Here is a 72,089-nt window from a genome sequence, read left to right as displayed (position 1 = left end):
TTTTCTGAAAATATAAATAAAGAGCAATAAATTAGGAAGGAAAAGTGCAACAACGTTGTTGGCTCTAAAAAGTTGTCCAAGAGACTTAAGATCTTTTATAAATAAGATAAATAAGATAAGATACACGATCATTTTCTAAAAATATAAATAAAGAGCAATAAATTAGGAAGGAAAAGTGCAACAACGTTGTTGGCTCTAAAAAGTTGTCCAAGAGACTTAAGATCTTTTATAAATAAGATGCGCGCTCATTTTCAAAAAATATAAATAAACAGCAAAAAATTAGGAAGGAAAAGTGCAACAACATTTTTGGCTCCAAAAAGTTGTCCAAAAGACTTAAGACCTTTTATAAATAAGATAAGATGAACAAGAAGATTCAGGTTGTATTTGGATTGAGGATTTAGGAGGTGAAGGGAGGGGAGTGTTTACTTTTCTTTTTTAAATTACAAATTAAGTGTGATTGAAGTATTCTATGATCGTTTATCATGCTATTATTTTAATTTTTTAAAAACATAATTAAGTGTGATTGAAGTATTATATGATCGTTTATCATGCTATTATTTTAATTTTTTTAAAAACATTTCATAGTGTCCATAATTTAAAAACAAAAATCAAACTCTCCCCTCCCTTTCCCTCCTAAACCCTCGATCCAAACACACCCTTAATCTAAGCCAACTGCATACTTTGTCTGATTTTAGTTGTTTCATTTGACTTTTGCACAAATCTTAAAATAATAATTAGTTCACTGATTTTAATGATACAAGAAGTTTTATTTATTAAAGAGTCATACTAGCAAGTATCTTAAGAGTATTGTTTAAAGAACACATAAAGAGAAATTTTGTCATAAAAATATAAGTTAAACATATATAAAAGTCATAACTATATAATTTTCAATGTAAAAGTTATTACTTTTGGATGTTTAAACAATGTTCTAAGATACTTGTCAGCATTTTTCTTTATTAAAATACTCCTGATAATACTTTTTTTTTAGGGTCTCTTGATAATACTTGTTACTTGTTAATGAAGTTATCATATGGTGGTATTATTTAAAGCTCAAGTGGTGCTTGGTGTGTCGGATTTTTTGGTTTCATTATGTGCTCAGATGACATTCTACAAGCAAAACTTTATGGCATTCATCGAGGGCTAAGTTTCATTAAGGGTGTGTGTCTTTGTGAGAATTTTTTTTTCCTGCCCTACTTTTTGCCCAAAAATCCAAAACTACCCTACTTTTTTAAAAAATTGCATAAATGTCCTACTTTTTCTGATTTTCTGGTACCACTCTACTTGGAGTTGCGGGGTACCCTCAAAAGTGACGAAATTTTTGGACTTATTATACCACTCTACTCCAAGTTGCGGGGTAGTTTCTATTTTTTTCGAATTTTTTAAATACCCCTCCATCTTGACTTGCGTGGTATTTTTGGGGTATTTTTTTAAAATTTTTGAATACCCCACAACTCCAAGTAGAGTGCTATAATAAGGACAAAATTTTATCTGCATTGATTTCCGTTCTTGCATGCATAATATATATTAAAAATAATTAAAATAACTTAATTTTAATAAATTTCCTTAAAAAAACTTAATTTTAATAATCATAATATTTATAAAATAAAAATCATACCAAATACAATAAATATGAAATAAAGACTAGATAGCTATTGATGTCTAATATTAATGCAATCTTTGCGGTAATGACAGGCATCCTACACACGCCGCATCTTCTCTAAGTTTCCCTTTCCACAAGAGAGTGAACATTGGGATCTGAATCTGATGGTTTTGTGTCAATTGAAATCTGTAGACGTGGGTTGCATGTGGTTGTCAACCACTCAATATACGCATGAGTATGGGTAAGTGATATTGGCCGCATGCGAGGTAGAGTATAACTTTGTCGACCACTCAATATACGCATGAGTATGGGTGAGTTATTTTAAGGAAATTTATTAAAATTAAGTTTTTTTTTAATAATCATATAATACAAGATCACTCACCCATACTCAATGCGTATATGATTATTAGAATTAAGTTTTTTTTAAGGAAATTTATTAAAATTAAGTTATTTTAATTATTTTTTTTCATATATTATGCATGCAAGAACGGAAATCAATGCAGATAAAATTTTGTCTTTATTATGCCACACTCTTCTTGGAGTTGTGGGGTATTTAAATTTTTTAAAAAAAATACCCCAAAAATACCACGCAAGTCAAGATGGAGGGGTATTTAAAAAATTCGAAAAAAAATAAATAGAAACTACCCCGCAACTTGGAGTAGGGTGGTATAATAAGTCCAAAAATTTCGTCACTTTTGAGGGTACCCCGCAACTCCAAGTAGAGTGGTACCAGAAAATCTGAAAAAGTATGGCATTTATGCAATTTTTTGAAAAAGTATGGTAGTTTTGAATTTTTGGGCAAAAAGTAGGGCAGAAAAAAAAAAATCTCTTTGTGATTTAGTCTGCTACACTGATTCTTCACTCTGTTTGAAACATATTGAGGCTCCAGTTTACATATTTTATAAGTATATTATGCTAATTCAAAACATCAAAGACTTATTGTGTGCCCATTGTCTCTTCTACATTGTCCACACTCTGGTGGAGGTAATTAAAGTATGATCTCATGGCCAAATTTGGTGTTTCTCCGGCCAAGAGCTCTTTTTTTTTTTAATCAGCAAAATTTTATTAAAAACCAGGTCTCTGTACAAGAAGAACAGAGAACGGTGTTACAGAAAGTACAAACTAAGGCGCCGTATATAGACGGAACACCCGAAAACAAACACCAACAACCCCTGCGATCAACACCCATAAGGACAACACACACCAAAATAAACCTCCCCTAAAACTGACTCCTATACTAACCAACCACTAAAAAACGACATCCATAACACTCGTCGCCACTACTCACCTCAAGAGAACACCCTTGTAAAAGAGAACCCAGTCCTCATCACCAACACTGTGCCACCTCCGAAGAACTCCTTCTCTAAAGATCATACAGCTTCCACCACCGCGCAACCTCTGGTCCACCGAAGGAACACCTAAAAAGCCCAAAACCAAACCAGAACCAGAGAACTGACTCCCGATCTCGAATCAAAAGTGATCGGCCCACAAAACTTCAGAACCAAATCAGAGGGGCACCCCTTACCCCCGGTCTATCAGAGAAACACTGTAGCCAACCAAACAATAATGCCTCTAGACGCCAACTCCCGATCTCGAAGCAAAATGACCGGCCCATCAGAATTTAGCACACAATAAGTAAGACGGACGACGTGACTTGCGGCCATGAGCTCTTGATTCATGTTTCTCCCTCTCCAGAAATTAAGAACATCCTTACGATGGATGCAACATAAATTTTCTTTTTAAGATTGTTATATTTTCTCGTTTTTTCTTTTTCTTTTTGTCTTTTTGATTTAGCCTTGTAACCCAAAAAAAAAAAAAAAAGAGCTATGAGCACTAAAATACAATAAATAAAATTTAGTCACATAATGCAAAAACAATCATTTGAGACCTCAACTAGTAGACCAAGTTTGTCAAAAAAACTAGTAGAGCAAGTTGAAATTTCAAATTCCCGCCATACATATTTTATGCAACTAACCTAAATGCTTATTTCTTATGAATGATATATATTATGTCTTTACACACGAAAATTATATTACATTCGATAAGGTTGTATTGAACAATTTGAAGGTTGTGTTTTAATCTTGAAAATTGCATGTGTTTGGAGGAAAGAGAAGGAGTGTGTGAAGTTTGAGTCAATGATATACGGTACGGACTCAGGTACGCGATACACAACCCTTGAAATGTTGAATACTTCAAGGATATAAATAGTGAGTACGTTATTTGAGTTTTTGATACATTGTGACATTTTTTTCGATATGTTGTTGATAATTTTCTATATCTACTTAAAAATAATATAAGAACATGCTCAAAAATACAAAATATCATTCATACAAATTAACTTCAAAATTTAAAAGGAAAAAAATGTGTATGTCTGTTGATTTAGAAGTAAACACTAATAATAATAATTTCATTAAAATTTTAACACTTATTCTTTAAAAAAACATGAATCTAGATAAAAAAATGCGCATTCTGAGTTTGTGCATGCAAGTTCATTGGATTTTATATAATTAAACGAGGAATTGAGGTGAATCTAGATAAATGTAGAACATTCACTAAATGTATGGCACTAGAGTCCCATATGTCAATCCAGAACCTTAACATAATGCCAACAATTTACACGCCTACGGGGAATATGACTATGGTGGAGACTGTGATTAGAGAAATATTACAATAAGTCAATCACGTGATCAACTACATTTTTTGTTGAAGAATCCAAATCAGCCCACTGAAATTTGCACCTAGAATAAGAGATTTACTTTTCCCACCCTATGTCTTTCCTCGTGCACCCTATTTTTTTCCCAAAATACCCCTAGTCCGGATTATATAATCCGAAATTATTCCGGAATATTAAATCCGGATTTATTCGTGTATTTTGGCACTTCATCCACCCTGATGGATGATGATGCCAGTTATGAAAATATTGTTCCGGATTATATAATCAGAAAAAGTTAGATAACTTCCAGATTATATAATCCGAAAAGTGTAAATCACCCCGTTGAAAGTCAACAAAAGGGGGTGGTGAATGATGGTTCCGGATTATATAATCCGAAATGTGCTAAACATGTCCGGATTATATAATCCGGAATGCATCAGTACAGAGGCAGAAGCCATCTGTTTTGGCTGAGCCTCTGTTTTGGCTCATTTTGCTTGCTTACAAACAGACATATCATGCCGGTGACATGTTCTAATAGTAAATCGAACTTATAACATTAAAATCATCAACACAACATAATTTTCGAACAAAACAATAATCTGATGACAGTGCATCAACACTAGTTATTTAGTCATATTTAGGTCTTTATTATAGCATTTAGAGAGTTAACTGCAATGAATTCATGGTGAAATCAAGCCAAAACAGGAACAAGAGCTCAAGAGAAGAAACTTCAAGAAACCAAGGAAAATTGCCTAAAACTCAAAGCATCGTGCCACGTTTGGTTATGTTCGTGGCACGTTGAAGGAAGCGTGGGACAAAGATTCATCTCTGGAAATTTCGTGGCACGAAGCAACATGCAACGTGCCACGATGGTTGATTTTGTCTGCTGCCACGTAGGATTAATGAAGCATCGTGCCACGACCAACCCGTAACGTGGCACGATGATGGGCTTTTCTGAAACCCTAATTTCTTTCTATAAATATCCAGCTGCTAGCAAGGGTTTTGGTACTGATTATTATTGCGATTTTGAGCACTAAGGACGATAGGAGACCAAGGAACGAGCTCTGAATCTCATACCAACACCCCGTTGGTTAGATTTATGTATGTTTTCTCTTGTTATTTCTTATGATCGTTTAGCTATGAGTAGCTAAACCTTTAGTTTGGTTAAGCCATGATGAAACTTTTGTAATATATGATTTTGTAGTTGAACTCTCTCTATAATCAATGCTATTCAGTTTTTATTCAGAATTACTTGTGTTTATTGCTTTTCATGATTATTGTTTTGTATGACTACTAGCCCTAGCTTCTTGCAATCACATGAATTGATCTTAGGAATTGAATGACTACTAGCCCTAGCTTTTAATCCTGAAATAGTAATTCTGTTTAACTCAACACTAGGAACCTAGAGATAGGAAATTGAGGGTTATGATACATGAATTAACGTTCCAATATTGCTTCCGCGGTTATTCAACCACGTTAAGAGATTAATAGGGTTATAACTTAGGAAAGGGCTTTGATGCGAGAGATTGATCAAAGTCACTTAGTTAATTTATCGTAAAAACTGAGTAGTAATTGAGAGTAGAGAGAGGTAGACTTTTTCATATAAAGCAATAGTGGATTCACCGGCTTAACCATTCATCTCGACATAATTTTCTTTCGAACTCTTTCAACTTTAATCAACTCTGATTAAAACAAACTTTTTCTGCCTAGGGCAACCAAATATAAATTTTACACATCCTAACGTCTAACGTACTTGTTATAGTTGAAACTAACACAGTCCTTGTGGATCGATATTTATTACTACTTCGATAGTTTTTGGTACACTTGCCAGATTTCTATCAAGTTTTTGGCGCCGTTGCCGGGGACTGTTGATCTGTTTCAACAAGGCAATTACGTTATAATTTAGGATTTCTGCAATTTTATTTTCTGTTTTTAGTTTAAATATTTTTTTGTTTCAATATTCATTTGATTACTTTGTATTGTGCAGTGCTACTAAGGTATTTGCTGTTTATGCGAGGTAAAGTGAGCTCCAAAGATCTCGAATTCAATCCGGAAATAGAAAGGACTGCTAGAGCACTCCGGAAAGCTGCCCGGTTGAAAAGGTTGTCTCATTCCGTTCCACCGGGTGTTCGAGAACAAATACCTGAGCCACTCTCACTTGAATCTGAAACATCTGCTTCTCCTCAATCTGCTATCATGGGAGAACCTGCACCAAGACCAAAGCTAGGGGACTACGGGTTAGCAACTCATCGCGGTCAACTGACCCACACTTTTCAACCAGCTAACCCCGTTGCTTTCGACATCAAGACAACTGTCCTCAACGGTTTGCGGGACAAGCAATTCGATGGGATTGAAGCTATGAGTCCTCATGAACACTTGAGCCGCTTTGCTGAGACTTGTGAGTTTTGTGTGCAACCAGCCACCGTGACTGAAGCACAAAAGAAACTAAGGCTGTTCCCTTTCACCTTGACGGGAAGAGCAAAAGATTGGTTGCTAACAATTCCAAACGGGACTGTCCAAACATGGGAAGAGTTAGAGCTGAAGTTTTTGGAGAAATATTTCCCTATGTCTAAATATTGGGAAAAGAAGATGGAAATCTCTAACTTCAAGCAAGGAGAAGGTGAATCATTGTATGATGCTTGGGAGCGATTCAATTTGCTCCTGAAGAGATGCCCTAATCATGAGTTCACCGAGAAACAATACCTGCAAATCTTCACTGAGGGGGTGACGCCAAACACTAGAATGTTCTTAGATGCTTCCGCGGGAGGAAGTCTTAAGAGCAAGACTGATCATGAAGTTCAAGCCTTAATTGAAAATATGGCGAGTAATGAATATCGTGCTGAAGCTAAGAAGAATGAAAGAGGAGTGTTTGGGGTAAGTGAACAAACAGCAATCCTAGCTAACCAAGCAGCCATGAACAAACAAATAGAGGCTCTTACTAAGGAGTTTCAAGGGTTTACTTTGGCTCATAAGCAACAACAGGTGGCTGCAATCAAATGTGACTTATGCGGTGAAGAACATCCCAATGGTGAATGTGTTCCAGAAGGATCAAGTGAGGAAGCTAATTTCATGGGAGGTTATCAAAGGCAAAATCAATACTACAACTCAGGTATCAACAAGCATCCAAATCTCAGTTACTCAAATAACAACGCTTTGAACTCTCAGATGCTTAATCCTCCACAACAACAAAGGAAGCCTTCAGCTCTTGAAGAAACTATGATGAACTTTATGAAGATGACTCAAGGCAACTTTGAAGAGATGAAGAAGAGTCAAGAGGCTGAGAGAAAGAACAATGAAGCCTCCAGGAAGATGCTTGAAACTCAACTGGGGCAATTAGCTAAACAATTGGCTGAACAAAACAAAGGCGGATTCTCAGGTAACACACAAGACAACCCTAAAAATGAGTCTTGCAACGCTATTGAGTTGAGGAGCAAGAAGGTCTTGACACCTCTAGTTCCAAAAGTTCCAAAAAAGGCTGATGAAGTAGTAGTGGAGGAAGAAGAAGAAGGTGAAGTTGAAAAGAATAATGAGGTTGTAGTTGAAAAAATTAATGATCAAGGAGTAGTTGAAAATGAAAGGAAGAAAAAAATAGAGGGAGAAAAAAGTGAGAAATTGATTGATGAAGATTCAATCTTGAGGAAGTCTAAGAGTCAAATATTGAAGGATGGAGATCAGCCACAAGTTGTTCCATCATATGTGAAGCTTCCATACCCTCACTTAGCCAAAAAGAAGAAGAAGAAGGAAGGTCAATTCAAGAAGTTCATGGAGCTTTTCTCACAACTTCAGGTGAACATTCCCTTTGGTGAAGCTCTTGATCAAATGCCCATGTATGCTAAGTTTATGAAAGACTTGCTGACTCGAAGAAGGAAACCAAAAGATGATGCAAACATTGCACTTTCAGAAAATTGTAGTGCAATTCTTCAAAAGAAACTTCCACCCAAATTAAAAGATCCAGGTGCTTTCACTATTCCTTGTTCTATTGGACCGGTAGACATTGGTAGAGCGTTGTGTGATTTAGGGGCAAGTATCAACTTGATGCCTCTTTCAATGATGAAGAAGCTTGGATGTGGGGAGCCAAAGCCAACAAGAATGACCATTACTCTAGCTGATCGGTCAATCTCTTACCCTTTTGGTATACTTGAAGATGTGCTAGTTAAGGTCAATGAGCTAGTATTTCCTGCTGATTTTGTAATCCTAGACATGGCTGAAGATGAAGACATGCCACTCATTCTTGGAAGACCTTTCCTTGCAACCGGTCGAGCTTTGATTGATGTTGAAATGGGCCAGCTTATGTTGAGATTCCACAACGAGCAAGTTGTGTTTAATATTTTTGAAGCCATGAAACATCAAGCTGAAAATCCTAAGTGCTACCGAATTGATGTTGTTGATGAGATAATTGAAGATGATTCTCGTAAGCCTCAACCAACACAACCTTTAGAGAGAACATTAGTTAATTCTATAGAGAATGATGAAGATACTGAAGATATTGAGGTAAAGGATTGTGTCAAGCAGCTTGAGGCAAGCAAGCAACAAATGCACCACCCGCCACTTGAAAACATACTTGGTGAAAAATATGGGGGATCGGAAACATTGAACAATGAAAAAGAAAAAAATCCAGAGTTGAAAGAACTCCCTCCACACTTGAAGTATGTCTTTCTTAGTGAAGATTTTTCCAAACCAGCAATCATCAGTAATACATTGACACCTTTAGAGGAAGAGAAACTAATGAGGGTGTTGAAAAGTAATCAAGGCGCATTGGGATGGAGCATTTCTGATCTAAAGGGTATTAGTCCAGCCTATTGCATGCACAAAATACATATGGAGGCTGAATACAAACATGTGGTTCAACCTCAAAGAAGACTAAACCCAACAATGAAGGAAGTTGTCAAGAAGGAAGTATTAAAATTGCTCGATGCAGGTATGATTTACCCTATTTCTGATAGCTCTTGGGTAAGTCCTGTTCATGTGGTGCCTAAGAAGGGAGGAATGACGGTAGTGGCTAATGAAAAGAATGAATTGATACCCACACGTACCGTCACTGGTTGGAGAATGTGCATAGACTACCGGAGGCTGAATTCTGCAACAAGGAAAGATCACTTTCCATTACCATTCATGGATCAAATGCTAGAGAGATTGGCTGGTCAAGCCTTTTACTGCTTCTTGGATGGGTACTCAGGGTATAATCAGATTGCAGTGGCTCCGGAAGATCAAGAAAAGACTGCTTTCACCTGTCCGTTTGGTATATTTGCTTATAGGAGAATGCCCTTTGGGCTGTGTAATGCGCCGGCGACCTTCCAAAGGTGTATGCTCTCCATCTTCTCTGATATGATAGAGAAGAACATCGAGGTATTCATGGACGACTTTTCTGTGTTTGGTAAGTCTTTCGACCAATGCTTGTTCCACTTAAATGAAGTACTAAAAAGATGCACCGAAACTAACCTAGTTTTAAATTGGGAAAAATGTCATTTTATGGTTACCGAAGGTATAGTTTTGGGACATAAAATAAGTGCTAAAGGCATAGAAGTGGATCAAGCAAAGATAGAGGTTATAGAGAAACTTCCACCACCTGTTAATGTTAAGGGAGTTAGGAGTTTCTTGGGGCATGCTAGTTTCTATCGGCGTTTTATAAAAGATTTTTCAAAAATTTCTAAGCCCCTTTGTAACCTCTTGGTCAAAGAAAATGATTTTGATTTTGATTCTGAGTGTTTAAATGCTTTTTCTTTGATTAAAACCAAGTTGGTGACTGCACCAATAATCATTGCACCCGATTGGGATTTACCTTTTGAACTTATGTGCGATGCAAGTGATTATGTTGTTGGTGCAGTCTTAGGCCAACGAAAGAACAGATTTTTCCATGCAATTTACTATGCAAGCAAGGTTTTAAATGAAAATCAAGTTAACTATTCCACTACTGAAAAGGAGTTGCTTGCAGTAATATTTGCATTGGAGAAATTTCGTTCTTATCTAATAGGCTCCAAAGTCATTATTTTTTCAGATCATGCAGCTCTTAAATATCTCTTGACAAAAGGTGATTCAATGCCTCGGTTGTTGAGGTCGATCCTTTTATTGCAAGAATTTGATCTCGAGATTCGTGACAAGAAAGGAGTGGAGAATGTAGTAGCTGATCACCTTTCAAGGTTGGAAAATGAGGAGGTGACGAAGAAAGAGAAGGCTATCACAGCAGAATTCCCGGATGAAAAGCTGATGTCGATTGAAGAAAGGCCTTGGTTTGCCGACATGGCGAATTTTAAGGCCGGTAATATAATTCCGGATGACATGGAACAGCACCAGAGGAAAAAGTTTTTCAAGGATGCAAACCATTATCTGTGGGATGATCCTTATTTATTTAAGGTAAGTGCTGACGGTTTGATTAGACGTTGTGTTGCAGGTACGGAAGCTAACAGTATCATGTGGCACTGCCATAGCTCAGCTTATGGAGGCCACCATAGTGGGGAAAGAACCGCTGCGAAAATCTTGCAAAGTGGTTTCTGGTGGCCCACTCTCTTCAAGGATTGCCAAGAGTTCGTAAAGAGGTGTGATGAATGCCAAAGAACAGGTAGTATCTCAAAGAGGAATGAAATGCCCCTAACTGGAATCATTGAAGTTGAACCTTTTGATTGTTGGGGCATAGATTTTATGGGACCATTTCCCTCCTCTTACTCTTATCTCCATATACTTGTGTGTGTTGACTATGTTACCAAGTGGGTTGAAGTGATACCATGTGTTGCTAATGATGCTAAAACTGTGGTTAATTTCTTGAAGAAAAATATTTTCACTAGGTTTGGAACCCCTAGAGTTTTGATCAGTGATGGGGGGAAGCACTTTTGCAACAATCTTCTTGAAACTGTGCTTAAAAAGTTTAATATCAAACATAAAGTTGCAACTCCCTATCATCCTCAAACTAGTGGTCAAGCGGAGGTTTCAAACCGTCAGTTGAAACAAATTTTGGAGAAAACTGTAGCGTCTTCTAGGAAAGATTGGTCTAGGAAGTTAGATGACGCTCTTTGGGCATATAGAACTGCGTTTAAAACGCACCTTGGGATGTCCCCTTATCAGTTGGTTTACGGAAAGGTTTGTCATCTCCCAGTTGAATTGGAACATAAAGCTTACTGGGCTATCAAAGCCCTAAATTTTGATCAAACTTTAGCTGGAAAGAAAAGGTTGTTAAAACTTAATGAGCTAGAGGAGATGAGATTGCGTGCGTATGAGAACGCAGTAATTTACAAAGAGAGAACTAAGAGGTATCATGACAAGGGGTTGGTGAGGAGAGAATTTTATATTGGACAACTTGTTTTGCTGTTTAATTCCAAGTTGAAGTTATTTCCCGGGGAGTTAAAATCCAAGTGGTCCGGACCATTCGTGATTATAGATATGTCTCCTTATGGAGCAGTGGAGCTGAGTAAGCCTGGTAAGCAAGAAACTTTCAAGGTAAACGCACAAAGGCTGAAACCATACCTTGGAGGTGAACTCCCAAAGAATAGAGCGGGAGTGGTGTTGAATGATCCTTAGGGGTCATCATAAGTCAAGCTAGTGACGGTAAAGAAGCGCTGGATGGGAGGCAACCCACCGGATTTAAATCCACTCAGGTATTGTATTTATTTATTTATTTATTTATTGCATTTTTTATAAAACAAAAACAGCAAAAATATTTTTAGAAAGTTGAAAAGAAATTTTTATTTGAAAACCTAGACCAACGTGGCACGATGGTTCTTCATCGTGGCACGTTTTGAGAATTGCTCCAACATTGTTCGCCACTGGAAATTTCGTGGCACGAACACTCTCAAAACGTGGCACGTTTGCTGGAAGAACTATGAACGTGGCACGATGGTTCTATGATCGTGGCACGTTGCTACCCAGAACGATGATCGTGCCACGTTTTCATGCATCGTGGCACGTGAGTGGGAAGTTTTGAAATAATTTGACCGTTACAGATAGCTTCGTGGCACGACCCTGACCCAACGTGGCACGAAAGACCTTTGTCTATATAAACTTCTCTCACAAATTTCTCACCATTTCATTTTCCCTTAACAAAACTCTGCCCAAATTTCGTCTCACCCATTTTTCTACCTCTAAAAATCGCACCTAACCACCATTCATACATCTTCATCATTCTCACAAACATTCCAACCCATTACTTCATCAAACACATCAATTTTCTCCCACAAATTTGACCTAACCCTTATTGCACAAACCCTAACCACCCAATCTTCATCTTCCGCAATCCCAAAACATCCAAACAATCTAACCTAACTCCACAAATGGCCTCAGCATCCAACAAACGCTCCAGAACAACCCGCAGCACCCAATCAACCCAACCACCACAACAACCCGACTATGAGAAATTTCAGGATGACGAACATGCCGAGAGGTTTGAAAAGATCAAGGGGTTTAAGTTTTCTGGTGAAAGGAGGTTTGATTTCATCAACCTTCAGAGGTATCCTCAATTTGAAACAACTGTAAGAACGCTTGGGTGGAAGAAATTGAACGACATGGTTGAAAAAGAAAGCAATCGCACCATTGCTCTTGAGTTCTTTGCTAATGCCTTTGGAGATGAGGATAATGTGGTTTATGTCCGTGGAAAGCAGATAGATTATAGCCCTAGAGCCATCAATGCATTTCTAGGGCTAAAGCCTCCAAGACAATGTCACGTAGAAATGAGGAGGTCAAGGAGCTCGAATAATTTTCCTTCCGATGATGTGCTTCAGCAGATTTTGCAGGAAATTGGCGAAGAGGGTGTTGATTATGTTAGGTCCAAAGCTACTGGGTTTCCTACTAGGATGGATGTGGTGGACCTCAAGCCACAATACAAAGCTTGGGCTTCATTCATTCATTCTACCTTGGAAAGTGTTTCTGCTACATCTGAGTTGCCTATGGAGAGGCTGTATATTCTGGAGGCCATTATTTTTGGCTATGGGATAAATGTGGGGCAACTGATCAATTTGAGTCTTAAGGAAATGGCAAATTGCGGGACTTCGGTGCATTTGGGGCACGTTTGCTTGATTAATGCTTTGTGTAAGAAGGAAGGTGTCCCGGAGGAGCTTGGAGACATCATGCTTAAGTCAAAGGGAGATATTGATGATATTGCTATGGTGAAGTTTGAGAAGAAGAAAGGTCGTGAAGGACCACCGGTTCAGCGAGAGCGTGGAGGACCATCTCAGGCACAGCCCATGCAGGAGGATGCGCCTCAATACCCACCACTACACCCGATGATGCTTGATTACTTAGGAGGTATGGCTTGCTGGGCCCAGGATACATCATCACAGCTGTATGTGGACGGTCCTTACTTTGGAGCGGAGCTTTCTCTTGCTGCTGATCAGCACCGTCAGAGGTCCCTTCAGAGCAATACTTTTGATAGGTTTGGCACTGAGGCCAACATGGAGGACTACTTTGTGGAGCAGAGGAGACGTGTTGGAGAGAGAGAGGGTCGTCTTCGATCCGACTTTGCTCGTGGGAAGGCAGCTAGTGATCAGAGCGTGAATGAATTTTATGCTGGCTTGCAGGGTGATCAGGAGGCCACTGATGAGGATGAGCAGTGATGGACTTAGAGTCCAAGTTTATTTTCAGCTTTCTATCTTTTTTTTCTTTTATTTTGATGTACTTTTTATTCCGTTTGAACATTATGTTGATGTGTCGTTGTTTGACTTTAATCCCCACCGTTTGTGATGCTTTCCTTTGTTTATTATTAATGAATCTGTTTGCCTGTGGAAATTTATCAGTCTCATAACAATGCTATACCAATGATATGCCAAAGAGTTCAAGGAGGATGATGCCTAATTGATACAAAGGGAAGTGTACGGCAAAGGAAGTAGGTAGCCACAACTCCCAGATATCTCAACTTGTAAGGTCCATAGCCAAATTTTTATTTTTCCAATTTTACATATATGAGTGTTCCATGCAACTGCTGTTTCTAGAACTTGCGATATTTCTCTATTTGTTGATTGGTCTTGTTTTGTACACACTAAGGCAAAGTGCTTGGTACCTTGAGCCTTTTTGAGCCTACCTTGATTTATGAATTATTTATCCTTTGTAAAGCCAATTTGAGCCATTAGGTATAGATCACTTTTGTTCGGTGACTAGCCACATTACAAACCTAGAAGACCTTAGGAATGAATGTCCCAATTATTTGTTTGAAGCTCTTTAGGTTGTGAAATGTTCAAGTTTGGGGTTGCTTTTGGAATTAGCAACTTACTAAGTTTGGGGTGGGGGTACTAGAGAACTAAGAAAAGAGAAATGATTCAATTTTATATGTTATCTCTTGAAAATAAAAAGCACTTGAAATGGTGCAGAAAAAAAAATTTATGAAAAGAAAAGAATCTTGTGTATGAGACCAACAATGTTTATATGTCTCAGAAAAAATAATAAGTTCTCTAGTACTCTTTGTGTTAAATTTGAAAGGAAGGATTGGTTTTCTGTGTGTTATCAAGGATACCCAAGTAGTATGAGCTTAACTTCATTGTTTTATAACACTACTTCCCAAATTATATCCACCTTTCACCTAAGCCCCATTATAACCCTGAAAGACCTTAAAGTGTGTACTTGACTCTGACTTTGATTGACAGTTTAGAAATTTTTCAAGCTTATGGTAATACAGCAGACCTGCATGATGATTGTGTGACCCTATTCAAACAATTGCGTGGAGTTGTGGATTTGGAGGAAAGAGCTTGGCATCCGGTACATCATTACACCGGAAGGGAGTGAACTTTTTAAGCATATCATTGGTTGGTAAGTTGTTATCTCACTGCGATTTTTCCATTTGCAAATTGATTCCTTGAGGACAAGGAATGGTTTAAGTATGGGGTTGTGATGACAGTGCATCAACACTAGTTATTTAGTCATATTTAGGTCTTTATTATAGCATTTAGAGAGTCAACTGCAATGAATTCATGGTGAAATCAAGCCAAAACAGGAACAAGAGCTCAAGAGAAGAAACTTCAAGAAACCAAGGAAAATTGCCTAAAACTCAAAGCATCGTGCCACGTTTGGTTATGTTCGTGGCACGTTGAAGGAAGCGTGGGACAAAGATTCATCTCTGGAAATTTCGTGGCACGAAGCAACATGCAACGTGCCACGATGGTTGATTTTGTCTGCTGCCACGTAGGATTAATGAAGCATCGTGCCACGACCAACCCGTAACGTGGCACGATGATGGGCTTTTCTGAAACCCTAATTTCTTTCTATAAATATCCAGCTGCTAGCAAGGGTTTTGGTACTGATTATTATTGCAATTTTGAGCACTAAGGACGATAGGAGACCAAGGAACGAGCTCTGAATCTCATACCAACACCCCGTTGGTTAGATTTATGTATGTTTTCTCTTGTTATTTCTTATGATCGTTTAGCTATGAGTAGCTAAACCTTTAGTTTGGTTAAGCCATGATGAAACTTTTGTAATATATGATTTTGTAGTTGAACTCTCTCTATAATCAATGCTATTCAGTTTTTATTCAGAATTACTTGTGTTTATTGCTTTTCATGATTATTGTTTTGTATGACTACTAGCCCTAGCTTCTTGCAATCACATGAATTGATCTTAGGAATTGAATGACTACTAGCCCTAGCTTTTAATCCTGAAATAGTAATTCTGTTTAACTCAACACTAGGAACCTAGAGATAGGAAATTGAGGGTTATGATACATGAATTAACGTTCCAATATTGCTTCCGCGGTTATTCAACCACGTTAAGAGATTAATAGGGTTATAACTTAGGAAAGGGTTTTGATGCGAGAGATTGATCAAAGTCACTTAGTTAATTTATCGTAAAAACTGAGTAGTAATTGAGAGTAGAGAGAGGTAGACTTTTTCATATAAAGCAATAGTGGATTCACCGGCTTAACCATTCATCTCGACATAATTTTCTTTCGAACTCTTTCAACTTTAATCAACTCTGATTAAAACAAACTTTTTCTGCCTAGGGCAACCAAATATAAATTTTACACATCCTAACGTCTAACGTACTTGTTATAGTTGAAACTAACACAGTCCTTGTGGATCGATATTTATTACTACTTCGATAGTTTTTGGTACACTTGCCAGATTTCTATCATAATCAAATAACATTAAAAATTATCCAAGATTACATAACATTAAAAATTATCCAAAATGTTCAAACGTAAACATAAAGTACAATACTATCAGCCCCTAATAACTACACCCGTACCACCGCCACCTTTGCCACCACCTCTGCCACCAGCCCTGCCACCCTCAGTAGCTCCTCGACGACGGTAAACTTTCGCATCATGCACCTCTCTCAACGCATCCTCCAAATGCTCCCATTCCTCAATCCCTTTTGGCACCAGACCGCTTCTCATCACAGCATAGATGTGGTCTCTGATGCGGGTCATCCTTTCGCTAAGCTGTAAGTACGCAAGGTCTCCATCATCTTGAGCAGCTCGGGCATCAAGGACCTCACGCTCTGGTGGCCTCGGCACCGGTACCTGCATGTTTGGAAGAATCATGCGTGGATGAGACACCTGGTAAAACCACTCGATGTATCCATCTGCTGCCTCCACACCATGAACTGCAATCTCTCCCAACTCCTGAGGTGTCAGCGAATAATCAAGTGCACGCTGAAAGTGGTTTGTGATCTTCGCCAAGTTAACATCAACAGGTGCACTCTGAATGAGATGTCTCGGTATGGTCTAAACCCACCCAAACTGGCGAAGCACCCTCTCCGGCAGATATCTCACCATGCGCTCTCCGCATTTCAGCCATCCAGAGTAAAGGCTGATCCACTTAAACTGACGTGGCTGACAGTGCACAGCATATGGGGCCATGACTACCCTCGTCAAATTGAGCGCATCTAGATAGTTTCTGTAGTTGTCAACTGTGCATAAACCCAGCAATGGTAAAAAAATCATTGCACGGGGATACTGATGATCTACATATCCGTCCCAGACATCCTTGCTTCCCATACCTGGGAAGTGATGAAACACCCAAGCCTGCACCAAAGACAACCACATATAAATATACAAGCCATATACACTTACATTTAAAAAAATAAAACATAGTTCTTAATTTATACCTGCAACAAACTCAGGTATCCTGCCACCTGACTGGTGTTCCAACGTGCAGTATTGTTGAGCTTCTTATACAAGTGAGCTAGTGCCGCAACTCCCCATGAAAAACTAGCACAAAGATCAAGGTCTCTAAAGTACTTCAGGTAGACAACATCCACAGCCCATTGGCTTTTGTCACTGAAGATCGTGATCCCCACCAAGTACAGCAAATATATGTGGATAACCAAATCCCTCTGCTTCTTCAAACGCTCCTTGAATATCGTCTCCAAGTAGCTAAATCTGCAATGTGCACCTTTGGTCTTCTCAACCTCTTTAAGAGCATCACCCAGATCAGACCCCAAGTACTCCACCATTCATTCCATCGCCTCGTCCCGTGATATGGACCCGTGGGACATGAGCATGCCGTCAATGGGGATATGCAGCAAAGAGGCCACATCATCAAGTGTGACTGTCATTTCCCCAAACGGAAGGTGGAAGCTGGAAGTCTCCTCGTGCCACCTCTCCACGAGCGCACAAATCTGCCCATGGTCAATAATGTTTTAGCTGGTATCCCGGAGTCAACCAATGCCTGTGGCATGCAATCTGTTCTCCCACCACCGTGCAGTCATGATAGGTCTGGTGTCACATCATGCATCGCTTTTATCTTCTTTCCGTTTTTGATGCATTTTAATTTTCCTCGCCACTGCAAATAATTAAAATTAATAAAGTGAGTTTAAACTCATGGCTTCACAAACATATTTAACAATAAATAAACCAGTCAAATTTAACAGTACATAAACAGACAGTTTCAGATATAAAACGAGTTTCAGATATAAAGTGAATTTAATAGTACATACCACGCCATCAGCCGCCTTCCTGGCCACGTGCACATGGTACCTCCACAGCAGGTCAGTCTGGTGTAGGCCACCGGGATAGTCGTCTAGTGGCTCAGGGTCCACCACCTTCTTCTTTCGCCTTCCTCGTGGCTCGGCATCTTCCATTTCCTCGTCCATACCATGCAGCTCCTCCTCAAGCTCCTGCTCCTCCACACACTGCAATTCCACATCAGCCTGCTCCTGCTCCTGCTCCATATATTGCTGCTGCTCCTGCTGATGCTTGACATCAGGCTCGACATCAGCACGGCGTCCTCTAGCACCCCGACGCCTCGGAGGAACAACACCTTCAGCCTCTAGCTGTTGCCTACGCGCTCTCCTATGGGAAGCATGCCCTTCCTCCCTTACGCGCTGAGTATTAGATGTTGAACCTTCTGTAACATTCAAATTAAGGTAATCAAACATCACAATCAAACAACACAATCAAATAACACAAACCAGAAGCAAAACAACATTCTGGGTTTGTCTGGATTTCGAAATCTGGATGAGCAACAACCTATTCCGGAAAACAAAATCCGGATTGCATTCGAACAAAATTCAAAAAAAATTGAACTTATTAAACTTGCATGTGTACAGAAATCGAACTTACCTTACATGATGTTTGACAAGGGTTGAAATGTGGTGCTTTTGAGCAAGAAAACTTCAAATTTGGACAAGATTTGTGGTGTTCGGAATTTGGGATAATGTAGATAGAGAGAGTGAATGAGGAAAGTGAAACTGTAAAACTGTAAAAATGGGGGGTGAAGTTCCTTTTATACTTCGCAATTGTCCGGATTCTATATTCCAAAAAATGTATAGATGTTCTGGATTATATAATCCGGAGGGCATGTTGGTAATTTGTATTGGGCGCGCGAGAAGGCCATAGGGTGGGAAAAGTAAATCTCCTAGAATAATCAAACCTAAGATCTTGAGACCAATACACTCCAAAGTACCAAACCAACATAATCAGACTACTCTAATGACATCTACTACATTGGTGGGAGGAAAATGGCAGAAGAGGATTGAATAAGATATTGAAATTGAGAGACCATATACTGAATGTGCAAAAAATTATGTATTTTCCTGAAAAAAATCTTTAATAATTTATAAATATAAATATATTAGAAAAAAAAAAATAACAACAAAACGGAGCGGTGTCTTAGTAAAACCATGGCTCTTAATAGCAACTCATTTTTGCCACCTACTTTGGGTTCCAATGGCCCAAACAATCTAGCCAGACCAAACTGAAAGTCGGGCGCAGCATTTTCGATTCACTAGAGAAACGCGTATCAGCGTCGCGAGGTAGCGGCGGCGAACAATTTCCGATCATTTCGTGGTAGCGATAACCACCACTCTCTCCACATCATAATTCCACAATATCACACTAAATAAAGTTTCAATATCAATCACTGTAACGTGTTCAGCATTTTGTTTAATCTTCCCAAATGAGAGGAACCATTGGAGTAAGGCTTCAAAATTCCACCATTTCCAATGCCACAAGACAAACTCTAGTTCCATTTTCAACTTCTTCCGGTTTCGGTGGTGGTGGTGATGGACGTGGCGGTGGCCGCGGTCGTGGTGGTTCTGGCACAGTGACATTCAACTTTGGTGAAAAAGCTGCTCCCGGTAACCCTAACCCTAACCCTACCCCTACCCCTACTCCTAACCCTAATGTCAATGAATCTAAACCTGATGCAACAGATTCACCAATTCCACCTGGTGCTGGTCGTGGCCATGGCCGTGGTGGAACAATTCCACCTTCAACAAGCTTTCCGGCTTTTTCGTCGTTTATGTCTTCTATTCAACAACCTGGTACTGGTCGTGGACGGGGTCGCGGTCGAGGTTTTGATCCATTGCCACCTCAATTTGATAATGATTCTGTACCAAAAAAACCTGTTTTCTTCAAAAGAGAGGATAATGTTTCTCAGACAGGTGCAAATGATTCTTTGCCTCCGAAGAAACCGGTTTTAACTAGAAGTGAGGATGTTAGACCAGTAGAGCCTATAGATTTATCTGGTAATAGTGAGAATGATAATAGATTTGTAATGACTGTGCCAAAGGTGTTGCCTGGAGGTGGGAGGGGGAGGGGGAAGCCGTTGGAAGAAGCAGCTCAAGAAGCTCCTCAAGCTCCGGTAGTGAACAGGCATATCCGTGTTCGGCAAACTCCAGCTGATGCTGCATCTGATAATGTTCCTAGGAGGCAGCCGATGAACAGATTTGTGAGAGATGATGGTGATGGAAGTGGAAGTGGAAGAGGAAGAGGAAGAGGAAGAGATGTGTATGCTCGTGGCCGAGGAGGTAGAGGCCGTGGTGGTAGAGGAGGAAGAGGTGATGGAAGGGGAAGGTATGGAGATGATAGAACAAGTCATCAGGATATAGCGCGTTCCAATGCTGATGGGCTATATCTTGGAGATAATGCAGATGGTGAAAATTTAGCCAAGAAGCTTGGGCCTGAGATGATGGATCGGATTACTGAAGCATATGAGGAGATTATTGAGAGAGTTTTACCCTCACCATTGCAAGATGAATATGTGGAAGCAATGGACATTAATTGTGCTGTAAGTGATCAGCACCATATATCTCTATCTTTTTGTTGGAAAATGATTCTAAGAAGTGGAAATAGGATTTTATTTTATTTCTAGATTACCTGCATCCATTTTTCATAAAGAATGGGAACGTTTTAGGTCAACTTTCTAGTATCATTACTTTAAGTGTATCTTATGTTTTATTTGTTTGCTTGTGTTTTTTCTGTTTCTTGTTTGATTACTGCAGATTGAATTTGAGCCAGAATATGCGGTGGAGTTTGATAATCCAGATATTGATGAGAAAGAACCGATTGCACTTCGGGATGCACTAGAAAAAATGAAACCATTTTTGATGACATATGAAGGGATTCGAAGTCAAGAAGAGTGGGAGGTATGTCATTCTATTGTCAATCTTATCCATGACCGAGGATTACAGCCCAATAATATAATGGCATAACTTGCAATGGTTTAGGGCGTGCGTTTCATATTAGTGTTCTTTTCTATATTGTTAGTTCTGCACTATCTATCTTCACTAACAATCTTATGGCTTGATTGCCAATAACTTTGTTTTAGTTAACCTGTGTAACAAGTACATTGAGATAAGTGCTGTATTGCTGCATTTATTTTGGAATAGTTGTATTTTATGGGTGCTAGCGGGAAAAGACATTTGTTATTAGTGTTTATTTATCTATATGCGCAAGTATGTTGGTATCTCCTATTTTCTAACTTGATATCCTACCAGGAAGTAATTGAAGAGTTAATGCAACGGGTTCCTTTATTGAAAAAGATTGTTGATCACTACAGCGGACCAGATAGGGTAACTGCAAAGAAGCAACAAGAAGAATTAGAGAGAGTTGCTAAAACTCTTCCTACAAGTGCACCATCTTCCGTGAAAGAGTTCACTAACCGTGCTGTCATCTCTCTTCAGGTTTGTAACTGTAAATATAGAAATAAAATGCTTTTACTTAGGCCGTTGTTTCTCATTATGAGTGTGCCTGCTGGTGTTCTATTGCTTGCTCATGCTGTTCATTGTTAAAATAAAATCCCCTTTGGCATAGTTCTGTTATACTTTGATATTAGTATAGGTTCTATTTATTGGATGGTTGTAGAAGGTGCTTTACAGATCTTGCAAAAACAATTTTTTGTTCAAGAGTCAAGAGTTGTATAATCAATTCAAATCCAGATAAAAATTTGTTGTTCTTTCTAGGAATTTAGAATCTAAATGGTAGTCGATGAAAGAAAACAAAAGTAAAGGAAGGCAGATATGGATGAAATACTTGTTGTAACTTGTATTACTATTTTAGATTCTTGAAATTAACACAAGGTGTCTCTTGTTCCTAGGTTGAGGAATTATTGCAAGGCAGTGTTACGAAAAAAATTTCTCAAGCTAAAAACTAATTAATACTTGCTTAATTCTGTTATAAAAAAATAGTGTTCATAAATGAAAGAATATAAGTTATTGGAGTTTACATATGTTAAGGTACCTGCTTTTGATAGAATAGGATATTTAACTTTGTTGTTAGTGGACTGAGAAACATTATAGGATAGAATAGGTTGAGTTATTGTGGCCTGCTGGTCTGGTAAATTTGGCTACTGTGAGTGAGACTTAAGGTTGGGATTATCATAAGTAGTAGTAGAATTTTCAGGTCCAGGAGTGTCAGGTTCATGTATGAAAGTTTCTGGTTGTAAATGGACATTTTCAAGAACTGGTTGGGGAGCAGGTTGAGTATTAATTGCATTGTGAGGTGTGGCATAAACATGTGGAAAACGGGTAATGGATATCAATGGTTCAGTAGGAGACAAATCTTGCAATTGAAAGGGAAATGGTTTTTAAAGAAAATCACATTTCTAGAAACAAAAATGTAATTAGTAAGAAAGTTGTATAAGAGGTAGCCCTTTATTCCTTCCTTATATCCAATAAAGACTGATTTTGATTTGATTGCCCTTGGTTAAAATTTAGTTTGATGATTATGCAATGTGCTATATATAGCATGTGCTAGGCATCGAAAAATGTTAAGATGAATAAAGATACATGTCTTTTTATGTAATATTTCTTATGGGGACTTGTTATGCAGCAAAGGGGTGGGAATCGTTATTGAAAATCTCAACGGGAGGATACAACATGATCCCTATTTATGCATGGAAAGAGGGAAAACTAACTTTGTTAAATATTACAGAACTGACCAAGTGGGGAAACTAACTCTGTTTACTACAACATAGAACTAGCCAAGGTTGAACACCTAACTAACTGTATAATATGTATACACTAACGCAACATCTTTAAAGATTAGTTGTTACTAACAAGTATTGGAGTTTGTTAAATGAATTATTTAGAAGTTCCTTTGTTAATTCTTTTGTAGGCGGACTAGTGTTCCTAATATTTCATATGGTTTTTTGTTGTCTTTGCCATCAAAAAGTCGTATCCAGGCCTGTTCATGGTTCACTAAAAAACCAAACCAAACAGTAAAATGCACTGAACCAAACTCAAAGACTGAACTGTTAACAAAAATTAGCAAACTGAACTGTCACTTTTGCCATGGTTCAGTACTTGCAAACTTTTAAGAGTGCAGTTGGGTGAAAACATTATAACTGAACCATCTTGACTTGTGTTTCTGAAAAAAGAACCACACTGATGATTTGAATTCTATCTATGTTGCGGCTCCCACCTCTTTTTTATATTTGCTAACTTGTATTATACAAATTTAAAAAAATAACATAATTAATTACCTATAATTTCTTTTCTCTAGTTTTAATATGGCAGATTTTGTACAAGTGATTCGTCTATTTAAAAAAAACACTATATTTCTAAGGTGTGCACTCAAAATTAAATGCTTTTAATTTAGAAGAAATGCTATTATTATTTTTACGAAACTAAGTTAGAGGTTTCTTATTCTGCATAACAGAAGTACCAACTTGCCAAGAGATGAGAATAAATTGAAAAGTAATCAATTAATATCTCTTATGATTGAAAATTATAACTAATTTAAAATCAATTACATAGTAGGTAAATTGTATTTCCCTGTCACTGGCCATAGCTTAATTATTCCAGTTGCTTCTTACAATGTTCTATTTTGTCTTTTTAAAAAAGCATAATTGTCAGTAAATACTGCTCTGAAGCTGAAGCAGTTCATTGGTGATGTCAGCGAATATGCACTACACCTAAATTTAAAAACTCACTTGTCTTCGTTGAAACAATTCCGTTGCGGTGCTGCATAGCTGCTAGTTAATTTTATTTTATTATCATCAGCTTGCAATAGAAGCTGATCGTTCGGTGCCAGTTCACAATATCTTACCAAGTTCACTGAACTTTAACATCAGTTTCGTTTGGGTTCAGGTCATTAGAATTTTTTTAGAAGTTCAGTTTAGTACAGTTTGGTTTCTTTTTTGAACTGAACCATGTCCAGCCTTAATTCTGATTATCTGGTATCATCAGTGTTTTTTGTTTTCATTTGTTTTTGTTTGTGCAGACTAGTTTTTCTGGTGTCATCACTACAGTAATTTCTTTGCAGTACATCAATAATTTACTAAAATAAATCATGGCCACAATTATACAGCAGAAGAAAGTACCCGAATTAAACTAAATGATTAGATTTAGTGGAAGATTACATAATTTTTAATGTTTGAATTAGTCGTTTCTTATGTTGTGAGATGTCTTAAGGATATGAATGCTAGTCTCTGTAGAGATTTTTTTTGTCTTGGATGCTTTATGGTGGAAGACATGATATAACTCTTATGTAAACATATATAACGCTATAACTTATATGTTTTTGTGTGTGATGTTGCTTAAACTATCTAAACATCATGTAGATATATAGCATATTGTGCTTGATTCTTTATCTTTGAATTGCCTTTTATTTCAATTAAATGTTGGAAATGCTGCACAATTTAGTATATTTATGTTTGGTTTGCATATATGATGCAGAGCAATCCAGGCTGGGGATTCGACAAGAAATGCCAATTCATGGATAAGCTAGTTTTTGAAGTGTCTCAGCATCACAAATAACCTAATAGTTTAAACGTGGTGGGTTTCATAGTATACAATGTCCATTGTATTGTTGACAAGTCATCATGCTTGCTTTCATTTCTTTCTTTAATTTTACTTTTTGATTAAAGAAACTGTGATAACTCTTGTAATAAGATGAATGATAGCTATTTTGTTGCATCGGTTCTTGCAATTTTTTGCATCGGTGCTCTCAATTGTTGCATCAGTGTATACTTTGTAATAATTTTCCATCTTATTTTAGATTTTTGGCTATACATCGCTCTGTCTGTAAATATAGAGCTTGTTTGTTTTAGTTTTGATGATAATAATAATAATAGACAGGATGCAGCAGAGAAAGAAATGAAGCAGCTAGTATAAAGAGTATTTAGTATGCTGTAACTGCTTCACTGGTCGATCTTGGCCATATAAAAGTGGTCCAACTGTTCAGATTTGTTTGCCTAGTTTTCACACAGTTTTATGCCTGACACTCGTTTTGGATGGGTAACTTGGTATAAAACTGTATTTTTGTCCCATTGGATGGATATATCCGGACGAGATGAGTTCTCTCTCGCTATTTTCTTTTGGTCCTACTTGCAATATATGCTAAATTATGGGTGATTCCTAGGCTGACGGTCTTTACATATCTTTCACCTGTGTACCACACATTACCACAGATTACTGGGTAATTTGGGTGTCTAAAAAATATTTTCCTTGAAAAACACCCTCCTGTCTCAATTCTTTCATAAAAAAAATATCCTTTTTATTTCTTTACTTTTATTTCTAAGACTTATTTTTTTCTCGTCGCTGTCGATTTTGCTTGCTACTGCTTAAGAACCGAAAGAAAAAGAAGACAACATTCACTCATTTCTTGTGAGTCCCCGTTTCATTTCGTGGTGTAAGTTGTTTTTTTCTTTCTATGTTCTAAGTTAAGTATGCAAACTAAGTGTCTCATTGAAATATAAAACGAGAGGCACACTATTAAGCATAACAGCAAAGCTAATTAACCAATAATTAACTAGATTCAGCTGGATTTAGTCATTGATGTGTTGGATTCAGCTGGTCCAGTAGGACCTGCTGATAGAGTGAAGATTTTTTTCTTCTTCTAATGTATGAAAAAGAGTAATGTTAGAAACTCATGCTCAGCATCTCTCTATCATTGGGTTGAAACTCAAGTGTTTTCCACCATTTAGGAAATATGTCCTCTAAACAGAGAATACGACACTACATAAATCTGTGGAAACTGCTTTAATTTGACACAGTAATATAGAGTGTGTTGCAAGTATCACTCTTGAGGAAATTGATTTGGACCCAATTCCATCTTGTTAACGACAGACAAAGACAATTTGTCTTGAAGATAGTTACTGGGACTCATTGAGATTAGTTGGTACAGCTATGTTCACCATTTGAGTGTTTTACCTTCAACTAAATTTGTTACGGTTCCATTAAGCACATTCAATTATAAAATACTATGATTAGTTTATGTGTGTACATATCTTGCCTGATACAAAGCGACCTGGATCGTTCTCAAATTTCTAAAAGTCGGGCAAATCCGAGAAATAATGATATTGGGAGCAAGCTAATGCAAAAGCCAGTTGATTCGAGTTCAAGCGAAAGTGCGACGATGTATCTATGCTATCTAGTTAAATTATTCTCATTTTATCATAGCACATTGTATTTTAGTTAACCTGTGATTGTGTCTATGAATTTCAGAGTCATTCTTCAGTTTTCACTGACGATGAAGGAGCAGCTGTTCACTTCAAAAACAAGTGGAAGTGAGAAACTACGAGCAGTTCATGCACAAAAGAAGGTTGGTGAATTACCTTTGTGCACGTAGTGGCTGAATTTTATGAATTTCACTTCTAATGTTCTTCTTATTTGAAATGCATTTGAAATCTCATTTAGATTATTCATGAAAGTAACACGACCATGTGAATATTAATATTAACATATCTTCACATAATCTTAGTTATAAACCTTCTACATCTGCTGATATACAATGCAGATACTTTGACATAGATGAGTATCTCAAAGTTAAAAGCAATGAAGATTTTCTGGCTGAGAAATGGAAGCAACACCAAACAATTAACTCAGGCTATCTCCTATGTAACATAAGATTGTTCTAGCTATATTACCATACTCCCTCCGGTCACTATTATAAGCAAATTTCTACTTTTTAGATTCATTCAATAAATGATGTATGTGGTCTATATTGTAGACCACATACATCATTTATTGAATGAACCTAAAAAGTCAAAATTTGCTTATAATAGTGACCGGAGGGAGTATATTTTAAGGCAATCATGTTGATAATAAATTACAAACATCATATGTGATACCATGTCAATATGTTGGATTTTGTGATTGCCTGCAATAGTTGAGTATATGTTTTGATTTACAATATAAGCACGCATTAGAACAATTTAAAAAGGACGACAATGATCTTACTAATTTTCAGCTCTCAATTTATTCGATTATTCCAGTAAAAAAAATTATATGATTAATATCTTGTCAAGAAAATAGATACCATGTCAGTATTTTCCTCACGTTGCAAAGTTGGACAACAGTTTGTTTAAGATTAAAACAAAAGTTGATTTTTATATTATGTTTTTGGTGAACTAAGAGTGAGAAGAACTGCAGGGATAAACGTAGACATTCCGACTAGGTCAGCTTCTTCAAGAACTCTCATCTTCTGCCACGCACTCATAAATATTATTAGAAAAATAGAGAAAAATTGTAGGAGAGAGGGGGGCCAAACCAAAACCTTCTGAAAAAAAACATAAAAAATTGACAGAAGAAAAAAGACAAATTCTCTTATAATTCATAGAAGCAAACGAACTAGGCGAACTCAGACTAGTGAGTGAAGATTGAAGAAAGATGAAAAGGTTGAGTAAAAGATAAAATTAGAAAAAGAAAAATCTATGGTGTAGCAAATAAATTTTGCAGGAAAACCTCTTTGAAGCCTGTAGAAAAAGAATTTATTTTGTAAAATAACACTGATAAAAAAGAAAAAAGGGAATATACAAAAATATTTTGAAAAGTAGGCACTATTTTGTTGCAGCGGGCTACTATAATTCTTCTACTTTTTTGCAATATTAAGATAGTTTATTATATTTAATTAGGTAATACTGATACTATGAACCGAAACGTACCAAAACTCTATACCTTTATACATACCGAATCATTCTCATGTTGCTTACTGCGAACACGTACTTGCACCGCGTGCAAACATGAATCACAAATTATGTGACTATGCATGGTCCATAGTCATAGCTGAAATGAACCTCTCATGATATAGCCCTTCATGTCGCTGCTTATGCAAGGCCGTTCCTACGAATCCGGAGGCTCAAAGAAGCCCGTAATAAAATAAAAACGTATTTTTTTTTAAAGAACAATGTTCTACTTAAAAATTTTAAATGATAAATACAAGATGTCGCATATATGCGATATACCCAAAGCTGAAAATCACTACCGTATACATGAGGAACCTCAGACCACCCTCCTAGAAAAACGCCCACCTAACTCCAAAAGCAAGATGACTCAATTCTAATAGGCCTAAAACAAGACAACAGAAGAGGAAAATGAAATGAAATCAAATCATGGAAGAAGAAAAGGAAAGTCCGATGGAGTGATGGTGATGGAACGCGTAGTATCAGAGAGAAAAAGAATAAGGAATTTTTTTTTTAATGGGGTAGTACTTAGTAGTACTACTATAAAAAAAAAAATTGAGGCTCATACTTTAAGGAGGCCCGGTTCCATTGAACTCCTTGTACACCCCAAGGTCCGGCCATGCAGTTATGTGTACCATCCCAACAAGCACTTAAGGTATTTTAACCTATTTGCAACATATAGATAGCCGTTGTTTTTTTATATGAAATAGAATTTGAACTTTTATTTTAGAATACTAATCACAAGTGTGTTTCTTTGGTTAAGTGAGGAACTGCAGTTTAAGGGTCAAAGATTTTACTGCCTCAAGAAAAATCTCTCAGACTCTTTTGTCCCAGGAATATTATTTTGTTGCCACAAACGTACTTTACAACAAAGCATATATTATAATACCGACAAAGCATATATATTATACATGATTATGCTTGCTATTGGATGTCCCCTTTTTATAACCTTAAACATGTAATTGTTACTAATTAACTACTAGTTTTTCATTTTTAAGGATGTGGTTCTAATTTATTGATATGGTCATTGGTACCTCGTAGTTACTTCCGCTCAACAACAGTTGCTGTATCACTTGGACCCATACGTTGCAAAGTCTTCATTGTATTTTGTATGATGTTGTAGTTTACATGAAAATTTTGTGCTTTTTATATGAAAGGTACTTTCATAAAAAATAGAATTCATTTATTTCAGTCTAAGAATATGGGTTCGATTCTTGAAATCGTTCATTAAGATGATACTTGAACTCTGATATAAAAACTAGATATGAAAGATCCTAACTTATATAGATTTCATGAAGCGTCTATTGTATGTCAGTTTGCTCTAATTACAATTAAAAAAAAATTAGGAAGATAATTTTTTTTATATACAATTAGAATTTAAAATCTTTCATGATCAGGCATGTTTTCAGGAAGAAAAATAATCAACACGTCTTAAAATTTAATCAATCATATATGAATGAGACAATGAACAATGATGTAATCATCAAATACTTAGATGACACATATCTACCAACTAGAGCCTGTCTAGCTCAGTTGGTAGAGCGCAAGGCTCTTAACCTTGTGGTCGTGGGTTCGAGCCCCACGGTGGGTGAAGGGTGAAAATTGATATTTTATCTTTTCATACGAACAAGCTTTCATTTCATACGAAATGCACTTCAACCCTTAAACTTCATTTTTATTTTTATTCATACGAACGAGCTTTCATTTCATACGAAATGCACTTCAACCCTTAAACTTCATTTTTATTTTTATTCATACGAACGAGCTTTCATTTCATACGAAATGCACTTCAACCCTTAAACTTCATTTTTATTTTTATTTTTTATTTGAGCAGTTCAGCCCTTAACTTTGTTTTTTTAGAGGTCCCTTGAACTTGTTTATCCTTGTGTTAACAATAGATATTTTTTTCTTTTCATACGAACGAGCTTTCATTTCATACAAAATGCACTTCAACCCTTAAACTTCATTTTTATTTTTATTTTTTATTTGAGCAGTTCAGCCCTTAACTTTGTTTTTTTTAGAGGTCCCTTGAACTTGTTTATCCTTGTGTTAACAATATAATTAAACTTTTTATATAGTTAATTGAACATTTATAGATAAGCTATCGGTTTCAGACTTGTAGAATACGTATATATTTTTTTAATTATTAAAATGCACACCTTTACTCAAATCAATAATTTCTAATGTAACAAAAAAAAATCAATAATTCACTCATATTAGTGGATGAAGGCAGCTAATGTTGTTTATGTTTTAGGGGTTCATAGCTGGTTGGCATGTCTGCTCGCTTGTTTGGGCATTGGCTAGCCTTGTCAGTTCTCTTTTCGGACCCTCTTTGTGAACTCTAGTTGCATTCTTTTGGCACGTCTTGTGCTGGAGATGCGATATTATTATTGTTAATATATTTCATTTTTGCCTCTTTAAAACTAAAATCAAGGAAAAAATATATATAATTATAATAGGAAAAAATACATTCCTTCAAAAAAAAGGAAAAATACATAATTTTTTAGTAGAAAAATTAGTATAATTAATGTTATAAGCAAATTAAACGCTAACATTAATTTAAGTAGTTTATATATATATATATATATATATATATATATATATATATATATATAATATTAGGATCAATTGACACTATGATGTCGAACTAAATAATACGACACATCTTGACCAAAAGAATAATATTAAAAAAAAAATTGCTAGGATGATGATGATGATAATATGACACCTTTAATAAGTCTTTACCACATAACCGTGTTACAAAATCTACCGTTAGATTGAAATTTATTATCACAAAGATCATATCTACAAAATTTTACATTAATCCAATATCATTTGTTATGACAACAAGATACATAAAAATTATCGTGTTTTTTCCTTCAAATTTTTTTTATCCTGTTTGATAAAAGTTCATAAAACGTTAATTTTGATGCAATTTATTGGCATATCAAATTATATCTGATTGATGTTGAATCTTGTAATACGGTTATGTTGTAAAGAATTACCGGATGTGTCATATATTAAGTTTGAAACCGATGAGACAATTGATCTATATTAAGTTTGACATTGCTAACATTGCTAAAACATGAGCACTATTAAAGTTTTATCTAGCCAAATTTTTTCATGTTTTATATTATATATTTTTTTAAAATGCTTTTAGAGTAGTCATTGTTACACTTACTATATATATATATATATATATATATATATATATATATATATATATATATAAGTGATAGCACAGTTGCATGTTTATCACTAACTATGTCCTTCAAAAATAAAATATCGCTGACTCCCAAAAAATTATACTATTTTATACTAAAGAGATACACTTAAATATGATTTTTTTTTTTATTTTCATTTTCGACACCATCCATCAAGCATTCTTTATCAACACCATCAAGCATTCTTTTGTATAAAAAAAAAAAAAAAAAAAAAACACCATCAAGCATATTATTTTTGTGCATGTGACTAAATAATTAGTAAATATTCTTCAGGAAAAAAATTCAATAATTTACTTTTTATACTATTATCTATTTGATTCTTTACAAATAAAATTATCTAATAATTTTCTTCGGGGAAACACTTGATTTTTAATGGTAATTGTACTGCCCAAACTTTTAAGACATTATTTATCTATTCTTATAAAAAGTGAGTTGATATATATTCTTTTAAGAAAACCATAATCAATCTTTTCATTCATCCGTTAAATTCAAGGTGTATATTGATATTCAATCTCATAACTTATTATTTTCATAAAGACGTAGAGCCCTTACTTTAGGCGTTTTTCTTTCTAACAAAAAAAAATGGTCAAACGATGTCTCACAAAGAATGAGGAACACAAGTTGATTAATGAATTTTGATCGCGATGCTACTTTACAAATTGACGATCCTACATCAATTACATGTCTTCAAGTCAACAGTGATTATTCATGATCAAGGAAGCCTAATATATTATGAACAATGAGGAAGACAAGGAATTATAGCTCTTGTTTCTATTGTTGTTCAACAATAAACAAAATCGAATTTGGATTTACGGTCAGAAAGTTATGCGTACTTTAGTGCTACTTTTAAATCTCGCTAATTTTGATCACCAAAGCAAGTACATTAAATTTGACTCTAATTATGTTTAAAAATAGCTCCAAGGTTTTTTAGGTTGAGTTTGCTGAGTAAAATATTGATCCAATTCATTTAGATAGGTTTAGGACAAGTTTGAGACAAGTTTAAAACTCCAAACCATGAAAATATCATAATCTGGTACAACAAAATCGACTTTTCTAACAATTATAGTGCTTCACTTTTTTTGTGATGCCTTGACATATATGTCTTATTGACACGTTCTTGGTGGTGTTCGAAAGCAAAGGAAAAATTCTGTAGAATTGATAGAAATAGTTATAAGCTAATGGTTAGATGTGAAATGACGGAGGTAACTTCTCACCTACAATATAATGTCATGACAACATGGAGGATTATCCAAATTAGGGCACATCATGTATTCTTCTTTGTGTGTGTTTGGTTTGGATGCATTAATTTAAAAGTGATTTTTACGAGTTAATGTTGTTTGGATAGTTTGAATAAAAATTGATTTTGATTGTAAAATGACCAAGTTATCCTTTTAATTGTTGTATTTGACTAAATATCACATTCTTTTTTTTTTTTTTGGTCAAACTAAATATCATATTCTATTTTAGATAATTATTTCAACTTAGCTAAATTTATAGATGGATTTCAACTTCTATATAAAGCATAACTCTTTTTTAACATTATTTCATTTATTTTTTCATTAAGTTTTTTTTTTTTTTGGTAAGAATTCATTAAGTTAATTTAACTTTTGTAACAATGATAATAAAAATAAAGATCCTCTCAACAAAAAAATAAATAAATAATAGAAATGGTACTCCCAGCAACGTAGAACGGACGAATAATGAGAAGCTATGCATACCCATCAATGCGTTCTTTGATTTAAATTCCATGTATTATGATATTTTGCTCTTCTCAGTGTTTCAATTTAGGGTTAAATATGTTTTTAGTCCCTACATTTTGTCCCCCTTTAAAGAATAGTCCCTACATTTCATTAAATGTTTTTAAAATCCTCACATTTTTTCTCTGTTACCATAATTAGTCCTCGCCGTCAATTTCTTAACAGAATACTGACGTGGCATCAAGTGGGCCCCAATTAATGCTTGATTTTAATATTTATTTGATTTATTAAATAAAACAATTAAAAATAATAATAAAATTCATCTTCTTTCTCCTTCCTTCAACATCAACCACCCACATCACCCCCTCCGTCTTCATCTTCTCCCAGCCACCGCCATCACTTCCACCTTCAAAATCTGAAGGAAAAGAAACCCTAATAATGAAGAGAGAGAAAACCATAATCCCCCTTTAACCCCTTCCTTTCTCTCACGTTCAGCCATCGTATTTTCCCCTTTGTTCTTGCTATTTCATTAACCCATAAAACTCCCAATGCATGGGACTTAAACTCACTTCTCCTCCTTCTACCTCCTCCTCTGTTTTTTTTTTTAATTTATGTTTTCAACATTCACAATCAAAACCGACACTCTCACTAATTCAAAATTGGGAATTAGGTTTTGCTCATTTGACATTTTCCCTTCTTGTTTTTGCTGGGATTTTTTCAACTTCAACAATCAAAATCCATAACCGAAAATTGTAAAAGAACTATAACGGGGTGTTTAGGGGTGCGAGGAAAGAGTTGTGTGATGGTGGCATTCGAATTGGACAAGAAGGAGGACTTGGTGGACGAATTGGCAGAGAGTTGAGGTGAAGGAGAGTGGTTGTGGGGTTGAGCCACCAAAGGAAAATCATGTGTTTGTTTATGGGTTTAAAGCTTTTTTTTTTTTTTTCCTTTCTGGGTTTGAATTGGGTGGCTGGAAAGGGATGAGGCTGGCTAGGATGAAGAGTTGAGGTGAAGGAGAGTGGTTGTTGGGGACCACTCTGTGTCACATATGCACACGTGCAGCCTTGTTATACGCCAAGTAAAAAAACGTGGGACTTACATTGTGCCACCGTTAGTTAAATTGACGGTAAGGACTAAACATGCTAACGAAGAAAAAATATAGGGAGTTTAAAAACATTTATTAAAAGGTAGGGACTATTCTTAAAAGTCCCTCTAAATGTAGGGACCAAAAACATATTTAACCCTTCAATTTATTATGATTTGGAGTTGGTATTGGAGGGGCAAATATGTGAAATCAGAATATATATGCTTTATCTTTTGTTTATGAAAGGTGTTTTGTGGAGAATCGATTTGCAGAAGCTACAAGGAGTAGCTTCAGATAGAATTGAGTTTGGGTGCTAGAATTGATTTTGAAAATAGTGACCCAAACACTAACTTCTTACTTCTTACTCCCTCCGGTCACATTTATAAGCAAAAATGTACTTTTTAGGTTCATTGAATATATAATATATTTGATCTGCATATTGACCAAATACATTAAGTATTGAATGAATTTAAAAAGTACATTTTTACTTATAAACGTGACTAGAGGGAGTACGTTTTAACATACTCAAAACGGCGTTTGAAGCCAGCCACCGCACAACCAAACGAGTGCTTTAATTAGTATGTATAGAATTAGTTGCTTAATTAAAAGCATCATTCTGTTATTTAGTTTCCCTCTCATTATTTTGCCTTTTCCATAAAAGAAAAAAACCAAACACAGCCTTAACATCAATGTCGTTATACAAGCCAAAATATCTACTAAGTACTTTTGTGTACAGACGAAAGAAAAATCAGAGCAATTAAGCAATCTTGATTTACCAACAACCATGAATGGTGTCTTCATTAACTACTGCATTTACTAGTGGGTCACCTTGTTACTTGTCATCAACCATCAACCTACGTCTACTCTTCTTTACGTGTTATTCTCTCACCGACATTATATGGTGTCAAATTAATTTTGTCCCAAAATAAATACTTCCTCCATTTCAAAATAAGTGTCGCTTTAGCCAATTGCACACAGATTAAGGAATGGAATAAAGTAGTCAAATGTCATAGCAATTTTACCAAATTATCCTAATCAACTACACCCTCCGGTCACTAATATAAGCAAAACTCTACTTTCTAGATTCATTCAATTAATGATGTATGTAGTCTTTATTATAGGCTACGTACATCATTTATTGAATGAATCTAGAAAGTGGATTTTTGCTTATATTAGTGACCGGAGGGTGTATTGATTTGTTTTTCATTAAAGAAAAAATAATATTTTGGAACTAGTGTAACATAGTATTAATTGAAGGGTACAATTGAAAAGAAAAAGTTATTATTGCATTGAAAACTGAAAGTGACATTCATTTTGAAACAATTTTTTTAGCTAAAACGACACTCATTTTGAAACGGAGAGAGTAGTTTTAAAATTAAGGGTCCTGCTAACCGGTGCCCTGGGGCACTGGATAAGCATACCATAAAAGAGAATTATTACCATAAAAGGAAACTGTTTTTGACTTTATTATAAATTAATTACACAATTTCAATGCATTAACTACTATATAGTTTCCTTTTTCATGGGACACCGGTTAGCATTTCCCTAAAATTAATTAACTAAATTATTTGAAAAATATATTTGATTAACCATAGGTGAGTACGTTTGATATTGAAAAATATATACTATCCTTCAAAAAAATTATCAATATCGAACTATTTTCGTAACATGGCGTATTTGATTCAAGTCTCACTTGGTTGGGTTATGTATGATTAGGCATATTCGAATTAAAATTTGTTAGATACTCTGCATGCATTGCTTAGCATAGTAGATCAACTTGAAGGGTGCGTTACATCAAAAAATAAATAGCTTGAAGGGTGAGTGACGCCGACGGGTACCACTTGGCACTTTACCAAAATTATGGGTCTTTACATGTTTGGACGCGTTACATTTTTTTTTTTTTTACTTAAAAAACGACATTCATTAATCCCTTCGGTCTTATTTATAAAAAATATTTGATTTTTTTGATTCATTGCATAAATCATGTATTTAGTCAATATTCTATACAATACAAATGTAACAATAAAAAAGAATGAATTTGCAAATAAAAAAGATGAATCAATGAACAAGTTCACAACATTCATGTTAATAATATAATACCACAAAGTACTCAAGCCTGCAAAAATAACCATATCTAAATCTCCAAAATACATGTAGCTTCGGAGATGTAACGTTGAAGACATCAAAGTCATTGATTGAATCTTTTCTTGATCGAAGCTAATCTGACAATTTGAATCGAATAAAACGAGAAAAATAAACAACTTCGCACAAAGACAACAAATAAAACAACGTCGCACTAAGACAATGAATTCACAAAAGAAAAAATAAGCAGATGTGAAAATCACTTATTTGCATAAAATGGAAGGAGACAAATATTTAGAAGGGTGATTTGGAGTCAAAAATCGATTCTAAACCACCCCTTTGATGGATGAAGGAAAAATGACTAAGATTTTAGACGCCGCCTCACAAGAAAGAAGGACATTAGTTAACCAACATTTTTACTAAATTAAATTTCTTTTATTTAAATTTTTTATATGAATTAGGCTACAAACCAGTTAGGACAAAACTTAAGACTCAACGAACATATCATTCACACAAGATGTTTTACACAAAAAGTTGAACACGGCATTTTAAGTGAGTTAACTCATTCTCAATTAAGACAATGGCTATATTAGTCAAGGTTAAAAAGAACCAAATTCATTCACGGAAGACAGTATCGTCAACTAATCGTGACGTGATCACATGTACTGCAGAACTTTTTCCAAATAAAAATGGAAGAGAAGTCATGCCATATAAATGAAGGGATGGTTTCATTTCTTATGTTTTAAGAAAATGATTTACATTGTTTACTAAATTGGTGTCACGTGAATTATCTTCTTTCTATTTCCACACATGAACTAATGATAATAATTAACTAAAAAATATAAGAACATTTCTCCAAATTGAAAATGTTCCCCATTATTAATTTAAAATGTTTCTTGATCAATTGAAACCTTCCGATAGAAAGAGATAGAAAATGTGATATGATAAATCAAGTTGGTGATGTAACAGAAAAAGAGAGAGAGAAAATAAGTTGTTGACTTAATATATGAAACTGTGGAATGTTAAAATATATAATAGTTGTTATTGATTATTGAAGGTAGTGCTTTATTACAACATTGCTAACAACGGAAAATACTTCAGTGCCATAACAATGGTGCTATAGAACCAATCCTGGCCGTTGATGTGTGTGGATGTGTGTGTGATGTGTGTGTGTGTGGTGGAGATGCAATGGTATGGTGCCATTGGTGCCATTAATGGCACCAAAGTGGAATCCGCTAACAACTATATGAAAACTCAAATTTAAACATACGTTTGGTATCATAGTTGATGTGTCAAAATCATGGCGACCTACCATGATATTTCAAAAACTACACTGTTTAACTTATGTAAAATCATGATGGATCGCCATAATTCTATCACATCCATCATAATACAAAACATGTCCTAATATGATCGAAATAGATTTTCAATTCAATATCTTTAGAATAAACTAATTAATCAAGAGTGATTCTATATAACATACTCTAATCATAATATACAGGTACCCCAACATTCTATAGTATTCTTTATTCTTATACACTTTGCTCTTTGAGGTACACAATTTGTACCCAAAATTGCACTTTGCTCTTAAGGGTACACAATTTGTACCCAAAATCAAAGAAGAGATATTATACACTAATTATGATCACAACTCCAAGTTGTTTTTTAAAAATTGACTTTATCTATAACCTAAGTAAAAAAAAAAAAAATCCAGACCCTAATCTAATCTAAAGAGAAACATAACAATTTCTAATATCGTCGAAACTGCAATGCAACTGCAATTGAGACCGCATCAGCAATTCATCGTGACCGTGCCCTTGACCCGGCGATTAGGTCGGGGCAAGAGGAAGAACAATCCATTGATTCACTCTCTTCAACCATCCTCCTTTCACTTTTCCCAACAAAATACATCCTCACATAAAAATGAATAAAAATAACAAGAACAGCAGTGTTAAGAATGGAATTGAAAACCCAAGCACCCATTCCATTGCAACCACCAACTTCAAAAAAGAAATGAAGCAAAAAAACACCAACATGACACGCCACGTTACAACCCAACAACAGAATCTGACAGTTCAAAACAAACGGAAAACACGCAGATCGAAGACCAATAGCTGTCCAAAATCTATAACCATAAACAAGAGAGTAAACAAGTGTTGCAAACAGAATCGCAAGAACTTGAAAAGACTGTGAAAATTCAAGCCATAGAAAAGAAACCAACGTTGAAACTGAATGGTTCACAAGTTGATAAAAAGACAACCTACGACGATGTAGAATGGTTAAGATTGTTCTCAACATGTGTAGAAAACGTGATAGATAGTAAACGTAAGACCAAAAGAAGACACGACCAGAAGGTCGTGTACCTAAGGGGAAACAAAGGAGCCATCGAAGTGGGGTTTTGGAACGATGCCAGAACCATTGTGTGTCACGGATTTCTGATACGGCGGAGATTAGTGTACCGGTGAAGATTGTGGCGGAGATGAGAGACATGGTGAGGCTGTGGAGGGCGGGGATGGGTCCTAGAGGGATGTGACGGCGGTTGGGAAAGAGGAGAGAGAGTGAGAGGTGGAGGAAGAGAGAGAGGATGAGGTAGGTGGCTATGGAGGTGATGAGGAAAGACCATGTTGAACCCCATGAATGACTGTGGCTCCAACGGAATGAGATGATTGATGGGTGTTCTGAGAGGTAGTAGATAAGGGTTCCGATGGTTGTTAACGGTGGTGATGACGGTGGTTTAGCCATGGTGGTGGTGGTTTACATTAGTGGGAGTATTAGTTGTTTGTTTAGTTGAGAATTGTTGGAACTTGTGAGAAGATAGAGAAATAGCGTTGAAAGTGAGGAATGAGGAAGATAATAAAGAAATGAAGAAATTGGGAGGTTACTTTGTCAGTGGGAAGGGATTTTATTTTTAGGGAGATTAAAAACAAGAGGAGGAAGATGGTTTTAACGTGGCTGAGTTTGGTTGGATGTTTTGGAGCAAGCCTTTGTCACGTGTGAAATGAAAATTACTCCATTTATTAAGGAGAAACCATGGAATTGATCTTTTAGTAAGGTACTCTCAAATTAGTCTTTGACTTTTTTAATATTTCAATTTATTTACTTTGTCAAAAGTTTATAAATTAAGTCTTACATCATGCGACAAAATCAAAGAGAAAGAGATATACTAATTGAGAAAAGAAATGATATTTGTACAATCATTTAAGATAATTTTTTCAATCATACTTGCATTATGCTTTTATTCTCTTTCCGTCCTACAATAGACGACTCATTTGAAAATGTGCAATTTTGACATAACTTACTTTGACCATATTTTTCTACTAATATACAAAGATAAATAATATCATATAAGATGTCGTTAGATTCGTCTCGATGAGTATTTTCAAAATATCAAATTTTTATAATTTTTTATAATAGATTGGTAAAGTTATTTATGATCAAAATCATGCATTGGTGTGTATGATGAGGTCAACTGTGTTATTTAATATGAGACGGAGGGAGTAATCTTCAAGAAGTACTCCTACATTTATGTTTTTACCCTTAGAAACTATATATATATAAAAAAAACAGTTTTACCCCTTTGTCATTTGACTTCACCATCACAAAATATTTTTAGTAAAAGTTTTCTAGAATTGGAAATAGGAAAACATGGAAAAAAAAAATTCGGAATTTTAGCAAACTATATCTAATCTTTTGAAATCAATTCTCATGAATTTTAGGAGAAATGGTATGGGGTTAAAATAGAGAAACTTCAATTGTATTTTACACTCTTTAAAGCTCAAATTTGGTTAAGGGTTTTCAGTTAATTTTTTTATATAATATTAACGGAAAGACAGGCACTCACGTGTCTGATTTCCGCTCTTTTTATCGTGCTAACGTGTGTGGATTATCAACGATATTTTATAAAAATTTGCGTGTAAACGACAAACAATATTATATATATATATATATATATATATATATATATATATATATTAAAAGTATAAGTATAGATATTTGTGACTTTCAAAGGTAACAAACTCAACAAATCATTTATTTTTTGGAACTCAACAAATCATCTTTATCTTTTGAAATGACAACAATAATATTAGAAATATAACAAAAATTCTTATCTTTTTTAATAACAACAACAATATAACATTATTATTAAAAAAATTATTTAAAGGTATAATTGGAATAAAATAAACCAGCCCAAAATCCTTCAAAAACACCATATAGTATAGATATTAAGTGATATGATATATTAAATAATATTTTACATTGAATTTATCAAAATCCCATGTTTTAGGATTTATGATAACTATAATACTTACAAGAATAAAATAACTATAATACTTTTTTTTTTTGACAAAAAAATAACTATAATACTTGTTTCCCTTAAAAGAATAAAATAATAGTTATTTTTGGTAAATAGCTATAACATTAATACGGATTTCATTCACAATAATTGTTTTGTTTTTGGAAACAATTCAGTGTTCACTTTCATTGTTTTGTTTTTCGTAGGGATGACAAAAAAATCCTCACCCGTGGATATCCGCAGATAAAATCTGTCACGGGTACGGAGCGGATACTTTTATGGGTATTCATGGATAAAATAAACGGATTTTTTAACTACCCGTTAATTAATGGATAAGGATACGGATTTAATGGTATCCACACCCGCGGATATCCATACCCGCTATTAAACCGAGTAAATTACATAAATAACCTCAATATCATTTAACTTTCTAAGAAAACACCCTAGGTATTGTGAGTGTTATTAGTTATTACGCTCCTTTAAAAGGAAGTGAAAGTGATTGAAATTGTTGAAGCAAAAATTTTGTTTTTATTGAATATGATGAGCTTTACTTATGTTTCTCTTAAATCAAAGAACTTTACTTTTATTAAAGAGGAATGATATTTTGACATCAATTTTAAACAACTTTTTAGGGACAACTTTTTTCCTCCATTCTTATTGGACAATAACAATAGAGAGAGAAAAAGGAAGAGAGAGAACAAAGGTATAATGAGAGTATGAAAGAGAGTTGTCTCAAAAGTTGTTGAAAATTGGTTGTCAAAATATCATTCCTCTTTATTAAATGTAAAGGACTTTATTTACTATATTTTTGTTGAGTCAATGATCTTTGTTGTTATTGTAATGTATGAATATTATGTTTTGCTAAAAAGAAAAGAAAATGCATGTGAAGAACCTTTGTTTCTAAATTTTAGCTATAGAAAAAAAAATCAAACAAATTTTTTATTTTATTTTTATAAATGTTATCCATGGATATCTGACCAAAACCTGCGGATACCTCAAAATCCGCAGATTACCCGCTAAACGAATATCCGCGCGGATATGGATATGGTACGGATTTCATATTTATTAACATAGCAGACACGGATATCACACTATTCGCATTCATGAACATCCATTTACATCACTAGTTTTTGGCCACTTTGTTTTTGAAAGAAAAAAAAAAGTTGTTTCTGGACTATTCACTTTAATTGTTAAAACATGTATATCGTTTCTTTCGAATAAGATAAAAATGAAGACATCAGGATGAATGGAGGGACAGTTTCAGGGTGGTCCAATGGGCATGGCCACTCTTACTTTTTATAATGAGTAAATATTTGTATACGTATATTGAAATGAAAAAATTATATAAAAAGTAAGAGTGGTTGTGGTAGACCTTGAAACCATGTAGAATTGATGTTGAGTCTTCATCAATTCTACATAAATGTAAAGGACTCCATTTCAATATAAATAACTGACCAAAACCTGCGGATACATCAAACACTATTAAGAAAGAAACAAATGCTAACAATGCTCCTAAAAGCACGAATAAAAAAAATATAAATAATGATTTGAAAGTTGTATATTGTATTAATTTAAAGTTAAAAGTTATTCTTTTTAAGAGAATATTCATATATTACTTGTTTAATATGTTATTTTTATAGAAACAAAATCAACTCATTTCATTGATAATAATTGTCTCAATACAAGATAACATATGATCATGAACGTGGAAAATGACATAAGATAATGTCATCCTAGCTAACAAGTGGACAACATTATTTGTATGTCTCCTAATGAAACTTATCTTAGAAGTTTTGGTAAAATCTGAGTGAAGCTTTACAAATCTCAAAAATAGGTCCAAACGTAGAATTGATGTTGAGTCTCCTAGATATACCAGCAACCCCTTGCTTACAATCAAATTTGATAGACACCTAAGATAAACCCATATTACCAAGCCACTTTATTTAATCCCCTTGCTTTCGCCTTATGAGGTTGTGGTAGACCTTGAAACCATGTTGTTCTAGCCTTATATACTATTTGTGCCTCCCTCTAAGACACATCCCTACCCCTATTGCATAACTGTTCCTTGAAAATTTATGTATCAACATTATGTTTTACCTCTCCCTCCTATGGACTTCTCCACCCACCTTGGTCTTGACTTATTGTCTTGCTCCTACATTACTCACCTCCACCTCGTTGTCCTTTGTGTTCATGAACCTGCTACCGTTGAAGCAATGTGTCTCGCGCCATGTCCACAGATATGTGTGGGCTCTTATCGATATCGCTCCATAGCTAGTCATTCCTCTCTTCCATATGCACCACAACGTCAGAGACCAGTTTCTTCCCATACCGCTTCTAATGCACCACAACTAAAGAAAATATGTTAATCAATTTCAAACAAATTTCCATAAATCACACACTGATCGCTACATTAAACACCGCTTGTTTGATGCGGATATCTCATTGGTAAACATCCTCCCGCCATTCTCCACATAAAGACCTTCACTTTTTGAGGTATTTTAAGGCTCTGTTTGTTTTCCAGTTCCCCTTCACTAATTTTTCCATAATATAACGATGTGATGGACTAACAATGTGTCACCATGAGGATTGAATCTCCATATTCTTTTGTCGTCATCCACCTTGTCAATGATGGGCATCAATATTATATGTTGCATGTCTCTAATGTTAAACAAGATATTGATCATATCGGTTTTCCACACATGTGCATTATGATCAATCAAGTCACCTATACCAGTAGATCATCCATTCCCATAAACATAGAGCACATCGCAAAGCTCCGGTCACTGTCACGAATCCAAGGATCAAACTACACCCTTATTTTTTATTTGTACCCAAACATCAATTGTGGTCGTTGGTAAAGTCCCATCCATCTTACCCATTCTTCATTAAACTCCAACTTCCTCATCTTCCCCTGAACAAAATTCCAATTTACCCGATCATATGATTTTCTTGATATCAATCTTTAGGACCATTTCACCTTTCTTCATGCGGGCTTTGCACTTCATATGACGTAAAACTTCTGACGCAACCAAAACATTGTCAAGAAGATTACATATGTGTTCCCACAAAAGCAAATTGCTCTTGTGAAATGCATTTCAGAAGAATCCTCTTTAGTCTATTTGTTAATACTTTAGAAATTATTTTATAAAGTACATTACTAAGAGATATTGCCCTTAAATATCACATATCGACTATGGATTATCCTCTTCAGTATGAGCGCAATGTTTGTTTCAACAGGTTCTTATTGGAAACTCACCTAGATTCAACCATAACACGACACACATATGTAATCTTAGAACACGTGTTAATATCATCCTTAAAAGTAAGTTAAGATTAGTAGAATCACAGATAAAATCTGAAGTCCTTGTTTTAATATTAGAAAATATATATTTAGTATCTTTTATATTATATCAAAATATCTTAGAGTATGTCTTAAGATTATTTATTAGCTAACGAAAAGACAGACATCCCATGATCGTTTATATGTATGTTTTATTATATTTTGTTTTATTTTTTTTGTTATTTTTTATTTTAAACTTGTCGCATTACTAAGGTATTTTCCCCAAAAAAAAGTAGTTATAATGGGTGATTAAACTTTTTAGTTGTCTATATATAATATAGATATTGATTATGAATTGTCTATGTGAGCATAGTTCAGTTGACAAGGACGTTGTAGTGTGCAGACAGGTTCGAGCTATGAACTATCCACTTATTACATTATTATTCACATTAATAAGTGAATTTCTAATCACCAAGTTACTTCCTTTAAAAAAAAAAATCACCAAGTTACTTGACAATTTTTTTTATAAATTATAATTTTTTTCTCTTAATTTATAGTTGAGTGTATGTATCCTATAAATAGGGATCAATATTTAGTCACCACCAAAAAAAGAGATCAATATTTAGTCTTTAATTTGTATCAAATTATTATTTAGTTTTGCTATTCTATTGGAATCCTAGCCGGTGACGTTTAGCCTGGGTAAGGCAACTTGTTTCCCACCATGGGAAACTTTGCTTTTTACCTACAGCTGACAGTCATGACCTGTTGTAATAAAAAATAATAATTAATTAAAACATATTAAAATGCCAATAATCCCAATCCAATTGCATTCCTGAGAACAAATTACTCCTCTGTTGCCATAATCCCAATCCAATTGCACACTATTGAAACAAAAAATTAAAAGAAAACGGTTCTAATGAAAGCGATATATTTAACGGTTCAATGTTTGCATCCTTCTTATCTCCTCTTCTCTGCTTCTTCCTCCACCATATTTCACTCATCAAAATTTGGATCCGGCGGTTGTTGTTTCAGGCACAATAAAATTGGGATTCTGATTTTTTTGATACAAATTGATTCTGATACAAAAAGAATAGTGAAATCAAAAGGGTGAAAAATAGAAAAATGCTTATGGGTACCTTTGTTATTTCTCAGTGAGTGTTGATGTTTCTCAACAGGACATTGCTTAATTTTTTTCAGCATGCAGAAAATTGTTGAATCAGAAATTTTAATGGTGGACTCTTTTTAACATTCTTAAATACAAATTGAAGTTGGCTTTCAATATTTACAGATTTGGGTTCAATATTTTGGATCTTTAAATCAGCTTCTGCATCTTCTTTACCAAACTTCTTCACCGTTTTGGTTCTTGATGCAGAGTTATTTTCTTCTTCATCATTTTGAGTTTTAGATTTGTATGGTTTGTTTTGTGAATGGAGAATAAGAGGAAGAGGAGGAAGCTGGTTTTCCTGGGTTTGAGATGATGAATTGGTGGGGTTGGTTTTTTTTTACACAATAACCATCAAAAAGTTACAACAATTACCAAGTAAAAGATCTCAGCCATCTAAATAAAAAACTATTAAATCTACGGTCTAGGTTAAACTTTCCCATGATGGGAAAGAACTTCCCTTTCCCATACTAAACCTCACCATCCTAGCCACCTTTACTTCTTTATCTTCTCTCTTCTCTATAAATTCAAATTGGTAGCAGTACCAACAAATGACTTATGTCACGTGTGTGTTGTATAATAGAAATGAGCAGCAAGCAATATCCCTTATTTACGCCACATCAATTTCTAGTTCGTCACTATTGTAGTTTATTAGACTTATAAGTTTATGACTAAAATTGTTGATATTATATTATGTAGGTTTCATATTTATTTGGGAGATAAAGAAAACAATTTGTTTAATTACTTTTTTAAAAGGACGTTGTTGTTTATTTCTGTTACTTTTAAAAAAAAAATCCTACTAGTCAGTTAACGTGTATGCTACCTTCACGTTCACATGGTAGTTAACGTCTCTTACACTACTCAACATAATTATGCATTGTTTATACTCATTAAACAAAAGTTACAAAGAAAATTTCTTGCATATGTTAATGCATTTGAAATTTTTATTTTCTTAACTAAATTGTGTTCTTTTGACTTGATCCCGCGGTCTTAAATTGCTAGTTTCGCACCTAAAGAAAATTGCATACAATGTAATAGACGTTGAATTATGCTATTTACCAAAAGTTTTTGCTCCTTCTCAACTAAACTGACCAAAATACCTCTACGCATGTTAACTCACGTTAGTGTTAAATTTGCGTGAGTTAATTGACGCAGAGATTTACACTAACGTGAGTTAACTCATGTTGCAGGAGTTAACTCTCGCAGGGACATTTTGGTCATTTCACTTGGGAATGAGCAAAAACTTTTGGATAAAGAGCAGAATTCATAGACGTTGACACTTAAACAACACCTTTTTAGTGTTGATAATAGTTGTAATTCTAGTCTCACAAAAAGGCCCAAATTTTTTTTGAGAGTATAATGAGCTATAAGGCCCCTACTTTGCCCAAAAATTTGGATATAGGAAGAAATTATCATTTCACTTTTTTCATTTTTTTTATAAGAAAACCTAATGAGTTTTATTTAAAGGAAGCCCCTATTATGGACCCTTTTTTAAAGGTCCACCTATGGTCCTTGGTAAATGACCTGCAATAACAGGTAATTACACTTCAATGCGGTATACATTTGGTACAATTCACTTTTCTGTTATTTTGCCATCTGTTTCAAGTGATGAACAACTTCCGCACAGAGAATGTAACAACCACAAAATGGTTCAATCTCTTCGTCAAAAATTCAAACAAGACATGCAGATTTCTGTATAGTGGATAAGATGGTGCCATGTCCTTGTCTATTGTCTACTCCAAAGAATCTTATACATTCAAACGCACACTTTGATTAGAAAAATTATTTTATCAACAATGTTGTATTTTATCTGATCCGACCACTGATTCTGAAACCACCAATTCACGACATTTTCTCTGCATAACATCCCTTCCATGGAGCCATTAATTTTGTTCCGGTTGACGAACTTGTCTTCGGGTTTTATACGAAAGTGATTATCATGTTGATTGTAGTTGTTTATGCAGAGAGCGTGAAAACATTAACAGTTGCAATCACGGTAGCGGTGTTTGCCCTGTTTCTCAAAAAAGGGATTGAAGTTTGTCTTTTGTGTTTAAGGCCTTATTCAAATGCTAGAGTTGCAATGGAAACTCAGTTTGGTTTAAAGGGGATGAAGTTTATGAACCAGAAACCATTTTAGATGGCTATGTTAAATTGTTAAATTTGAATTTAAGCTTTTGTTGAATGATGAAATTAAAGTTGTGGAATCGAGGATTGAGCTAAAGATTTGTGAATTAGATGACTAGCTGGTTTTGATTGCAAAAGCTCAGTCACAGTCACAATCAAGATTCATATGGAGGTCATCCATGTAAATTGAGAAGGAAGTGTTTTTACCCACTATTGGAAGTCATTTAACAAGGACCATGAGTGGACCTTAAAAAAAAGGGTCCATATTAGGGGCTCCCTTATTTAAAATAAGAGCAAAGATACAAGATAGAATTTGAATGAAAATATAGAAAAATATAGCATGAAATGGAGTTACTTTTACTAAAACTATGAGCAACTTCATTGACATGTCTCCTAATAAACCTCACATCCTAAATCAGAAGGAAATAAATGTCATAATTAATAATTGACGTACAATCCAAAACATTGAAAATACGACCATAGGTGCTATTTATCACCACCTTAAAACTCATTTAACTTTTTTCATATTTGTACTTTTTGGCTTAAACTCATTTTATGTCTTCTAACTAATATTACTAATTTAGGATTTTAGTCCGTCCTTCAAAAAATATAAAAAGATTTTAGTCCGCTATATTTATTTTTGGGGTTTTAATTTTGATATATCTTTAAAATTTTATAATTTCGGTCCACTTTTTTTTTTTTTGGAGGGAATGGTCCACTTTTTTTTAAAGGGCAATTTCGGTTCACTATGCTGACTTGCCAATATTTTTTTTTTTTGTTTTTGAAGGGGACAATATTTTATAGAGATGTTTGCGTGATAATGAATGTGTGACATTGTTTTTTTTATTTTAAAGAATGAATGTGTGACATGTACAACATACATATTGGAGTTAATGTGTTCGTTGGGGGCTGAAGTGGCAGGTAAATGTGGTACCATCTTTAAAATGATGATGTGATATGATATGTGCAAACTTTTCACAAAAGATAATTGAACACATGGTTCGAATTTAGGTTTCAAGTTGCCACAAAAGAAGAAGAAAAAAAATGCACAAAGATAACTGCATTATCTTTTAGGGGGAGATAACTGCATTCTTGAATACTTATTTATATAAAAACCAAACGTATATAACACACCTGGTCGATACTATTATGAAAAATATGATTTTAATATTTTCTTTTAAGAGGTTAAGATGAATTATATTAACTGAGGTCCTCATGGTTTAAGTATAGGGGATGTTGAAAAAACCACGACGAAAATGTCAAATTACAACAACATACAACAAAGACAGACAACCTTAAATTTTATGAGACAACAACTGCATCATTCAAAGATAACCAAGTTGCTTGAGCTCCAGTGACAAGGAGCTCCTTCCAAGGACGTATCTGGGGAATATCGGGTTCGATTCTCAGGGAGGAACAACGCTTGATCAGTGCGCATGCCTCTACGCACAAGTCGGATTAGTCGCCCATCTTTGATGGGTCGGAAACCGATGCGAAAGCCCCAAAAAAAAAAAGATATCATTCAAAGATATACAAAAACAAGTTGAACAACTAGTCTCCACCTTCCATCAAACTCAAGACAACAAGATGTTAGATGATGTAAAACCTATTACATTACCAGAGGTAATACCATGTGATGTAAGTCTTGATGAAACTTCAGGTGAGTCCATCAAAACATTGTTTGTTTCATCTGATGAACATGAACGTAAGCAAGAAAAAATCAAGTGAATGCATGAAAGAGATTATTCCAGAAATTTGATATGGATGAATTTTATACTTCTCATAAAATAGATAAATCTCTTGAAATTGTTGTTTGCGAATGTGGTGTTTGTGATTCTTGATATGAGATTAGTGCATGCATTTTAACAATTGTTGTTGGGTGGAGCCTCCGATTAAACCACGCAATATGCACTTGTCTTTTAACAATTGTCCATCTCTTCCACCAAATTTATGTGGCTCACAAGCTAAATATGGATTTCATAAGTTTCATACTTTTGTTATTGCAGGTTTGTCTTATGTGAAGGCTATTCCTCCTGAGCCATCAGATTTGTTACTGATGTTCAAATCCACTTACTGTTTACTACTTTTTCCTATTTCATGTTCGTAGTGCGGAAAGGCCTCTACCGAAACCACCAGACATGGAAGCTACAATGCACCTTGACTCACCGAGTGTGTTCTTTCCTTACTCTTATTTTATGCTTGTTGAAGCATTGAGAACAATGTGTCATTTATGTGTAGGGGAGACATTTTATTTTTCATTTATAATTTTCTTTAGCTTTTTTTTTTTTAAAAAAAAAAAAGAGTTGCATGCATGCAATTGTTGTGAGTGTTTCATTGTTCTAGGCCTAAAGGCGTGTGTCATGTTATGGATAACTTATTTTCTTTTGTAGTGTGATAAGTTGACTTGATACTAGATAGTGCATCAATTGTGAAAGAACATTAACCTTAAATTATGGCCTCCAACATCTTGATTGTTTATGGCGTGGATTCTCTCATACTGTTAGTTACTTTTGAGGTTTACCTTAAGTCTTGAAGCACTTGTTCACATGCATGTACGAAAATGATTTAGGCCATCTTTCTTTCATAACCTACTTTTAGCCATATTAACCTACCTTGATGTAATTATCCCTTAGTTAAGCCCCTTTGAGCCTTTATATCCATTCTTTGTTTTATAGCTCATTACAAGCCCTATAAGCCATTGTGTTATTTTATCCCTTTGTTTTGTATGTCTCAGTCTTAGGGGGTGAAGAAGCTTTGCTTTTAATTCTTGGTGACTGTTACTAGATAAGTGTGTGGGAAGCTTTCATGTTTTATACAAACTCATTTCAAACGTATTGATGATCAAAAAGGGGAATCTCTGAAGCACTAAAGTTGATTGCGGGTTTTTGGGTCATTTAATCTCTTGTAATGGGCCGAATTGCTATTTCTAAACGTAACTCTTGCCCAAACTTGGTTTTCTGAATTAGGTTAATGTCTAGACCTATAAATAAGGCTGCAAATAACCATAACATCATCTTCTATTCAACCACTTTACCTATTACGTTTTTGTGCGAAACCAACCCTATTGAAGCTTAATTATGTTGATCAATCCATTGGCGGAGAGTAATTTGTACGGATTCTTGAGGTCCTATTCAAATGTGAATTTCGTTCTATGTTTTATCTCTTTCTTTACCAATTTCATATTAATTTGGCTTAAATGCACTTTTGGCCCTCTATGTTTCAAATAGTTGCGATTTTGGCCCCCTAAGAAAAAAATGGATATTTTGACCCCCTATGTTTTGTTTCTCTTTTGATTTGCTGATTTTGACCAGTCAACGCCCATGTGGCAGGTCACTTGAATGATTTGGCAGACAGCTGTGTAATTTTCATTTTAAAAAAACTAGAAAAGGGTTATAAAAACAAAAAACACTTTCAACTTATAATTCAAACAACTTCATCTTCTTTTCCTTCTCCTTATCAACACCATCTAATCTTCAACATCACAGAACAACAAAATTCAAACAATTATTTGCCGAAAGGTAAAAATAATGTTTGTATCATTTCACCCTCCTTTTCATAAATCTATTTCCTAGACAATTATTTCCCAAATCTGCATCTATTCTTCCACTTATTTGCCTCTTCTTTGTTTGAATGACAAACCCAATAACAGCAACAACTCCAACAGTGGGGATGGAAGGAAAATAGAAAAAGGAAACGAAAACAAAACATTCAGTGGGGCATAGAATCACATAAGAATCAAAAGGTTTGGAAATGAATTTTTTACCTACCAAGCTGATTCTTGAAGCGAAAGGGTTAACTCGGTAGGATGTGTCTCTGATCAACACCTTCCCACTTTAAAAAACCACAAATCCTTCAAATATAAAAATAAATAAAATCGATTGCAGGTTTGATGATTTTGATGCTTACTGGATTTTTGAAACAATCAAATGGATTTTGAGAAAAGGGTTTTGAGATTCACTTAATCAAATGGGTTTTGAGAAATGAATTTTTTTTATGATGATCAGAGGAGTTAATTAAGATGATGGGTTTTGTTTTGTTTCATTGGTTAACTTAATTGTTGATTTTTTGGGTTTATATGAGTATAGTGTTTTGAAGATGATGAAGACAAGAAGAGGGAAGAAGATCACGTGCTCCTCTCTCTTATTTTTTCCTTTTTTAAATTGCCTATTTACAGGATTGGAATTACTATTAATTTTTAAAATGAAAATTACACAGCTGTCTGCCAAATCACTCAAGTGACCTGCCACATGGGCGTTGACTGGTCAAAATAGCAAATCAAAAGAGAAACAAAACATAGGGGGTCAAAATATCCATTTTTTTTTCTTAGGGGGTCAAAATCGCAACTATTTGAAACATAGGGAGCCAAAAGTGCATTTAAGCCTATTAATTTTTTGTGCCAATCGATTTTCCTTATGATGCTTGATCATATATAATTTAGTTGATATTTTTCTCAACTGATTTATCGCTTATTTAGGTTAGTTAAACAAAAATTGATAAAGTTGTGATGCTTTATTATAGGTTCGATCAAATTTTGCTTTAGGCTAATTGTGTTATAAACGCTTGTTTTGTTATGATTAATTGAACTTGTTTATGCCTAATCAATAGGAATCCAAATAGAAATTAGTTGGCGCTTGTTTGGTTAGTTTCTATCAAACAAGAATAAAATTATTGAACGAATTATCCTTTGAAACATGTGATAGATATCCTAAAGAAATACCTAAAGCTAATTAATTTGTACTACTTTTTTTATAACAATTATTTTGTCCGCGAACGATCATTTTCACCGATAGATATACTACTTGTTAATTTAGTTTATATGGACATTTGGGTCTTAATTTTTTTCCTTAATGTTTAGATAAACAAAATTTGTATCTATGATTTTTTTTTAATTAAAAATCAAAATGCAAAAGTATGGTATGAGAAAACAAACATCATAATTAGATTGGCACCTATATTACGTTATCTATCATTTACAACACTCGAATCAATATTATTAAAAAATTAAAATAAGGAATCAACTTGGAGGGACTAGACCAATACCAAAGGTAACAATGATGAAAGGCATGTTGCCTTGTTAAAAACCTTATATGAAAAACCTAATGGAATAAAACTAAGGTGAAGAAAAAAGAGTGTGGTATCTATCTATCTATCTATCTATCTATCTATTATGAATAAAATAGATATGAAATACAACATGGATTAATATCCCGCCAAATAAAACCCAGATGATGGAGACCAACGACAATAATGTCATTATTCCATTCTCTGTAGATATTATATCATCACCTTTTTTTAGAGATATCATCTCACCTTGTTTCAAGTTCATTTTTTGTTTTTGTTTCATGTATATTGAATTTTCGATTGTTATGAAATCAACATGAACAAGAATAACTATAGTGATACAGAGCATCATGATTTATTCGAGACTGGATAATCATATATTTAGTTAATAAAACAATAACATGGTTTAGGATAGTCTTTGCACAATGATTGGACTCCTCACATTGTGGGTGCCATCAAACCAAACAAGTGATGAGGAAAACACGGTTTGATTCGATTCTGCTTCCCCAACAATGGTTACAACAAATGATTGTTTCTCATTTAATGATCTGAACGAGAGAATTTTTGGTTTCACACTAATCTTGACTTTTGGATTAGGATGGATGAGGATAGCCTTGTAGGTTGAGTTGTGAAAGCCAACATTTGTGACTGTTCTATGAATCTTGACATTGAAATGATTATGTACAGGAATCACCATTGCAGGATAATTTGTGTCTTTCACTAAGGATCTTTTGGATGCTCCATGACAACTTGAATTATCTCCACTAATCTGTTTAATTTTATTTGCATCATAGCCATAATTACAAAGCATTTCCACATAATCCTCCTTCGTGATGTCATAAACAAGTCCAGGGTGAACAGCTTGTTGTGGATTGATATTCCCTGATCCATAAGCAAATTCGCCAGCCAAGTCATCGTAAGAACCTTTCACTGGTTTAGCGGTTGTCATGATGGCAGATTTGATAGCTGCAGGTGACCAATTTGGATGAAATGATTTTACATATGCAGCAACTCCAGCAACATGAGGACATGCCATAGAGGTTCCAGAGTCTATGCTGTATTTAACATGTCTTTTGTCAATGCTACCTATCTTTGCTGAGGGCGGCCCAAAAGGTGACCACGCAGACAAGATACCAACTCCTGGGGCACTTATATCTGGTTTCATAATTTCAGGAATGAGAGGATTTGGACCACGAGAAGAGAAATCTACAATTCTAGGAGCATTGTTGTCATGGAAGATCTCACTCTTCAAAATTTCAGCTACAGGGTATTTAGTGGAATTTGTGTAAGATTGAACATGAACAAATTCATTTGATACCAAGTAAATGGAAGGCTTCGGATTGACAAAAGGAACAAAAGAATTTGTAACGTTAATGATTGAACCAATTGCACCATTCTCATAAGCGGGTATTTCACCCCCTAATTTTCCAAACAAAACAAGTTTACCCTTCACCATATTTTTGTCTAGGCAATCACGCATTTTATGGGATACATTTCCTCGATCTGGGCAAGCTTGAGCTATTGGAAATTTGGTTCCATTTGAAGGGAAGGTATTAATTGACTTACCAATAATTTTTTTCCCGTTTCCAAGAATGAGCTTATCAATGAACTTACGATCTATGGTACTTGCGGCAACACTAACTACCCAAGGTGCCACACTTATAACACTACTTGGAGTAGGACCTAAGTTTCCTGCAGCGTGTGTTGTGAGTATTCCTTTCTCCATGGCATGAAAAGAACCAATTGCAACAACATCTTGCAGAAAACTAGTGATAGATGGGGGACTAACAGAGGCAGTGATGATGTCAACTCCATCAGCAATGGCATCATCAAAAGCAGATAATATAGAATCGGAACCACATTTAAGACTCGATATACAAATTTTGTATACAGCAATCCTTGAAGATGGGACTCCACCTCTTACTGTACCTTTTGCAAGACCATAAAAGCTCACATCATTAACCTCATTTCCACCTGCTATTGATGTTGTATGGGTGCCATGACCATAATTGTCTCTTGCACTTTTATCTCTTTCATCGTAAAATCGTGCTCCGATGATCTTGTTATTACATCTAAAATTCTTGCCGCCTGCACAAACTCCATTCCACTTTTTTGGAATAGGACCAAAACCTGATTGATCATAAAAAAAAATAATTAAATTAACAAACTCGGCATATATAGTTAGTTACTACAATCTTCTATTTACATTACAATTTCTTCGTACAATATAAACAATAGTATTGCATAATGTCATAAGATACTAATGAGAATGGTATATACAATATTTTTAGTGTGTATGTGAATTTATAAATAAATCTATGTAACAATAAAAAAAAACTAATATACTTGATTTACTATCTATCATTTTTAGTGGCGTGAATATTTTTTACATAACTATAATTATTAAAAAAAAAAAATACATATGATAATTAAGATATATACGATATTTTGATTTTGAGTTAGAATACATGTGTGTGTACCATTATCATTGAAACTTTCAGATTCTGGCCAAATTCCACTATCTATGACTCCAATCACCAAATCACTCTCAACAATTTGATCTCTTTTGATCGATTGAGGAAGTCCAACAAAGTCCCACGACCTTGTGGTTTGAAGGTAAACCTCTTGACTTGGAAAAACAGAGACCACATCTCTCATGCCAGCAAGCCTTTCCCTTTGTTGATCGTTGAGTATGGCGGCAAAACCATTGAAACTTCTCTTGTAACTCCGAATTAAGCGATTTTCTATGTCGCTTTCATCAATGACTTGTTGCAATAAGTTGAGATGATGAGAGGTTGGCGAGTATGATACTCCCTTAGGAAGTGGCCCCATGTATACAATGTGAAGTTTACCACTTTCATCACTATTTTTAGTGGCTTCACACACTAAGAAAATTATTGATGTCAAAAGTAAAGACACAAATAATAATAATAATAAAACAATATTATACTTAACCATTGTTTGTATTTGTGAAATCGTGAATATGTAGCTCAAAGCCAAACATTGTATTTATAAACACGATTTAGTTCATATAAATGGAAATCTCTTCAATGGATTAAAAGAAATAGTTTAATAACTATTTTACAATTAAATTTAAAAAAATAATGTTTTGGAAAATTATTAATTTTTTGGTCAAAAATCATTTAATGTTTTGGTCAAAAAAAACTATTAATGCTATCATAATGTCAGCTAAAGAAATTATTAATATTTTAGGAATAGTAATTAAACTCTTAAAAATAGTGTGATTCTTATATGGAAATTGTTGTAACAAAAAAACCATTAATGTTATCTTTAAAAAATAATTTATTTAAATTGAAAGGAAGATTATTAAAATGTTTATGTATTTATGATATTAATAATATATATTAAATTTACATGGAAATTGTTGTAACAAAAAAAAAACATTAATGTTATCTTTAAAAAATAATTTATTTAAAATGAAAGGAAGAATTATTAAAATGTATATATCAAGAAAAACTAACTATTTAATATATACAGTATTTTGATGAAGCTCATGTATTAAAATCTCAAGTGTATATATGCAAACATACACACACGCTTGCACACACGACTTCTAATTTACATCCATCTCAAAACAATAAGGTGCAAGTTAGCAAGTTACACCCACTAGATTTTTACCAAAAACCCAATTTCCTCAATTTTAAGTCAGTTCAAATTAAAGGATAGTTTTGTCAATTTTACTTTTAGTTTTTTCTTTTTTTTAATAAAACACAAAACCTTGATTTCCTAAGAATGCGCCAATTATTTCGGTGAACCCAGGATTGAGAATTGCAACTGCCACTTCCTAAAAACCCTTAGCTTCTTTAATTTTAGAATAAATTACACTCCCCTCCCTTTAAAGATGTTTAAATTACACTCTCCTTCCCTTTTATGTTAAAATATACACTCCCCTCCCCTCTTATTCAAAACATATTAGAAACTTTTCACTCCCCTCCTCTAAGAGAAGCTTGAATTACATTCCCATCCCCCCTTATGATAAAATCTACACTTTACTCCCTCAATATTTATTTTTTATTTCTAATAATGTAGAAAAATAATAATAATCTAACACACTTCCAGAAAAATAGTATTGCGGGTCTATTTTAATAAATAAAAAATTGAATACATATTTTATACTACTTTTTATTCACAATTTCATTAACATGTAGTTTTAAACTCTATTATAAATTATGAAACAACCCAAAATAAAATTAAAATATGTGAAAAATTACTAAAGACAATAAACACGGTTATTTAAAAGTTAATTTTATACTCTAAATTATCAAATCAATAGCAAAATATTTAAATTTAATTATCATTGACATTTAAATTATAAAGAAATGAATTAATTTTTCTTAAATGATGGTTCAAAATTAATATATATCATAAAAATATTTATTTATGTTAAAATAGATTAAAGTGTAGTGCATATTTAATTATCAAGGGAGTGAGTTGTAATTCAAGCATCATATAAGGGAGGGGAGTATAAATTTTATTTTTCAAGGGAGGGGAGTGTATATTTTAACATAAGAGGGGAGTGTAATTCAAGCATCTTTGAGGGAAGAGGAGTGTAATTTACTCTTAATTTTACGTAAATGTTTTTGTTGTTTACGAAAAAAATAAAGCCTTAAATTGTTGAAAAAAAAATCTCTTAATTGATATTTTTTTACAGGTTAATGTATCTTTTTTGTGTCAATGATAATGTATTAGGAAAAAAAATGAAGCTATAATGGCTTTATCAGAACCAAAAAATAGTTTTAAAGAAACAAAGTACAAATAAACCTACATGCTTTAAAAATATGAAAAAAAAATAGACAAATTTTTAAGAAAACAATATGTTGAATGACGAAAGTGGGTGTAAATTAGTGAGGTGGGTGCAAATTATTTGTTAAATGTTATAAAAATAAGTATAAACAATCAAGTGGATGCAGGTTGCTAACTTGTACCTTAATAATTTTAGGTGAGTGTAGCTTGCTAACTTGCACCTTAGTGTTTTGGGGTGGGTGTAAATTAGTAGTCCCCTATATATATCCGACCCGATTTTGTCTTGAATAAACTAATCAAACTGATCCATAAGTTATCAAATTTGTTCCAGTTTAGGGATGTGGTCAATGATAATTTATAACTCATCCCAACATGTCCCATGTAACACCCCGATTTTTAATATTAATCTGTTAATATTATTATTGAATAATATTAGTATTATCGTTATTATTAGTATTGATTGTATGATATTATTAATTAAATTATTCGTGGTTATAAATATTATTGGATAATGAGGGTGTGGATGGGTTAACTAGTTGGTTATGGAATGGGAGAAATAATTTTTCGGAAGAAATGGCGTTTTTAGCAAGAATAAGGAACTAGAGTGCAAACTGAGGTGCATTAGTAACTTTGGGTAGAATAGCGGGTGTAAGTCGTAAGTTGTATAGTGTTTTAGTGGTTTAAACAGAAGGAGGTGTAAACAACAAGGTTGTGTATTTACAAAAAGAATAGTAACCAAACTAGGGGTGCATATATCAAGTATGTCTAAAAATTATGTGAGAAAAACTAAACCCAAATAGTGGCTATAAATAGAGAAGAGCATTGGAGAATTAGGGTTACAGAAAAAGAACATAACGTGAAAACCTACGATGAAAGGAGGTGAGGAAGAGAGAAAAGAACTAGCTAAGGAATCAAGCCAAGAACTGCAATCTTCGGTGAGTTCGAGGTAAGGGGGAGAAACTATTTAACTTGAGATTAATTTTTGTAAAGGGAAATATAGGGTTCTTGAACTCTCACCATTGTTGTGTTCTTCATCCCCAATTTTGAGGTTCTTACGAACCCTTTAAATGTGGTGTGATTGTTGTGAGATTATTGGAGTGAAATTGATCAGAATTGGTGTTGTGGTGAGGGATGTTGGTGTGCATAAGTTGTGAGTGGAGATTGGGTTAGTGAGAATTTGGTTAATTGTTAATGATCAATTAATTTTATCAAAGATGTGTTGTTAATGGTAAATTGTGTAAAAATTGAAGTTTAAATGTAAGGGTAACCTTAGAGTGATGTTTAGGGGCGATTTGGTGTGTTTGAGGTCAAAATTAGAGCTGGGGGAGCTCCCATGGTGGAAATCGCAGAAAAATATGCGTTTATGCACAATCTGCAGAAAATGCACAGTCGTGCTTAATAATGCAAGGGTCGTGCTCTTTTCTCTGCCCCTTTTACTGAACAAAACGCACGGTCGTGCATGTTGAAACTTGAAACGTACGGTTGTGCTCTTTTGACAGCATTTGAAAATTACTCTTTTTCTTTATAAATGAGTTCCGAAAATGAAAACTAAGGTCCCATAATAAAATATATAGGCAATGAGAATGTGTTTGGATATTATAGTATAATAATGATGAGTAGTTTTCGAAGTCGTGTAGGGGTGTATAAGATTTGAAATTGGTGTTATTATTGTTGAGATTAATGATTATGCTAACGGTGTTATTAAAGGTGAGATGAAATAGTATGTTATAATGTTATTATTGGTGAGATGAAATATTGTTGTTATAATGTTGTTATTGATGAGACGAATAAATGTGATAATGGTGTTATTTGGTGAGAATAATATTGTGTAATGGTGTTGATATTGGTCAGATGAATATTGTGTAATGATGTTAATATTGTGAGATAATCATGTGTTTGAACTATGTATCATTGATGATGATTTATTGTATATACTGTTTTGGTGAGTTTTCTTCATGCATCATATCATTGTTAGGAAAATTGGTGAGTAGAATTGGTGACACATGCATGTATTGTTGGAATATTTTATTATTTAATTATATTCCAATATCATTATGTGGGCAAATATCGTAATAATAATTATATTAGCTATTTATCAATTGTGAGCCTTAATTGATTAGTGATCAAATTAAGTAATAAGGCTATTAGATTTCTATTTAGATAATTAATTAATATTTAATTAGTTGATATGGACTCAATGAGTGAATGTTCGGATGGCTCATTAACAGAATAATGGGAAACCCTAATGGCCATTCAATATTAAAGAGGCTATGGTCCCCAATACACAGTACACGGCAAACTATCTCTTCTCCCCATCTGAAGAGAACTTGAGGCATAAAGGTACAGGTTGAGGAAGAACCAAATCAGCCGCCGCTAACCCTATGTTGTGTGTTCCAGATCATCACACCTTTCTTCGTTGATCGTTGTTGTTGTTGAGAGGGTTGTCATGAAAGCTTTATGAGGTATTCCTAATATCCTAATTCTCAATATCTTTGATAAATCAAACATGTTGTAGTCCGATCAGAATCATGTTCAATGTTTTGTTTGCTTCCGCTATTGATTCATGGTTAATGAACATGTTTTATGAAATCTGTTTTTATTAAGACCTAAATTTCCAACAAGTGGTATCAGAGCGCACGGTCTTCATGTTAGATATATTGGGATTTTATGTTCACTCTATATATGTGTGATTTAAATTTACGATGATTGTTCATGGATGGCTTTATTTAATAGTTTATCGAAGCCTATTTTGCACCAACCTCATCATGAAATTGGGGTTTTATATCCGTGCTTATTTTGGTTATTATTATTGATCTAAACAACATTATTTGTTTACGATTGATAATTCGGTAATTGTTATCTATGTTGCTGGAAATCGTTTTATATCATGATCTAGAAAATTGTTTGCATCGCGTTGATTTACAGCCCACTGTTTTTTGTTATATATACACCACTGTAACAGCCCAATTTTCGTTAGATTTATTTTAATTATTTTTGTGTGTTTAGATATGCTTGTATGTGATTAATTGTTCATGCGTGCATTTTGATTGGTTTTCGTGTTAGAAGGGTATTTTAGTCATTTTGGACTTAGGGGGTATTTTGGTCATTTTGTGAGCAAGGGTAAATTAGTAATTTCACCGTGTAAATTATTTTAGTATTGTTTTGGGTAGGAATAGTTATTTTTACTAAGTTACTAGTAAGTGGGGTAATTAATTAAGAGCCGGTAACTATTCGTTATTTTTTTCCTACCGTTAAGTGAGTAGAAACATTTTGAATTGATTAATGAGTATGTTGAACCCATTAAGACATTAAGGGTTAAACCCAATAGTGAGGAGCCTATTTAAACCTTAGTCTTGGAGGAAATTAGGTCACATAGAATCATTTGTTCATTTTCATAAAACATTTCAAGAGAGGTAGAGAGAGAAAGAGCTAGAAAGTGGGTTTTGAAGAGAGAAGAACTTGGAGAGCAAGAAGAGGGTAGAGTCTTGGAAATGGGTTAAGTCTTGGAAATGATTTGGAAGTATTGGGGTTGGATTAAGTGACTTAAAAGCGATTATTTGAGAAAATTCGCATTTGAAAGCTGATTTCTGCATGGTCTGATGCTGTCAAAATCATGAAGTAATTTCACGAATCGTAAGGCGATTTTGACAGCAACGGCAAATCTTTGCACAGTCTGATGCTGTCAAAATCATGAAGCGATTTTACGAATCGTGAGACGATTTTGACAGCAACAACAAATTTCTGTATAGTCTGATGCTGCCGAAATCATGAGGCGACTGTATAAATCATGAAGCGATTTTGACAGCCCATAAACCTCAAAAATGCATTTTTCTTCAACCCAATTGCTTCCAAACTTATTTCTAAGTGTAGAGACTTTATCCTTACTATCAAGGGGTGTTTCTATGAAAGAAATAACTCTGTATAAAGGGTCTAATGAGTTATTGTGTTGCTTGACATTAAATGAAGTAATTATGAGACGAACTTAGATAAATTTTTGGTATTTGTCAGCATTGGCCTATGAAACACACACGTATACGCAACTGCACACAAATGTGATTATTGTATATGCATAGTGAAGGTAAATGAGTTGGTTTCCTTGTTTCTCTATAGTTAACCGGAAAATGTGGATTTTTGTCGAAATAAATAAAACTTAGGATTTTCTCAAATGAACTTGGGCGAAACTTTGAACTAACACTTGATGGTTTGTAAGTGGCCTATGTTCATGCTTATATGTTTGATTAGGATTGAATTGTAAGATTTTATACTTGAATAAGTTGTCTTGCTTTGAAAAATGTCAATATTGATCGTTTTGTAAAATGATACGAACTTTGTCGAAAATGATCTTTAAAACCGAATATTTTGCAAATCTTTTGCGAACAGCTTTATATGATTATATATAGATGTATGAATGATTGATAGGTGTTGAATATGATGTTTATCATAGTGTGATGCATTTTCTCCTTTACTTGGATTGTGAGAAATTGTATGAAGTTGTTGAATTATATGATGTAGTTGATGTTGATGGATGCATTTATGTTAATTGATGGTGATATTGTTGATGAACGCATATATGCTAAATACAGTAGAAACTCTTTGAATTAATACTCGCTAAATTAATAAACTCTCTAAAATAATAAATTTGTCCGGTCCCGACTTGGGCCAATGTAAAAAATTGAAAAACTCGATAAAATAATAAGATAATAATTTTTCGGGAGATCCCTTTATAATTTTCGGTCCCAAGAAAATCATAAATTAATAATTCATAGAAACTGGTAAAAAAATATATTAAGAATACATTGAACACATTTGTTCCTCTTGTTTACATTTACACTTCAAAAGTCATTATTGATTTCCAATGCATATGAACACAGTAGTTACTAATTTACGTTGAGTCCCAAGGTTCGTTGCAACATAATTCTAAGAGGCATAGACTAATTTGCCTTTTTGTTTGGTATGTACAGTATAATTACTTAAAAACTCTTTAAATTAATAATTATTAATTTATCGATAAATTAATAACTCTCTAAATTAATAAATTTCTCCAGACCTAACATTATTAATTTATAGAGTTTGAATTGTAATGGTGTTTGATGTCGTTGTTTATGTCGATGAATTATAACATGACATATATGTTGTTGGTTGTTGACGTGTTGAATTTATGCAAGCAAAAAGTTGAAGTTGAAATATGGTGATTGCATGTATAATATTGGAGACGATTATTGGTGACGAGTATGTGTGAACATATGCATTGTTGTTGAGTCATATGTTCATGCATACATGACTGATGGTGACAGATTTTATATCCATATTGGCGACAATTATAATGTTTTTGTTGCATCATGAGGTGACGACCTCGGTGTTGACTCGGTACCATATGCATCTAGAAGATTCTAGAACATTACATGCGTTTGAATAGTTGATGAGTCGTGTCATAATTGAATATGTGACTTGGTGAATTGATGAAATTTGGTGAGTGTTGTGATTACGTGGATTGGTGTATATGTATATTGGTGGATTTTTGTTAATGATTGTGAATATTTGGACTAGGCTCTAATTGCATGTCTTACTTGATTGTGCTTATACACTTGGTGAATCTATTTGATGATAATTATTTAGGTAATAGTAATGAGGTGAGGGTTGTATATGTGTGAGTGTGTGTGTGTGTGTATATATATATATATATATGATGTGGTGATTCCTTTGATAATGATGATTGCTTGCTTATAACTTTGAAATGATGAATTGTATTTGTTGAGTTAAGTATGCTAAATGAAGAATAAGGTGAGTAATCCTTTCATTGATTGATGTTGATAAATGATGAGCTTATATCGATGACTTGATTAGAGATTGGATATGCTCGCTATGCTATGTTAGTATTGTGATAGCTTGCTGTGTATGGAATGGGGGATAATAATCATGTGATGTTAGTATTCTAGGAGGGATGGGTATGTATATGTGATATGCACGAATCCTTGAATGCTTATGTTTTCATATGTTGATTATGATTGATGTGAAGCTAACCCCCAGTGGTCTGTGGTGGACCGCCTACCTATTTGTATGAATGGATAGACGGCGTGCAGGATTGATCTTTTAGCTTGCTTGGTGAGTTGCTTGAGGATAGCGGGAGCTTCCTCTGTTTATCTGTTTAGAGTCTTAGATTAGGATCTGATTAGGATGTCAGTCTTATGTTATCTTGGATGAATTATGTTGTTGAGATTTACCCATGTGTCGGGATTTGGATATTTTATTTGGTGACATATGTATGAGTTATGACATGTATATTTTGGAGATGTATGTTTTATATCCGCTGCGACTGTTGAGAAATTTTATATATGCATGTTGTTTTGAGATCTCTTGGAGAGCGTAATGTCTATTTCTTGAATAAATGTATTATTCGCGTGTTTTATCGCTTTAATAGAAGTAGGGCGTTACAACAACCGAATGAATTGGCTTTTGGTATCATTTAACTTGATTGGTTGGCATTTTCATGATAATTATATATGTTGTTTTAGATTTGCACATGTGTGTGTATATGTTAAAATTTCATGGTTCTCGTTAATTATTATCTATATATGACATGAATATGAGACATGAATAAAGCTATTTTTCTTATTATTTTTATTAAGGGATCCGTATCACAATTATTTGGAAATTGATTGAAGGTTTGCGTCCTGTTCTTTTAGTCTTTGGATTGTATATACAATGGATCCGGATTCGGAATACTTGTTAGCCTGCGTTTCTTTGGCAAATAAAATATCACATAATGTTAACTTGTTATTTTGAATAAGAATAAATAATGTGAATCAGTATGAATTTTGTAACAAGGTTTATCATTTTGGTAGCCGATCATACTTAGGAACCTATTTTTGGGAAAACACTTTTTCTTCAATGTTGCAAGCTGTGAAGAATTAGTCAGATGAAGTTTTGTTTTTCAAAAATATAGTTAAATTTCTTTCGAGTTTCAGAAATTTTGAAAGTAAATATTTTGATAAGGATCTGATGTAGATTTGAATTTTATTTTTTGTTTTTGGTCATTTGATTTTAAATCAAATATTTTGGTTTGTATAAATTTCAAATATTGTTATCATATCTTGCGGCATAATTTCTATTTGAAATTAAGGGGGTGTATTGGATTGAGATTTTAAAAGACTATTTTGACAAAAAAAGTCTTGAAGATTTTAAAAAATTGTGGAGGAATGTATTAACTTTCATGGGATTTTAAAAGACTTTAAAGATTTTGAGGGATTTTAGCTCATAGACTTTTAAAGATTTGAAAGTATTTTATGAGAATTCATAAGATTTGAAATGACTATCAAATTTTAGCAATAATTCAAAATTTCAAGAGATGACTAAAGATAAAAAGGCTACTTTTATGTTTGGCACAGGTAGATGTGGTGTTCGAACCTTTACAATGTTTGGGCATCACCTAATGTGTTTTGTATATGTCTGACTGACATTGTGTATTTTTAGGAATTCCTTAGGCACGTCTTGTACTTTGGGGGTTGCCTGGTTTGTGATTAATATATTCCATTTTTGATTGTTAAAAAAAAATATGACTAAAGATAATAAAAAATCAAAGGTTTGCATGATAAGAAATAAAATTGATACAATTTTTATGGGTTTGATTACTTATTATAATATAATATAATAATAATTACTAAGAAACTCATTGATAAAGTAACCAGAAAAAAAACTCATTGATAATAATAAAAAAAAACATGTAAGAGCATGAAAAAAAAATAAACATGAAGTAACATGATCTTTAAGTAAAAAAAATGTGATTAACAACAACCAATTCGTGAAGAAAATAAAACGACTAGGATAAAAAAAATAAAACCTGGAAAAATCCTGGAAAACAAACATAAAATAATGATACTGAGAGAGAAACAAAAAAGTGAAATAGGTATCAACATTGTAGAGTTCATGGAAACTTGGAACTTGCTAGAAAACACAGGTAGATATAACACACGTTGATGACTGAAGTGAGAGGAGTAAAAAGTCTCAAGAAATCTCAAGTCTTTGTATGAGATTGTTAGTTTTGAAATTTTTAACTAAAAAGTCTCACAAAATCCATTCTATTAAGTAATCCATTGAAATCTATACATTTTTGAATATCGAGAGACAATTTTTAAGTTGTGAAAAATCTTGATAGAATACCACTGGATTTGGTTGGACTCTTTAAAAAATCCTGAAAATCTTAATTGAATACCACCGGAATTATTTATAATCTTTTAAAATCTTGATTGAATAACTCAGGATTTTTTTATAACTAAAAAGTCTTTTAAAATCCTTCGAAATCTCAATCCAATACACCCCCCTTAGTTTTGATTCACGAAGATTTTGTACATAAAGTTTATTTTGAGAAGTAGGAAAATAAAGATTAAAATATATTTGTGATATATTTGTTGCCTTTTAATAATGAATCTCAAAATATTATGAACATTTTTTTTGGTAAATAAGGTAAGAAATTGGTTCTTTAAAGTTTGAGAAATAATAATTCTAGTTTTGTTTGTTTATTTATAAACACTAGCGGAAAGACGAGCACTATCGTGCCCGTCTGTCCGCTCTTTCTACTGCGCTAACGCATGTGATTATTTTATTATGTTTGTTTGTATAATTTTGATTAAATTTTTTAAATTTTTAAATATTAATGAAAATTATTGATATATTGATTTATAAACAAAATATTGTCAAGTTATATAACAATTATTGCTCTTTAACATTAATTTTTGCTCACATTTGTTACTAATAAAGGATTTAAAGTCTAATCTTTAACATAATATTTTGCTCACGTTTTTTACTAATATTTTTTTCCAGAGGATTTAAAATCCAATTTTTAACATTATTTTTTTCTCATGTTTGTTACTAATCTTTTTTTTTTTGCTCACGTTTGTTGCTAATCTTTTATTAGAGGATTTAAAGTCTAATATTTAACATGTTTGTTACTAATATTTTTTTAGAGGATTTAAAGTCCAATCTTTAAAAATATTTTTTGCTCACGTTTGTTACTAATTTTTTTAAAGGATTTATAGTCCATTTAATATAGTGCTAACAAATCTTTTTCTAAAAGATTTCGAATCATAATATTTTGCTCAAGTTTGTTACTAATATTTTTATCAGAGGATTTAAAGTCCAATCTTTAACATTATTTTTTGCTTAGTTTGTTACTAATTTTTTTTCCTCACGTTTGTTACTAATCTTTTATTAGAGGATTTAAAGTCTAATCTTTAACATTATTTTTTGCTCATGTTTGTTACTAATCTTTTTTTTCGAGGATTTAAAATCCAATCTTTAACAACATTTTTTGCTCACGTTTGTTACTAATTTTTTTTAGAGGATTTATAGTCCAATCCTCATCGGCTATTATTTTTGTTTAAAAAAAATTAAAAAAAACTCATAGACTCGTGAGAAATAAAGCAGAAAAAAACATAAACTTTGGATTATTTTTTTTCATAAGTGATTATTGTTCAACTTTGATCTTCTCAAATTCTGATTTATCCATTCATCTAACAAAAAAAAATAAAAACAAAGCTTGAATTGTAATGTTGGCGGAAAGTAAATTACTCGAAGGATAAAACAGAAAGATATTCAATTCATGAAGTGGACCTTAAAGATATTTCATTCAATGGTACTTCAGAAGTATTAATCAAGTTCGTGAGCCTTGTAACTTTCTAATTTTTTAGAGGTGATGAGATGTGATCAGAGGGTACTATGATGAATTCTGGATCGATTTGAATTCATAAGAAGAGACATAAAGAATGCAAATATAATTTTTAAACTTTTTGTGAGTTTCATCTATTGTTAACGGTGGTAAAAGAAAGTTAACGATGACGATTAGTGACATTGATTATTATTAATTCACGTGTTATTTTATAATTGGCTATTTGTATTTAAAATTAAGGTTATTTTTGGAAAGAAAATTCCAACCCAAAAGTGTGCTGAAAGGGGTAGTTTTCTTTATGTATAGTATAGATAAAGTATATTTCCTTATTTAGGAAATAATTGAGTCTAGAGTTATTCATTATTTTATTTAAAGAATGAATTGGTATAAGTGAATCAATTGTGGCATTTATATTTTGGTGTATATAAGATTCAATTTTCTTTTGGTTTGAAATTGAATATTTTTCTACAATAATATTTATTCTTATCATGCATTTTGAATATATTTTATGCGATATATGTAAATGTATTGTCATACACTCATTAGTGTGATTTGTGACTTGCATCTTCTTTCAAATTCGTGAGTTTGTCTTCACACTTAAGTATTGTCATACACACATTGGTGTGATTTGTGACTTTCATCTTCGTTCAAATTCGTGAATTTGTCTTTACACTTAAAGGTTGTCGAGTGACCTTATGGTTACTTATCAACATAATGGACTAATTCAGCCTACATTATGTCGGTAGTGCATTGTAAATTTAAGATCATTCCCATATAATTTGTTGTGAAATGTCTAGTAATTGCGGTTGTTTTGGTTGAAACAACATATTGCCAAAGTAACCTCTGTTGCGTAGATTTGATTCAACTGAACTTATAAAAGACCACTACAAGAATTTCCTATATTAGTGACCAATTTAAAATTGCATTACTGACAGATTTAGACCCTCGGTAATTACTGGCGGTCTAAACCCTCAATAATGTAATAAAAACCCTCAATAACATTACTGACGGAATAAAACCTCAATAATTCGGTTAATTATGGTACTGACGGATAAATTCCGTCTGTACTGCAATTGACAGATCTGCCTTAGATTAGTGGCGGATTTTTTTCGTCAATAATGATGTTGCACATGGGATTGAACTAGTGAGGAATTTTAATCTGTCAGTAATGTAATGAGAGATTAACAAATCCACCAGTATCCCTTTATTTCCGCCACTAACCAATTAATTCAACTTATAATAATAAAAAAACAAAATAAGAAAATTAGATCAAGCAGAAACAAAAACACGCTTCAGAAGTGAGAACGCGTTCTCTTCTTCTCCCAACCAACAAAGCCAATCGATCCACAAGACAACCACCACACCGCTGCCGGCCAGCCGCCGCGACCACTCAGCTCCTTCGCCATCCATCACTGGCTCAATTACTCTCCTCCTTCTTCATTTTTGAGAGTTATCTCCATCTCTCTTCACAAACCCTAATTGTTGTAAGTAATGTGAAATTGAAATATTGAATGTAATTTTCTTCAATTATGATTTTGATTTGATGATTACATGAGTTCTTTAGTTGATTGCCATGAGTTCTTTTGGAAATAAAAATCCATACTTTCAATTTCTGTAGTACTGTTATTGTTAATATGGCTTTATGCCAAATTTCAATTCGACACTTTCACTTTCAGTTTTCTGGAGTAAATGTAATTCCGTAAGTGCTTTATGGGACCCCTAATTGTTGTTAAAACTGTTATGTTCAATATATTGCTCTGTGTTATGAAAGTGTTGTTGCTGTTATTGTTCACTTTCACTTTCACTTCCTGTTATGTTTCAATTTTTGTAGTACTCTTACTGTTATTGTTCACTTCCACTTTCACTTTTACGTTATGAAAGTGCTCTGTGTAACTTGTGTATGTTATTTTCAATATAGTGCCATTGATTTTCTTTTCCAGTTACACTTTAACATGCCTCTCAGGGACAAGAACTTGTGTATGTTTATTAATGTGTAAATAAGAACTTGTCTATAACAATGTTTCAAAAGAGCAGACTTAGTGTCCTGTCCTTGGTTGCCTGTTCTCTGTCAACAACTATCTTTGCTTCATATTATGCATAAACCGTATGTCGAAGTTAAGATGAAATGAAATTGATAAATTGTTTCTTTGCAACATAAAAGTTAAGATGAAGATTCAAAGAATCGATTCTATTTGATGGCGGGATGACGACTACCCCAAACTTTTTTGTCTGGCTCCGCCACTGCATCTGTCCATTAGCCGAGGAAGAAGATGAAGGGCTCATGTTGAAGAAGGAGTAAAGGGCAGAAGAATGAAGGTTTGGAGCTTGGTGAAGCCACACATATCATCAAAATCTTGAGGGATCTCTACTAATTGAGGTGAGTTTCTCAAATTAGGTTTTAATTATAGCAAAAGGGAACTCGAATTAGCAATTAGGATCAAGGAAATTTACATGTAGTAGAATGAAATTGAAACCCTAATTGATTTTCCCTTTTTGTTGTTGTTGTTATGTTGTTACATGTGTGGATTTTGGTTAGCAATCACATCATTTGAGTAGTTGGAAGCATTAAATTCAAATGGAAGTGAGTTTGGAGCTAAATGTCAAGTGATTGTAGAATTGGGGAAAACTTGAAGGGCATCAAAGAATCTATATAAAAACTTTAAAAATCTTGGTGTCAGAAATTCTTACAACTAAGATATGGTAGATCTGTTTATATATATATGGTAGCTCTGGAGCTTTTGGCTGAGATATGATCGATAAGGTGAAGACTATACACAACTTATAATATCCACTCTTACTTAGAATTTAGAATGAACTTAATTCAAATCTTCTAAAATGGCTTATAAAATAAGGACTATCTACAATTTATAAACACGTGTTCAAATCATATTTTATCTTGTTTCAGACTTTTAATTGTTGGGGATATTTATTTTTAGTCTCTTTGATTTTGGAATAATTCGATTTAATGTCAATAAAACTAGATAATTGGGGTCTTTATTTTATTCTTATAATAAGACTTTTAATTGTTTTTCTCTTCAACCTTGTTGATGTACCATTCTTCTCCATTGGCAAGTTCCACTAATAGTAGCTGAAGGCACCTATTTGGTTTATCATAATCTGTAAGTGATAGTATCGTTGGTATTTTCTTGGTCCAATGAAAAAAGGTTTTTCATTTGTATTCATAAGTGAAAAATTATGTTCAGGTGAAAAATTTTGTGCTATTTTCAAGTCAAATTTATGCCTAATTTGTTTTTGTGTAGTTTACAAATCCTTGGATGTTTTTGTGTTTGTCTTTTCTGTTGAAAATTTGACTTTGAAGATAGATATTATAGTAATGCCATGATAAATTTGATTTGAGTGGGAGATGGATCATTTGGAGGCTCATTTGGAACCCACGGGAGTGCCTAATCCGGTGAGGTATTTCTGTTGGTGGATTTTGATCGGTGTTGTTTAGGCTGTCGCAATCTGAAGGTCCTCTACAGCTGCTACTGAATTTTCTGGCTTTGGCTAATTTATAACAATGTTAGTTGATTGTTTAGGGACTGTTTAGATGTTTTTGGATCGGCTGATGTTGCTGTTTTATTTGATTTTTCTGACATTTTGTTGGGTGCCTACTGCTGTTTGTTGTTAGCAGCTGAGGTTTGTTGGTGCTTTTTCTGTTTTTAGGTTATTTGAAGGTGTTTCCACCTATATACGGTATTTGTAGTTCCTTTCTTTTGGGATCCTTGTACGGCTTGTGCACGAACTCCCATTAATATATTATGCTGCTAAAAAAGAAACATGACTGTTTGAAGGTTTGAATGCATAAACTCTCACCTCAATTTTTTTATTGAATGCTTGTTGAATAGAGAATTTGAGGTCTTCAGGTTTGAATGTGTAACATGCCTTTTAAGTTTTAGTTGTCAAAGTAGTTGATGTTGTTTTCAGAGTGTGTGTGGTGCATATACTCAAATGTTACATAGATATACTCCTTTTCTTTTATGGTGATCGACTCTAATTTTCTTCCTTATTATTTTGAATTTGTGCCACTAAAAGTTGTGAGTGTTTGAATTGTTCAATTAATGTTAATTTCTTGTTTCACTTTTTTGTTTTCCAGAAGCTAGCTTTGGTAACACATTAATTGACATTTAAGGGTCAAGCAACATCTAATACTCAAGAAGTGTTGAAGGATTTGCAAGGATTTTGAGTTAGGAGAGAGATCAGATCAAATTTTCCCGAATATTATGATACTTAGTTTATTAATTTAGTTTTTAGACTGTACAAATATTATTGATATATTTATGGTTTTGTACGAAAATGATTTATGGATTGTACGAATATTATGATGATATATGTTGTGTAATTAATTTGTGTCTTATTAAATTAAAATTGTATTTCATTAATTTATTTGCGTTTAATAAATTTTATTTCTTTAATTGAAATTAAAAAGTGGAAAGGAATCAAAAAAAAGGGGGAAGTACATTACTGGCGGAAATTTCCGTCAGTAATTCAGATTTGTATAAACATTGCTGGCGGAATTTTGCCTCAGTAATGGAAAGGTGGTTTTGACAAAGCATTACTGAGGGATTGTTCCGTCAGTAATTACTGGCGGCATAATCCCTCAGTAATGCTTTGTCAAAACTACCTCCCTATTACTGAGGGAAAATTCCGCCAGTAACATTACTGACGCTCATATTACTGAGGGATTCGAATCTGCCAGTAATACATATTAGTGAGGGATTTTTTGCATTACTGAGGGATTATGTCCCCCAGTAAAAACCAAAATTCTTGTAGTGGACGTAGTATGAAATTATCCATGTGAGTTGTCGTCGTCCCCAAGGAAGACACAACTTGACCAGATAATTACATGCATGTGATAGTAAATGTGTGGTGGTGATAAAGTAATTTTTCATGTGAATAATAGGATACCTGAAGGTGACTATTATTTAACATGACTTATCACCCTATTTAATTTATATTAAAATTATCTAGTAATTGTAGTTGAGTTGGTTGAAACAATAATGTTGCCCAAGTAACCTCTGTTGCGTAGATTCGAATCAACTAAACTTACAAAATATGTAGTGTGTAATTATTTATGCAAGTTTTCATCGGCCCCAAGGAAGGCACAACTTGACCGGATAGTTACATACTTGCGATGGTAAATATGTGGTGATTATAACGTAATTATCCATGTGGGTAATAGGATGCCCAAAGGTGACTATTATTTGATAGGACTTATCACCAATGTTTGATCATTGCATTGAGAGTACCGCTTGCAATTAATTCTTAGCAATCCAAAGATTGTGTTTTAATGGTGCGCTTGGTATCTTGTTGAGGTCTTTTGTTTACAAATAAAGAAGCACGTTTCTATAATATTTTATTGACATGTGTGATAATATTGTGCGAGTGTAAACTTATTTATATATTTAAAAGTTTACATTCACACAAATATAATGGTAAACATATGACAATTATAAGAATTTATTCTTTATCAAAGTAAATTGTCATTGTTTGTTCATTGTTGTAAAATAACGTTAGCAATTGATATTATTGTTGAAAGACTTAATATTGATGGTGCACTAGGTATTTTGGTGAGTACTTTTGCTACTCTTGTTCTCTTTAAGATAATATAGTTTATGTATTTGTTAATTTGAGTTAAATTTTTTAACTGTTAAAAACTTTAACTTTTAGGAATTAAAGAATAATATTAATATTGTTCTTGGATCTAGACCTTAGATGAAGGTGGTGGAACTCACATTCTCTTACATATTCAACACCTAGTGTGAGAATCAAGTTTGACAAGTGAGTATACACCAAATTTCATAGGTCATGTGAGGTCATAAAGCTAAAATATCATATGTATTAGAGGTGATATATAAGAAGA

At 33.8% G+C, this 72,089-nt stretch overlaps 2 protein-coding genes, 1 long non-coding RNA gene, 1 other non-coding gene and 1 pseudogene across 8 annotated transcripts; 3 read left to right on the top strand and 2 right to left on the bottom strand.

The window, feature by feature from the left end:
- Positions 1-19,392: 19,392 nt before the first annotated feature.
- LOC146900883 (hydroxyproline-rich glycoprotein family protein) lies at positions 19,393-24,901 on the top strand. The gene is made up of 4 exons (XM_085731570.1): positions 19,393-20,677; positions 20,892-21,035; positions 21,387-21,572; positions 24,567-24,901. The coding sequence occupies exons 1-4, from the start codon at positions 19,565-19,567 to the stop codon at positions 24,645-24,647; spliced, it is 1,524 nt and encodes a 507-aa protein (XP_085587696.1). The 5' UTR covers positions 19,393-19,564; the 3' UTR covers positions 24,648-24,901.
- Positions 24,902-29,311: 4,410 nt separating this feature from the next.
- Positions 29,312-29,384, top strand: TRNAK-CUU (transfer RNA lysine (anticodon CUU)). The gene has a single exon. It is a non-coding gene; the product is annotated as a tRNA-Lys (tRNA).
- Positions 29,385-37,334: 7,950 nt separating this feature from the next.
- On the bottom strand, positions 37,335-38,765 carry LOC146900881 (fatty acid elongase 3-like pseudogene; annotated as a pseudogene). Its single transcript, XR_015022419.1, has one exon. The product of XR_015022419.1 is annotated as a fatty acid elongase 3-like pseudogene (transcript).
- A 13,367-nt stretch (positions 38,766-52,132) lies between these two features.
- LOC146900880 (subtilisin-like protease SBT4.3) lies at positions 52,133-54,778 on the bottom strand. Its single transcript, XM_085731337.1, has 2 exons — positions 54,282-54,778; positions 52,133-53,931 (listed from the first exon to the last, which is right to left on the bottom strand). The coding sequence occupies exons 1-2, from the start codon at positions 54,757-54,759 to the stop codon at positions 52,208-52,210; spliced, it is 2,202 nt and encodes a 733-aa protein (XP_085587463.1). The 5' UTR covers positions 54,760-54,778; the 3' UTR covers positions 52,133-52,207.
- A 12,714-nt stretch (positions 54,779-67,492) lies between these two features.
- LOC146900879 (uncharacterized) lies at positions 67,493-70,572 on the top strand. Of its 4 annotated transcripts, none has more exons than XR_015022046.1 (3): positions 67,493-67,710; positions 68,388-68,603; positions 70,323-70,572. It is a non-coding gene; the product is annotated as an uncharacterized LOC146900879 (long non-coding RNA). The 4 variants fall into 4 exon arrangements; XR_015022047.1 differs by having other exon boundaries at positions 69,893-70,572; XR_015022045.1 differs by having other exon boundaries at positions 69,300-70,572.
- Positions 70,573-72,089: the final 1,517 nt, after the last annotated feature.

Source organism: Medicago sativa, chromosome 8 (genome assembly GCF_051527215.1).
Source record: "Medicago sativa cultivar Bolivia chromosome 8, Bolivia_mono, whole genome shotgun sequence".
NCBI lineage: Eukaryota > Viridiplantae > Streptophyta > Magnoliopsida > Fabales > Fabaceae > Medicago > Medicago sativa.
This window is presented reverse-complemented; position numbering and strand designations above follow the sequence as displayed.

Bases quoted from the DNA above. Each gene is read 5' to 3' on its own strand.
- LOC146900883 (XM_085731570.1), top strand. From the start codon at position 19,565: ATGAGAGGAACCATTGGAGTAAGGCTTCAAAATTCCACCATTTCCAAT. The intron at 21,036-21,386 runs GTATGTCATTCT...ATATCCTACCAG, and splicing joins GAAGTCAAGAAGAGTGGGAG to GAAGTAATTGAAGAGTTAAT. The intron at 21,573-24,566 runs GTTTGTAACTGT...TATATGATGCAG, and splicing joins GTGCTGTCATCTCTCTTCAG to AGCAATCCAGGCTGGGGATT.
- LOC146900880 (XM_085731337.1), bottom strand. From the start codon at position 54,759: ATGGTTAAGTATAATATTGTTTTATTATTATTATTATTTGTGTCTTTA. The intron at 53,932-54,281 runs GTACACACACAT...ATGATCAATCAG, and splicing joins TGAAAGTTTCAATGATAATG to GTTTTGGTCCTATTCCAAAA.